Genomic DNA, 72,089 nt, shown 5'->3' with positions numbered 1-72,089 from the left:
TATGAAGATGAAACTTTTTTAAGTGAAAGGAGATAATTCTAAATAAATAAATAAAAAAAAAAAAAAAAAAAACTTAGAAAATGATGGACAAATCATATTTTTCTTTAAGTAAGTGAAGAACATACTCATGTTATATTTCTTGCTGGAACATTGAGTTTGTGTAATCTAATGAAGTCTACAAATGCTATGAAATAAAAGAAGGCGATGAAAAAAGAATATAAATCTCTTATTAAAAATTAAACTTAAAAATTTATTAAATTTCTACTAAATTAAGCTTTAATTAATTATAAGTAGGTATTTGGAACCAAAAAGAATGCAATAGGCAAAGTTTTGAGATACAAAGCTAGATTAGTTGCCAAAAGATACTTGCAAATTGTTGATATTGATTTCAATGAGACATATGCTTCTATAGCCAAATTCACCACAATTATAACCATTATGGCAATTGAAGTAGCAAAGAATCTAAAGATATATCAAATCAATATAAAAACATCTTTTATAATAGAAAGTTGAAAGATGATATCTACATAAATTAATTTTAAGGATTTGTTGAAGAAGGCAAGCAATATCTTATTTGTAAATTAAAAAAATTCTTCTATGGATTCAAAAAATTACCAAGGATATGGTACCAATGTATTGACATATTTTTTATTTGTAGAAGATTTGTAAAAAATAAAGCTAATCATTCTATGTATGTGATGCAACCAAATGAAATTTTATTCATTGTCGTCATCTATGTTAATGATTTGATCATCTTAACCAATACTTTAAAGATGATGGATTAGTTGAAAGTAAACTTTAAAAATATATATATATATATGAGATAAATGAATTGAAAGAGCTAATAAGACCATCATAATGAGCTAAAGAAAGTATATTGAAGAGGTATTAAAATGGCTCAACATAGAAGAGTATAAGCCTATTGGAATATCTTTGAATGCTAATTTGAAGTTGATGAAGATCAAAAATGAAAAGTTTGTTGAAATTAAAAATCAAATGCAAGGTGTCTTATAGAAAGAGGTCATAGGTTCATTTATATATACAATGATTAGCATAAGAATGGATCTTATATATGCAATGAGTGTTGTAAATCAACATGTGTCAAACGTTGGACTAATCCATTTGACAACCATCAAAATAATCATGAGGCACTTAAAAGATACTTTATACTTCAAATTAGACCTTAGAAGTAATAACATTATTTTATATGGTTATTATAATGAAAATTGAGCTAAAGATACAAATGATGGAAGATTAATAATATAATATATATTTTTATTAGAGTAAGAGCTATTTCATAGAATTGCAAGAGATAACCAATAATTGCATGGTCCATAATAGAAACAAAGTATATAGCAGTTAGCTATGGTGCAATAGAAGCAATATGGCTAATTCAACTTTTAGATGACATTAGAATAGTGCAATTGGAAGCAACTTCAATGAAGTGTGATAATCAAGGATAACTTATTTTTGCAAAGCTTCCAAAACATTATTTAAGGACAAAGCATATTAACATTCAACATCACTTTATAAAAAAAAGATTGAAATTGAAGTGATTGTATAATAAAAGATATACTTATTGATTTTTTAATAAATGCATTAGTAAAAGATAGACATCACATGTTCGAAAAGACATTAGTAAAAGACAAACATTATATATTGATAAAAGTATTAGTAAAAAATAAATATTATATATTAATAAAGGTGTTAATAAAAGATAGATATCAAATATTGACAAAGGTATTAGAATTGAAAGCCTTTGATGAATAGCAAAGTAGGAATATTAAAGTAAGTAAGTAAAAATAAAAGTAGAATAAATTATCTTATAAAAGATATTACCTTAGATAAGTTTGTAATAATTAAACGGTTGGTTCTTAGTATTAGAAAAGATCAAAAGATAAAGTAGAAGCATGAAGAAAGGATCTTAGAAGTATAGAGGATATATTAAAGAAATATTTTTATATTAGATAAGATATCAATGGATAGTTTTGGTAGAATCTTAGAAGGATATATTCATTAAAGGATCAAAATTTTCCATTAGAATTTGATTAAAATTTGGTCATGATTTCTTAGAATTTGATGAAAACTTTACTAAGATTTTAATAGAAATTTAATATTATTTTATTAATATTTTAATAAAATTTAATAATTATTGATTATAATTATTTAATATTTGATTCAAACTTGATTAGTATTTGATTAGGATTTGATCAAAATATAATAGAATTTGATTAAAATTTTAGTAGAATTTTTTGAAATTTTATTGAATATTATTTTAAATTTAATTAGAATTTGTTATAATACAAGATATTTTTAGAATTTAAAAAAAATTGATAGAATATAAATATAATAATTAAAAGCTTATTTAGATTATTCACAATTATTAAAAGGTTTTTTTTAACATCTTGTGCATTGTTTTGGATTGTAAATCAAAATTTATGATAAAATTAAATATTTCTATTTTAAAATATCTAATGCATCTTCAAGTTAATTTTTACATAAGACAATATTGTAAAAAAAGTGAATTGGAAGAATTTTAGATATATAGGAATAAAGAAATATAAAAACAAGAGAATTGAGGAATGTAAAAACAAATGAATATGGAAACATGAGATTTAAGAAAGATAAGAATATGATAAACATAAATATAAATAAAATAAAATAAAATAGATTAAAAAATAAAAATAGATACATCTTTAGAAGATAAAAAAATATTTTCTAACAAATATTACCTTAGAAAGCTATAAATCAGTATCTAAAGTCGACTAGTTATGAACCAAGGTTGAAACCAAACCTTGAGGTATAAAATTGTGCTCTTATACTAACTCTAAAGGTCATTCGTTAATTGAATAGCAAGATTAGAGAAAAATACTTACTAAAATTAGATTGGATATTGATTATGAGTATTTTGGATTAATATTGAATTTTTGAGAGCTTTTTAAAGTAAAAATTATTTTAAGTGGTTTGGAGTTTTGAAAAATTAAAGATAGTATATATATTTTAAACATATTTAAGTATTTTTGTATATTAATAAGTAAAAAAATTTAGACTTAAATTTATTTTATATATTTAATATTAAATTAATGAATAGATCAAAAACTATTAAAAATCCAATTGAATTAAGGTCTTGGAATTTGGATTTCAAGGATTAAGAAGGATTTCTTTAATCTTGAATAATCTGCAAATAGAATTTAAGATTTTTTTTGTGAGCAGGTTATAAACTTAGTTTTTAATAATTTTGATAATTTTGGGTGAAATTCAATAATTCAATAAGAATTTATTATTACTAGAAGATCAATACCAAAATTGGAGAAAAAAGATAGCCAATATCTAAGTAATTAAAGAGTTTTTTTTTCCAATTAGAAAGTTGGATTCTTCTTTAAGTTGTTTATTTTTAACCATTAGATTTTAATGTGTAAAATTTATTAAGTAAGATCAATAACTAATTAGTAGTTATTGAGATTTTAAGATTGCCTCAAGATTGTTTAAGCTCCATTAGATCTCAAATAAGGTTTAATTGATATTTGTAAAATAATTTTAGGATTGAAATGAAGAATTTTTTAGGATATTTTTTGATATTTTAATAATTTTTGTAAAATATCTTTAGAATATTATTAAAAATTATTCAATTTTTTATTAATAATTTATTAAAATTTATAGATTATCTTTAAGATTTTTTTAAGAATTTAATTAAAATTTGATTAAGGTTATTTTAAGATTTATTAAAAAAAATTTAAGATTTATTTAGAATATTTTTTCGATTTATCAAGATTTATTTATGTTCTACTTAGAATTTCCTTAAGATTTTATTGAAACATTTTTAGGATTTATTTGAGGATACTTTAGAGTTTCTTTATAGCTTCTATTGATTTTTTTATAGAATTTTTTTATTTTTTTTATTTAGTATTTCTAAAGATTTCTTTATAATTTCTTTAAGATTTATATTAATTTTTTTAATGATTTCTTCGATATTTTTTAATAAATTATCTAATAATTTTTTTAGAATTTCAAAAGATTCTTTAAGATTTTATTAAGATTTGACTATAATTACTAAGATTCAATTATGATTTTTTAGAATTTTATTTGGATTTTCAGGCTCTTTGTTTATTGCAAATACAATTTATCTTCTATAACTAGATGCCCAAGGTATTCTTATATCAGTTTTTTCAGAACGTGACAATAAAGGAATGTATCAAAGATAATTGTTTGTAATGGCAAATGTTTTTGCTAGTATGTATTTATATATATATACATATACATATAACATATTTTAAACTATTCTAGAATCTTTTTATTCTTTTTAAAATTCTTTAGAATTGTGGACTATTTTTTGCTGATACTTAGATATCAATGAAGTTATTAGAATATTCTATAGAATTTTAGTTTTATTAAATGGTATCTTAAATTTTTCTAAAATATTTTCATAATATTTGAAAATATTCTATGGTATTATATATATATATAATTTATTAATCTTTTAAGACAATTTATCTAAAAATCATATAGATTTATAGAATATAATTTAGATTTCAAATCCTTTTTTTGAGATATTTAAAAGACAAAGTTGCCATAGGATAAATAAGAAAACAAATCAAGAAGCATTTTAGTATTATAAACACAAGTTGTACAACAATGTAAGTCTTAATTTGTTTCCAATCTTATATCTAATCTTATTTTTAATTTAACATCTAATATTTTATAAATTTATAATTTTTATCATTTTATTTTTATTCTTCAATTTTTACACAATTGTAGAATTTTCTATGAGATTTTTAAATATATGTTTAGCTTGAACAAATTCTTTAGCTTATTGAGGAATTTTGTTATATCTTAATGGTTAAAGCTTATCTACTTTTAAATTTATATTTTGTTATATAATTGTATAATTTTTTTAAAAATAATTAGATAATTAGTTATTTTTTTAAATAATTTATATATTTTTTAGATGAATTTTAATTTTTAGATAAAAAATTATTGGCTATCAAAGAATTTTTTTCTATTTTTAATAAAATAGCCTAAGAATTATATACTAAATAAATTTAATTAAAACCATAGTAATGATTTTTAGAATTTATTATTAATTATATATATTTTTTATTCTTACATATTTTAAGCTACATTAATGGAATAATTTAACTAAATTTTTAAGAATTCATCTAAATAAAATTATCTTGGCTTAATTTACAATCTTGCTAGAAAATAATTTTAAAATTGTTGAAAACTCTTGAAGTTATGGCAGTAATTGAGGTATAGCTTTGTTTAAAATATTATAAAAAAATGAGAAGAATAATATTTTAAAACTTCTAATAAGAAATATACTAAATATTTTTTTTGCATATATATATATATATATATATATATATATATATATTCTCTTGATTTTTTGGAACTTGTATGAAACACCTATTAGAATTAAGAAGATCTTATTAATTAATTGCTATTCAGATCTAAGGATAATTTTGAAAAACAATAATTGTCACTGTTTAGTAGATCTTTTGAGTTGAAGTATTGTAGAATGCATGGCTTGGATTCAAGTTTTTAGTTAGTTCTCATAGAGAATTTGTTGATTGACAATTGGATTTTAAAGAAGTTTGTTGGCATTGGAGTGTTGGCATTCTACTATCTTCATTGTCCACTTTTATCAACTCATAGACACTTATGTATATATTTTGGTATTAAAGAGTTCAAAATGTACAAAAAATGGATGTACTAGTTGTGATGCAAGGTTGTCTAGAAGTGTAAAGTTAGTACACAAATTGTGAGTTATTGAGGACAAGAATCTATGATGCAAATGATACAAATATCTACAAGGGAAGTGAGTAAAGAAGTTTTGCGTGTTAGAGTGCTGTACCCAATTCTAGTATGTTTGTGTGTTTTCCTTAAAGATGCAAATTGATCAAGGCTAGATGGAGTTAGATAGTTGGAAACAACATAAACATAATTCTTTAGTATGAATTTATTATGTCCAACTCACTCATCCAAAAGTCATGGATTGCTTTAGAAGGATGGAAATGGATTAGAGGATGAGTCAAATGATATGGAGGCAAATAGGGATCATTCTGCTCAAGGAACTTCCGATGTCAAAAGTCAATTAGGAAAGCAACTAAATACAAACGAATTTATGGATACTCCCATTGAAATATAGAGATGTAGGCCACAATTGATGATTTTACTAAAGATTATAGGATTAGGCTTTTCAAAGTGGAAGTGCAATAATAACAAAGAATCAGTCCGGAGTGTGCAAATGCCTCTCCAACTTCAGAGGTTTTGTCCACTAGACCTAAACATGTCAGATATAATCACATTCAAAAAAGGATTATACCAATTGAAAAATTTGACTCATTTCATAACTTAGCTTTCTCCAATGACGATTAGTATCAAGGTGGATCTACATTCAAAGTAGGAGTTCAAGAGTCTCAACAAAGATCTAGTGCATGTGAAGATATCTTTGATATTGTCGTTGAAGCGTCAGGGGCTGATAATCCAAGTCTTTTTTTGATACATCTAAAATTGCAAAAGGATGTTTCTAAAGTAAAGGCAGTCCCTATCCTTGCTACAAGAATAGTTTTGAAGTTCATGAGTAATCACAAGTAAGTTGGATCAATCAAGAGGTTGTTAAGTCTAATCAAGTCGTAGCTATTTTGAAGGATTTGATAAAACAAAGTCTACCAAAATTTGGCATTATTTTTTAATGGTTCAAGTGACTCTCTTTTGAATAGTAAAGACGAACCTAAGTCTTCAACTATAGTCAAGGACAGTTATGATGTCGTAGAGACTCTAGTCATAGAAGACATTGTCGTACTGTAATTGCTTATAGTATGTAAAAATTAATTAGAACATATAATATGTTCATAAGTCTTAGTGTATGTTAGAATGATTAATAGATTAATTTAAAGAAAGTGGATTTAAGAAACTTTGTTTTGAATTTTATCTTTTTTAATTATAACATTCAAAAAATTATAGGACCTAAATGTTTAGTATGAAGCTTTGATAGGAGATTAGAACTTAAAGAAGAAATTCTTAACTAATAGGAGGCTTTTTGGGAGGGATGAAAGCAAGGCATGGTTGGATGAAAGCAAGGAATGGAAATCTTCATTCCTATTGGTCAAAGGCCATGTCCAATGGGCTTCAAGGAGGCTGCCCGAGGCCTTATTAGGGATTAGGGTTTATTTCTCTAAGTCATTCGAATTTTGGAGGCTAGAATCATCAATTTTAGGTTTTTTGATACAAATTGGGTGCAAATTTTGTATAATTTGGAGTCTATATGAAGGAGTTATTGGTGCTCAAAGTTAAGGTGTCAATTTCATACCTATTGTCACTCTTTGGGGCATAACACATGTTTACACAAAGCAAAAAAATATTGGCGACTATGGTTGAAGAAAGCACTGCTTCGATCACACTTTTTATATACTTTTTAATGAATTTGGAGTTTGGATGAAGAAGTTATAGAGGGTTGAAGTCAATGCATCCAAATCAAAGGCACTAAGTAAGAGATTTTGTTCATAGTAATGGTTGGAGCCATATCTTGAATTTTAGGATGAATTTTTGGCTAAAACGTTTTGGAAAAGGTAGATAATTGTGTTAAAAAACTATATATATAAACTTTGTGGGAATTGAATGTTTAATTTGTGAAATATGAAAACAATTGTACATGGGTGTATAAAAACTAGGATTTGAAGCTACTATTAGGAATTTAGTGATATCATAAGATCTGCATTGAATTTATAGTTGAAATTTGTTATGAAAGTTGATAAGAATACATTAGTATTTCATGTAAAATTTAACTAATTTTGGATAGTCGGATCAGGAGATATGAGGTATTGAAGTTTGAAATTTTTTCCACATAAGGATATACAAGGTTTTAGAGGATTTTATCATACTTTGGATGTTGTTGGTTACTTGAGGCTTATGTATGTGGTGTAATTGCTCCAAAAAAGAAAAATTTATATATAAACTTAGGACTTCCCTTATTTTAAAGCTTGATTGAGCAATTAGTGATAGCAAGGAGCTCAGTGATTTCTTGAGGCAAATTCTCTCTACCTCGACAACGTTCCCGAGGATATGATAGAAAAGTTACTAGAGTTGCTGGAAATCATTTGAAAGTGGCCAGCAATATCAACCAATTCCGTTGTCAACTTAAAAACGTAATCAAGACCTTGGCGGAAGTAGCACAAAGTAAAAAATACCATCATATCATATATTGGAGTTCTATACTGACCTTCTTTCTTCAAGAATCTGTGGATGATAATCCAAAGCTTACCATAGTATATGTTATCTCTACAGCCAGCATTGTTGGATTGAAATGCTAATTACATTGAGATTTGTACATATCATAAGTGTTTCTTCTAGAGTAGAAGGGAACAAAAGAGAATTTGGTATTGACATTCCTATTGGATCACTAAAATCTCCTATAGAACTGAGTAGCTTTATGTCAAGGACAAGAATTCAATAAAAAAACAATCCAGACAAGTGACCTTCACTCAAAGAAAGGCAACAAAATATAAATAAATAAATATGTATATTGAAAGAGAAACTGAAATGGCTATTGCAAAAAGACAAGAAAACTAGAGACCCTTGAAACTAGACTAGAAGCAAGAAAGGAGTTGACAAGAGTGAAGAAGGCTTCATTCTTGTCTCTATATATACTATCTAACAAGCGGCTATATGGCGACGTTCTATAGGACCTCCAATATGTGTTGACTTTGTAGGACACATGCCTTAATTTACAAGGTAAGTTTTTCTACGTGTGGGCCACATAATTAGCTTAATCTTCAAGCTAACAACATATGTGGCACATGGCCAACTTGTTGACCATGTTTTTAATCCAAAAAGTCAATTAAAGATACCTATGAAGTCAAAACAGCATCTATTAAGCTTTTAGGAAGCTTCCATATTAAATACTATAGAATTAATTTACTATTACCTACTTGTATATATAATTACTAGCTTATATGAGTATATCTATGACATTACCCCCCTTTCTAGGAACGAGTTCCACGAGGAGCCGTCATCATATGTTGAGAAAATCTATGATGCGACGAATTATATTCGCCACATACTCTGATCTTTGTTCTCTTCGAAGATAATTGATAGGGCCTCTCAACCATCGATAGTGTCCCATACCAGGGCGGGAAGAGCACCCAGTAATTTGATCATTGTTGAGGCCTTCATAACTTCCTTCAAATAGAATATTTGGAACACCATCAAGAGTTGTTCCTACCTCTAGCTAAATCACCAAACATCGGAAGTCCCTTCCCAAATCGTGATACCAAACACATTGTATCTCGCCATCTATTCGAGGATGAACATGTCGTTCTTGAAGATCTTCATCTCGATTGCATCGTCTTGGAGGTTGTGACAATCGTAATGTCTCGTCCGGCAGGTCAGCAAATGTAGGTTCTTGAGTTGAATCCACTGGTTTTTGGTTCTCCATCTCCTGAGTGCCACTACTACAATGAAGCTACAAACAAGAATTGAAAGTAGAATGTTATCTTGCCTAGATGTTGTTTCTTTTATAAAGAAGGTTTTCATCTTGATTTTGATGGATGTCATCGATAAAAAGCCTCCACCGCCTTTGTTGCATTTGTAAGATTCTTTATTGGCTCCCATGTGCGTTCACTAATACCATATTCGTGCCAATGGACAACATATTTCAATTTATTTTGACGCCGCCTTGAATCTAAGACTTCTTCTACTTCAAACTCTTCATTATTGTCCACTTCTATAGGAGGAGGTGGAGCTTGTCGTCTTCTTGGTATGTCCACTGTCTTGTATGGTTCAAAAAGAGACACGTAGAATACAGGATGGATTTTTATTGACTCTGGTAGATGTAAACGATATGCAACTGGATTGATTTGTGCAGAAATAGAAAATGGTCCCAACCTTCGATAGTCCAACTTGTCACAAGGACGAGTGGTCTTGATATTGCAACGAAGTAGCCATATCTTATCACCCAAGACAAATGATGATTGTTCCTTTCGATAGACATCCGCATTGGCCTTTTGTTGTTCTTGAGCGTCTTTTAACTGTGCCTTCATCGTTGTATGTAGCTTGAATAAATGAATTGCTAAATCTTTCGCAGCAAGATTATCAATTTTTGAAAAGTCAAAAGTATCAAGTCGTGGATGATAACCATAATTAGCAAAGAAAGGTGTTTGTTTTGTAGAAGAGTGTACAATGTTATTGTAAGCAAACTCTGCTAATGGCAAGAGAGTTGTCCAATCATCTTGTTGGTAATTAATGGTACATCTTAAATATTCCTCCAAAATTTGATTAACACACTCCGTTTATCCATCAGTTTGAGGATGGAATGTCGAAGATAGTTTTATATCCACTTTAAGAATCTTGAAAAGAGTCCGCCAAAATCTTGATACAAATTGAGTTCTCCTATCTGATATAATATCCTTGGGTAATCCATGATAGCGATAGATATTGTCAAGAAAGAGCTTAGATATTTCTTCACCTGTGATAGATTTTGTACATGGTACAAAATGTGCCATCTTGGTAAAACGATCTACTATCACGAATATAGAGTCATAAGAACCTGAGATTAGAAGATCCATGATGAAGTCCATAGAAACAGAAGACCATGGTTGTTCTGGAATGGATAATGGCTGATGAAGTCCAAAAGTTCGATGACGAGGAGTTTTTGATCTTGAGCAAACATCACATGATTGTACAAAATCTTTGACTGCCTTCTACATTTGAGGCCACCAAAAATCCTTAGATATCAGTTCCAAAGTCTTATTATATCCGAAATGTCCTGCTGTTGGGAAGTCGTAACGAGCTTGAAGAATACGTTGTCGTATTACGTGTTGTCTTGTTTGGGAATACACTGGGTATCTGGCTGTGGAAGGTATAGTTGTTTTTGCAAATAACAAAGAACCCTAATAGATTTTATCCATGTATGAAGAATATAATTGAAATATCAATTTCCAAGTATTTAAAAACACTCCTCATAGTCATTTTAACCATGCAATATTCCAATTGTTTTATTTCTTTTATAATTAAGTTGTTTTTGTTTTTCTTAACAAGCCCTAACCCTAGCCAATGAGCTTTGACAAGCTGTAACTTTTGATCCAACCGTCCACTTAGTGTGAAATTTTGCACCCAAATACCAATATAAGCCTTCTATATGCTCAAAAAATTTCAGCCCAACCCAACTTACAGATTGCAAGAAAACGCCCCAAAACCGCACTGATGACACTCGGCCACAACCTTGAAATTTGATGTAGAAACTCCAGAAAAGATTTCTCCTTTGTCAACCATTAACTCCAACTCAAAATTGAATAGCCGCTTGATCTCCAAATCTTCTATTACCAAGCCAAAAATTACATCGATGCAACTAGTAGATCTTCAGATATCACAGAAATCCTATCCAATCCTAGACTGCCAACTTACGACAACCCTTTGTACTAAAACCCAGATATCTCTTGATTGCATTGTTAGATTAACACAAATTTTTGTATACACTTAGCACACCCAACTATCCAGACAATACCAAATTTTGATCCATAGATGCTACACGACTTGCACAATCCGATTGAGAATGCAAACCATCAATATTTTATATAAAATCCAAAACACCAAAATAAACACTGAGTTTGAGGAGCGATTTCTCTCCCCTCACAAACCCTAATGAAACCAAACTAGTGACCTTAAAAAGAACTTAAAGCTAGCTCTTCGATCCAAAAACCCAATCTGAAAAAACCTCCCCTCCCTCCCCCCCTCATTTCTTAACCTTCTTCCCCTTTAACCCTAATCCTCCCCTCTTTCAAACCCTAGCCTTTGAATTTCTTCAATCTTCCGTCTTGGATCCAAAATTGGCTCCTTCTGTCTTGGATCTGGAATTGGCTCCTTTCGTCTTGGATCCAAAATTGGCTCTCGCTGTCAGAGCTTTCTCTTTCATTTTTACCTTTAAGAGATCCTTTTACCGAAAACAACGTTCATTGCAACGGCACAGAGAAGAGGACAGCCTGAAACAGAATGGAAACCCCGTAATTGGGACCACATTGAGTCGCTCGACCAATTCAGGTCTCATATCGGCTAAAAGTCCAGTAATAAGACCCGGATGTTCCCGTAATTGGATCAAATTGGTCCTTCGCGTTAGATTAGCTAAGGCCCGTAGTAAGACCTGGATTTTTCCGTAATTAGACTGCATTGGGTTGCTCGACCAATTCAGGTCTCATATTGGGTAAGAGGACCTGGATTGGATTCTTGAAATTGGATCCAATTGGCTCTTCAAACCAGGCTCACCCGTCGTGTGAATTGGTCCTTTCCCTTCCTGCTGACTCCCGTTATTGGAATCGAACGGAGCATTTCAGTATGCCTCGGCTGACTGTAACGGGGTGACTGAACCTAGCCTCTCAGTATTTGCACTGGAATTGGTCGTTGCTCCCAATATTCGAGATAACTGAACATTAATAAAAGTCCTCTTTCTTTATATTTTCACAGTATAATTGTGTTACAACACGATAATGTAAACGTGCTTCTCCTTCTGGAACATATAGGCGTCCTTCGAAATAGAGTAGGTTGTTCTTGAATTCAAATTTAGATGGATCATGAGATTTAGAAGAATTATTCTTCATATCATGAACAAAAGGGTCTGAAGACATACTTAACTGGACTTGCTTAAGGAAAGTTAAATCAACAGTCAATGTTGATTTTATTGCTCGAAGATGAAATTGTTCCGGCTTCAAGAGAACCGTTCCTTGTTGCTCAAAAGCTGCATCTCCTTTTGGTGCAAGATAAGAACGTCTAGACAAGGCATCGGATAAACCTTGTTGTTTTCCTGGCCGATAAGTGATGATGAACTCGAATCTTGATAAAGACATGCTCTAACGAGCTTGGCGACGATTTAATACGCATGCTGACATAAAATATTCGAGGTTCTTGTGATCCGTATACACGATGATTGGACTAGAAGCGCCTTCTAGATAATGATGCCATTCTTGAAAAGAATCCATAATTGTAAGAAGTTCTTTGTTGAGGATCTCATAATTGATTTCTGCTGCTGAGAATTTTCTTGAATGAAAGGCTACTAGATGAAGTTTGTCATCTGTTCCCATTTGTGATAAAACCACACCCAGAGCAAAGTCTAATGTATCTGTTTCCATAAAGAATGCTTTGGAAAAATCAACACGATACAAGATTGGTGTAGAAACAAACGCAATCTTCAAAGATTCAAAAGCAACTTCCGATTCTTGATCCCATTGGAGTTTGTCTTTACAAGTCAAATGTGTAAGTGGAGCTGCAATTCGAGAAAAGTCTTAGATGAAGATCCGATAGTAGTTGGCAAATCCCAAAAAACATTGGACATCTCTTACCATTTTTGGGATCTTCCAGTCTATAATAGTTTGAACTTTCTTAGGATCCATCATAAGTCCATCATTTGAAATGATGTAACCTAAGAAATCGACTTGAGTACTTTGGAATACATACTTTTCTATTTTGGCATAGAGTCTTCTATTTCTTAATTTATGTAACACATGATGAACATGAAGTTCATGTTCTTTTGGATTCTTAGAATAGATTAAGATGTCGTCTAGATAACATACCACAAAATCATCCAAAAACTCTCGAAAAACATCATTCATTAGATGTTGAAAAGCTATTGGTGCATTTGTAAGTCCAAAAGGCATGATGTTGTATTCAAAATGTCCATACCTGGTTTGAAACGTAGTCTTCTATTCATCTCCTTCTTTGATGCGTACTAGATTGTATGTTTCCTGGAGATCTATTTTTGTATAGATCTTAGCTTGATTCAGCTGATCAAGAAGTCCAAATATTAAAGATAGTGGATACCTGTTTTTGATGGTAATCTTGTTGAGTCCTCGATAATCAACACACATCCACAATGATCCATCTTTTTTCTTCACAAATAGAATTGGAGCTCCTGCCGAAGATTTAAAATGGCGTATGAAATTCTTAGCTAGATTTTCTTCAATATACTCCTTGAGTTCAGCCAATTAATTTTGTGATAAACTATAGATTGGTCCGAATGGCGGTTATTCTCCTTCTAGAAGGTCAATTGAGTAATCATAGGGACGATGTTCCGAGAGTGTATCTGCATTTTTTTTCCAAATACATCTTGAAATTCTTGATATTGGTTTGGAATGCCACTTGAAGTCTTTTCACCAGTAGAAACGGGTGTAGCATAAATAATGTATGATGATTCTTTCATAGCAGCATGCAAGAAAGCTTTTACACATATAAATACGAGTTTAATTGAACTAGACTTATGACTCTCTACTTCATTAACTACACTGTTAGTTATACTTTTAGAGAAAGTAAGACTTTGGAAAATCCAATCTATTTGAGGGTTGTATTTTTCTAACCACGATAAACCTAAAATAACTGGATTAGAGGGAGATCTAATGATATTAAATACTACAAAACTATTATGATCATTAATTATTACTTCTATAGGAAGGGTTTTGTGAGTAATATCTCCAGAAGACAATGGACGATCATCTATGACTTCTACATGAACAGGTTTAGTTTTCTTTACTAAAGATATGCTATGTCTTTTAGTAAATTCTTCATCTAAAAAATACGCTGAGGCTCCTGAATCTAACAAGGCAGAGACTTTGTAATGTTTAGGTCCTAAAATAACATTTAATGTAAAACAAGGAGAGGGCTCTGAGAAGAGAATAGGACCTTTATTAGAAGTTGTGCAAGGTTCCAACTGCACGGTCCCCATTGTAGCTGGACAAACTCGTTTTCCAACATATTATCTTCTTTCACAGCCATACTCCTCATTTTGTGATTGCGTCATTTTTTTGGACAATGTTGAGCAATGTGCTTTGGTTCTCCACAATATAAACATAATCCTTCTTGACAACAACGAGTCTTTTCTTGCTTAGTAAGAGGTTTGAAACGTACTGCATCAATTTGCATATCCTCTACTTTCGAATATATGTGTTGAAGAGGTGTTGGTGTTGCCATTGAATTATAGTAACGTTGAGGTCTACTTATACGGTTCTTAGATTGGAATTCAAAAAGGCGATTGTCGCACTTCACAGCAAAGTCAATTGCTTGACTCAATGTTTGAGGATCAGGTAAGTTGAGCATCAATTTTTTTACCTCATATTATAATTCATAGAGAAATTGGCTAATAAGTGCAGCATCATCCCACTTGATATCAGTTGCAAGTTGTCAAAATTGTGAAGTATATAACATAACTAATCGATTGTCTTTTCGTAAAATATGGATCTTATTGGTTGTAATACGAATTACATCATGTTCTCCATACATGGATCAAAACTCTGCCAAAAAAGCCTCTAGATTATCCAATATTGTATCTCGTCGTTCAAGAAAAGATGAAAACCACGATAATGCCGAACCTCAAAGAAGCATACCAATGAATCTAACTTGTGATCCTGGAGTTGGATAGCTTTGAAGTTGAAGTTCAATCACAAGTTGCACTTGATTGATAAATCCTCGAAACTTGGATCTAGTACCATCAAACTTCTTGGGTAGGGAATTCTTGGTTTTCTAACACTGGAAGGGCGTTCCACCATAGGAGAAAGGACATGGTTTGGTGCAGATGTTGAAGCAGCTCCAATCATTTCTATATCTTCACTTCTTGTGGTGGTAAATTGAATTGGTGCATTGCAAGCATTAATTTCCTCAATTGCTCTTGCATTTGTGCCATTACACTCTTCATTTCAAGAAGTTCTACTATGATAATACTTAGAACAGAGAAGATGTCTAATATCGCTCAAGACAAATAGAAGAGAGGACTTGCAGACAAAGAAAATACTAAGGACAATATCAGTTTAGAAGAGGGTAATCCGCAACTTCTAAGACACTTATATCTTATCAAGAAAAAAGAGTAATCTACTCTTAATTAAGATTAGATAAAGCTCTGATATTGTAGGTGGACTCTTGTCAATCTGTCAAGGACAAGAACTCGATTAAAAAATAATTCAGATAAGTGAGCCTTCACTCGAAGAGAGGTAACAAAATATATATAAACAAGTATATATATTGAAAGAGGAACTGGAATGGCTATTGCCAAAAGACAAGAAAACTAGAGACCCTTGAAACTAGACTAAAAGCAAGAAAGGAGTTGACAAGAGTGAAGAAGCCTTCACTCTTGTCTCTATATATACTCTCTAACTAGGGGCTAAGTGGCAACGTTCTATAGGACCTCCAATATGTATTGACTTTGTAGGGCACATGCCTTGACTTACAAGGCAAGTTTTTCTACGTGTGGGCCACATTCTTAGCTTGATCTTCAAGCTAACAACATGTGTGGCACATGGTCAACTTGTTGACCACGTTTCTAATCCAAAAAGTCAATTAAAGACACCTATGAAGTCAAAGTAGCGTCTAGGAAGTTTCTAGAAAGCTTCCATATTAAATATTATAGAATTAACTTACTTTTACCTACTTTTACTTACTTCTATCTATTTCTATATGTAATTATTAGCTTACATGATTATGGCCGTGACATGGACACATATAGAATGACCTATAGAATGTCACTATGTAACTCCCTAATTAGATAGTATACCTAGAAGTAATAGTAAAGCCCTCTTTATCCTTATCAATGCATTTCTTGTGTTCTTGCGTCAACTCAAGAATCTTTAGTCTTTTTTTTTTTTTGGCAATAGTCATTTTAATTTTAAACTTATATTTATCTTTGTATTATTTTAAATATAATATATTATTATAATTTTTTTTCTTATATTACAATCTTTATATGAATTCTTAAATATAATTAGAATTATAAAATAAAAAACTTTTAAATTTACCCAAAATAAATATGTTGGTTTTTTTTATTTAGAGATCGTATTCCAAATAATCATCTTATTATAATAAATATGGACTTTACATATTGGCATACAAATTGGGAGATTGTTGATCTACTGCTACTATATACTTGTCTTAGAAATTAGCAACTATCCAACTATATGTTATTTATATAAAAGATGTCATATAGTAAAATAATGATTATATGAAATGTTATTCTTTATGTAAGTTACATGCTAGCTAGTGATTCTTATTATGTTATATATACAACATTAAAAGAATCTAAGACCACACTTTAATTCTAATTTAACTTGAGTACCTTAATTTTTATATTTTATAATAAAAAAATCTTATTAATTTTTTTATTCTTTTAGTTATATATTTTTTTTCATAATTATTAATAATTTAGCATGGTTAAGATATTATAAAATACTATTCAATTAGAAATCTTAACAATATTAGTTGGTCATCGAAGAACTCTATTGCTTATTCCTTCTATCAGTGAATCAATATTAAATCCACTTTGAATACCAAAATTGATTAGTTAAAAGGCTACTTTCAAATAATCAATAAAAAAAATCAAAGTCCAATATATAATGTTTTAGATATATAAAATACATGCTTAAAAAACCATAATCAATTATGAAGTTGATTCTAACATTGTTTACATTTGATGAGATTGTAAAATAATTCATAGCACTGCTTTCATTTAATCAATTTCTTTTTATTTTTATTTTTTATTTTTTTTTGATACATATAATATACATTTGAATAAATTCTATGTATAAAGTATTAAAAAAAAATGCTCTCAAATGGCTCTATTATAGATTTGGCATGATTTTCTTGCAGTTGCTAAGAAAGACATGCAAGAGGAATTAATGGCATTGATAGGAGCCTCTATGTTCCCTCCCTTTGTTATTAACTGTACTTATTTATATTTATAGTTGAAGTAGAAAAAATAAATAAATAAATAAATAAATAAAATCTATCTATATATATATATATATATAATGCAACCACAATTTTTCCTACCTCTATTAGAATTATTTAATATATATTAGAAATATAAAAAAAATTGATTAAAAAAAAACTAAAGAAATATCACAAATGGATGACAAATTGTAGAAATAGTAGCAAAAATTGTGGTAGTATTGACAATACCTTTATATATATATATATATATATATATATATTATCAATACTCCTTGCTTGCTAGTTGGAGAGAGTTTTTGCTCTACAATAACAGTGGCAAAGTACATAAAATTGGTGGAAAAAGAAACATCATAAAACTGATGTATTTTATTTAAACTGCACTGAATTTAGGCTACTTTTATGTCCTTGGAAAATGTCATAGTAATCAGCAATAAAAGATCACTAAAAATGCTTCATATAAGGGGTGAATGAATGTTTTGGTGCAACCTCTCATTAAATTTCTACTAAATATACAACAATAATCTCTTCTCTTTATAAATTATGCTATTCTTTGAAGAAAATAATAATAACAATAAATAGTATTCTATCATTGGTTCCTTGTCCTTCAAGAATTATTCCATCTGCCCCTATTTTAATTTGTATTTATTTTGAATATGTAACTCTCACATATGCATACATACTGTTAAGAATGTTTAGAAAGACACAAGAGTAATAGTAAGTCATACACATACAGAAGAATAGTAGTAAGTCATACACACAAGAGGGTTTCTAAAGAGAGAGAGCTTCACACATAAAAATCTATTGATCTGGTTTTGTCTCATATACAAGAAGAGAAAAGGGGAGAAGATAAACAGTACTTCTTCACTAGACTCTAAATACTGTAGCTACATTATTTACTGTAGTCTACAGTAAATATTATGGAGAGCGTCAGTTACATTTAATGATGTCAACACTCTTCCTCGCTCATCATAATATTTATATAATATAAAATTTGTATAGAATTATAATCTATACTTTTCTATGATCTTGTAAAATCAACAATTGTTGCCTCATTAAAATCTTATCTACGAAAACCTTATTGTATTTAAAGAGAAAACCATAGATGAAGGAAAAAGAGTACAACATCATTTTCTTTAATTATTTAAAGAACTCATTAACTTTCTTATTCAAGAAAAGCAAGTTGCCGCATACCAATGCCATAAGTAAGTCGACAATGGTTGCACAATGGGAGAGCTTTGGTGAAGAGATCAATAAGGTTATTTATAGATTTAATTTTCTTAATTATAAGTACTTGATTAGTAATCAAGTCATGGATATAACTAAAATATTTTAGATCAATATGCTTTGTCCTGTCGCCTTTAATGAAACCAACTTGTATTTGTGCAATATTAATACTATTATCTTCATACAAAATAGTTGGAGAATCATCATATGAAAATCCATAGGTTGTTTGAATGAATTTATCAATTGATCGCAACCAAATATATTCTCAAGATGCTTCATGTAAGACCATAATTTTTGTATGGTTGGATGAAGTTATAGTTATTGTTTGTTTCACTAATTTCCATGATATTGTAGCTCCATGTCTTAAAAATACATATCCTATTTGAGATTTAGCTATTGTAGTATCAGATTTATATCCTGCATCATAATATCCAACTAATTTTGGATCTGTGGATTGTGTGTAGTATAATCTCAAGTCTTCAGTATCTTTTAAATAACGTAATAAATATTTGATGTCATTCCAATATCATAGTGTTAGACATGTACTATATCTTGCAAGAGCACTAACTACAAATGCAATATCTGATCTTGTAGATGTAGCTAAATACAAAAGTACTCCAACTGCTATGAGGTATAGATATTGATCTCCCAATATTTCATCCTCCTCCTCGCATGGACAGTATGGATCATGACCATTATGACCACGTCCAATCATTGATGTAGACAATGAATAAGCATCAATCATATTAAAGCTTTGCAAGATTCGTCTAATATACATTAATTGGTAGAGAAAAATACTACCATCTGTTAGATGCATAATCTGAAGACCAATGCAGAAAGTTATTTTTCATTGCATTTTCATCTCAAATTCATGTATAAGTAAGTTAGTAGTTGTAACACATGCAGATGTAGTATCTATTAGGTTAAGATCATCAACATATACAACAATGATTACAAAACTAATTTTATCTCGTTTGATAAATAAACAAGGGATTAGTGGATCACTTATAAAATTATTTGTAATTAAATAATCTCAAAGACGTTGATACCACATGCATCTGGATTATTTTAAACTATACAATGCCTTACATAATTTAATACCACAATATTATCCTAGAGTGGGTCGATTTGGAGTTTGTGTTTCTAAGCTAGGTGGAACTTTTATATAAATATTTACATTAAAAGAACCATATAGATATGCAGTTACTACATCCATCAAATGCATCTCCAGGATAGCATGAATTGTCATTCCAATAATATATCAAAATGTAATTGAATCCATGACTGGAGAATATGTGGATTCATAATCAATGCCAAATCTTTGAGTAAATCCTTGAGCAACAAGATGAGCTTTATAGCGGATTATTTGACCTTGAGCATCTTGCTTGTATATTAATATCATCTTATATCTCACAGGGCAAGATGTAAGAGTGTCTATAATTGGGCCAAAGACTTTCCTCTTACGCAAAGAGGCATACTCCTCCTCAATAGCAATTTTCTATTTTGACCAATCAGAGCGACGCATCGCTTCCTCGATGGTTTGAGGTTCAAGATCATCTTCCTTATAAGAAAGGGCTTCTATAATCATATATAAAAATGATTCATTTACCATAATAGATGGTCTGTCCCAAATATCATTTGTAGCACAATACAGAAAAGATAATTCTTTACTCAACTTGTTCTTATTCTTTCCAATTCCAAGATTATTTTTCATAGGAATTGAAAGTATATTATGCATGGATATATTATCATGAATTGATAGTCCCGTAGGATGAATGGTAATTTCTTGAGAAATAATACCAAGATTAGTCAATTTTATAGCTTTTTTCTTACGTAGTTGCTTATTTGGTCCTTGAGTTCTTTTAGTTGTTGTTGTTATAACTTGAGGTATTGTAGTCAATGGCACTGCAATCTGAGTAGGTATATTTTGAGCCTCATTAATAGGAACTCTTGTAATTCTAGGTGCATCATTGAAGCCATCAAGTGTTTCATCCGCGATCCATTTTAGATACAAAATCTTAGCAATTTTACTTTTTGCCAAAGATGTCATAGGATCAGGATTCAATGTAAATATTTTTGGTACTTCAAATATGAGTACATTATTTCTTTGTTGATTGGATACTCTTCCTTGAAGAGATGGGAATACATTTTCTTCAAAATGAAAATTTTACAAACGTGCATGTAATAATGTGTGAGTTGATGGATCAACAATACGAATAATGCTTGGTGAATCAAAACCAACATGTATGCCTTCTTGTCGATGAGCTCCAATGGTACGCCATTGAGGTTCTGGTACTAGAACCCAAGCACAGTAACCAAATAATCGTAAGTGAGATACATTTGGAACAGGATCCAAAATGAACTCATGTAGTGAAAAAATTTCAAGAGAAGAAGAGCGGAGGCGTATTAATGCTGCAGCATGTAAAATTACATAATCCCACATAGATGTAGGTAAATTTGCGTGAAGAAGGAGTGGCCAGGTTATGACTTGCATACGCTTTATAAATGACTTTGTAAGTCCATTTTGAGCATATTTATATAGAACACAATATATCAATTCAATTCCTGTTGCAGTACAATAGTCTTCAAAAGACTTTGATGCAAATTCTTTTGCATTATCCATACGCAATATTTTTATAGGATAATCAGGAAAATATGCCCAAAAATGAATAAGCATAGATATAAGATTGGCAAACACCATGTTTCAAGTTGATAATAATGAAATATGTGATTGTTTACCTGATGCATCTACAGGGACCAAAAAAAAATAAAATGGTCTTAATATTGGATTAATAGGACTATAAATATCACCATGTAATCTTTCAAGTATTGGTGGTAATTCTTGTGGAAGTTTCTAAATTTAAGACCAAGTAATCATTATATCTTGCATGCATGTACGACATAATTCTATAGAGTCTACATTAGCAGGCTTTAAATTGTACCCAGTTATACATAGAATGATCTTTCTAAATAATGTGGATCCTAAATGTTCCAATCGTCCATGCCAGAGAGAAACACGACTCTTTGTGATAGATGATGCAAAATTAAATATAATGGGAGGCCGAATCACAATTCGATATAAACTATTTTCTGTAGCAAAAGTTTTTTCAACAACTTTATGGTTCTTCGCAAGAACCAAAACCTCTTTTTTATTTAAAATGGTGGTCGAGAGGTGATAACCATTAATATGCACATCTCGATATTTGATCAGACTCCGAGTTGCTGAGGGTGTAAACATCGCATGTTTATATTTTATGGTAGAATCTGTAGGTAATTTTACCATCGATGTGTCCTCTTGGAAACAAAACGTATTTGCTCCAGCCATGGTCATCATATTTTTAGTTTACCAAGTTGAATATTTTTCAATAAAAAATCACTTATCTTGCAAGATAGTATGTGTTGTTGCAGAATCAATGAGTGCATCAATTGATTCATCATTAGAGGTTTTGTCATTCATATAAGCCTCCAAGTCATCAACACCAATCGAATCCATTGACGCATCCATGGTATGAATTTCATTAACCTCAACTCGCAATTTCTTATTTTTTTGGAATATTTTAATAAAATATTCTAAAATACGACACGCATGTGCTAAATGTCCAATCATTCCACACTTATGGCAAGAATATATCTCGGATTTTTTTTTTCTACTATAATTAATAGTAGAACATTTATTCTTTCTATATGAGTAGATATGGTCATGACTATGACTACCCTAATACTTATGAGCACGTTTCCTTTGTTTATATAATTTCTTCTTAGACTTTGAAATATTAATTGCATGAGATTCTGGAGCTATAGTTCCAATAGGACGAGCTTCCACATTACGTAAGAGTAGTTCATTTTGCTTCTCTGTAAGATATAGATATGACATGAGATCAGAATGACTCTGAAATTTCACATTCCTATATTGATGTGTAAGCATAGGAGATACATGAGGAAATGTAGAGAGAGTTTTCTCAATCATTTCTTCTTCAAAAATGCTTTGTCCACATAATCATAATTGTTAGACAATACTATACATTTCACTATTGAAAGCATTTAAATTTGGAAAATCCAAGACACATAAATGTATCTAATTATGATGTGCAGGTGGAAGAAAAATGGTCTTTTGATGATCAAACCTAGATTTAAGATTCTTCCAAAGTTTTGCAAGATATTCCATTTCTAAATATTGATGTTGTAATGCAAGTACAAGATGACGACGAAGGAGAAGAAGTGCTTTCCAACAAATAGCAGGAGGTATAGAAATACTTATTGTTGTCAAGGACAAGAACTCGATGAAAGCTAAAGAGTAAGTGAGACTTTTCTCAAAAAGAAATAGGACAAAATAGAAATATGTATATTAAGAAAGAAACTGGAATGGCTATTGCCAAAATACAAGAAAACTAGAGACCCTTGAAACTAGATTAGAAGCAAGAAAGGAGTTGACAAGAGTGAAGAGGGCTTCACTCTTGCCTCTATATATACTATCTAACTAGAAGCCACGTGGCAATGTTCTATAAGACCTCCAATATATGTTGACTTTCTAGGCCACATGCCTTTGCTTGCAAGGCAAGTTTTCTATGGATGGACCACGTAGTTAGCTTCTTCTTTAAGCTTCCAACATGTGTGGCACATGGCTAACTTGTTGACCAAGTTTCTAGCCTAAAAGTCAACTATAGACTCCTATAAAGTCAAAGCAGCGTCTATGAAGCTTCTAAGAAGCATCTCTAGAAGATATTACATAATTAACCTACTTTTATCTACTTTTACATACTTTTATCTATTCATATAGGTAATTATATGTATGTCCGTGACATTACCCCCCCTTCTAGGGACGAGTTCCACGAGGAGCGGTGATTATATATTGAGAAAATCTAATATGCGGCGAATTGTATTTGCTACATACTCTGATCTTTGTTCTCTTCGAAGATAGTTGATGGGTCCTCTTAGCCATCGATAGTGTCCCATTCCAGGGCGAGAAGACCACCCTGTTATTTGATCACTGTTGAGGCCTTCATAACTTCCTTCAAATAATACATTTGAAACACCATCAGGAGTCGTTCCTATCTCCAATAATATCACCAAACATCGAGAATCTCTTCCAAGGTCGTGATACCAAACGCGTTGTATCTCACCATCTATTCGAGGAAGAACATGTCGTTCTTGAGGATCTTCATCTCGGTTGCGTCATCTTGAAGGTTGTGACAATCGCAATTTTTCATCTCCTTCTTTTGGTGCAAAATAAGAACGTCTAGACAGGGCATCGGACAAACCTTGTTGTTTTCCTGGCCGATAAGTGATAATGAAGTCGAATCTTGACAAAGACATACTCCAACGAGCTTGACGACGATTCAACATGCGTGCTGACATGAAATACTCGAGGTTCTTGTGATCTGTATACACAGTGACTGGACTAGAAGCGCCTTCTAGATAATGACGCCATTCTTGAAAGGAATCCACGATTGCAAGAAGTTCTTTATCGTGGATCTCATAATTGATCTCGGCTGCTGAGAATTTTCTTGAATGAAAAGCTATCGGATGAAGTTTGTCATCTGTTCCCATTTGTGATAAAACTGCACCCAAGGCAAAATCCGATGCGTCTGTTTCCATAAAAAATACCTTGGAAAAGTCAACACGATATAAGACTGGTGCAGAGACAAACGATGTCTTCAAGGCTTCAAATGCTGCTTCCGCTTCTTGATTCCATTGGAATTTATCTTTACTAGTCAAGCGTGTAAGTGGAGCTGCAACTCGTGAGAAGTCTTTGATGAAGATCCGATAGTAATTGGCAAATCCCAAGAAACATTGGACATCTCTTACAGTCTTTGGAATCTTCCAATCCATGATTGTTTGGACTTTCTTAGAATCTATCATAAGACCATCATTTGAAATGATGTATCCTAAAAAGTCAACTTGAGTAGTGTGAAATACACACTTTTCCATCTTGGCGTACAATCCTGCATCTCTGAGTTTTTGTAATACTTGACGAACATGTATTTCATGTTCTTCAACATTCTTAGAATAAATCAGAATATCGTCTAGGTAGCAGATGACAAAATTGTCTAAGAATTCATGAAATACATCATTCATGAGATGTTGAAAAGCAGCTGGTGCATTCGTGAGTCCAAAAGGCATGACATTATATTCAAAATGCCCGTACCTGGTTCGAAACGCAGTCTTCCATTCATCTCCTTCTTTGATCCGTACTAGATTATATGCTCCTCTTAGATCTATTTTTGTATAGATCTTAGCTTGATTTAACTGATCAAGGAGTCCTGATATCAAAGGTAATGGATACCTGTTCTTGATTGTGATCTTGTTGAGTCCTCGATAGTCAACACACATTCATAAAGATCCATCTTTTTTCTTTACGAATAAAATTGGAGCTCTTGCTGGAGATTTTGAATGGCGTATGAAATTCTTCGCTAAATTCTCGTCAATATATGTCTTGAGTTCAGCCAACTCATCTTGCGATAAACTGTAAATTGGTCCAAATGGTGGCTGAGTTCCTTCCTTGAGATCGATTGAACAATCGTATGGGCGATGCTCAGGAAGAATATCTGCATTCTTTTTCTCAAAAACGTCTTGATAATCCTGATATTGACTTGGAATGCCACTTGAAGTCTTTACGCTTTCAGAAATAGGTGCAGCATAAATAGCAAAAGTTGATCCTTCTTTTGCTGCGTGTATAAATGCTTTTGCACCTATAAGTGCGAGTTTTACTATACTAGACTCATGGTTTTTTACTTGATTAATAGAACTGTTACTAATGCTCTGAGGAAAATCAAGTTTACGAGAAATCCAATCTATTCGAGGATTATACTTTTCTAACCATGATAAGCCTAAAATTACTGGATTAGAGGGAGATCTAATTATATTAAAAATTACGCAACTACTATGACCATTTATTACTACATCTACAGGAAGTGTTTCGTGAGTTACATCTCCAGAAGACAACGGACGACCATCTATGACTTCTACGTGTACAGGTTTAGTTTTTTGTATTAATGATATTCTATGACATCTAGCAAATTCTTCATCTAAAAAACAAGATGAGGCTCCTGAATCTACCAAGGCAGAGGCTTTGTAATTATTAGGTCCTAAACGCACATCTATTATAAAACAAGGAGATGGTTCTGAGGAGAGGATAGGACCTTCATTAGAAGTTGTACAAGATTCCAGCCGCACGGTCCCTATTGTAGCTGGACGTATTCGTTTTCCGACATACTGTCTTCTTTGACAGCCGTACTCCTCATTTTGTAGTTACGTCGCTTCTTTGGACAATGTTGAGCAGTGTGCTTAGGTTCTCCACAATATAAGCACAATCCTTCTTGTCGACGACGAGACTTTTCTTGCTCAGTAAGAGGTTTGAAACGTACCGCATCAATTTGCATATCCTCTACTTCTGAAGGTATGTGTTGAGGAGACGTCGGTGTTGCCATTAAATTGTAGTAACGTTGAGGCCCACTTGTGCGACTCTCGGATCGAAATTCAAAAAGTCGATTGTCGCACTTCACAGCAAAGTCAATTGCTTGACTCAATGTTTGAGGATCAGGTAAATTAAGCATCAATTTCTTTACCTCATATTGTAATCCGTAGAGAAATTGACTCACAAGTGCGGCATCATCCCACTTGATATCAGTTGCAAGTTGTCGAAATTACGAAGCATATAATGTTACTGATCGATTGCCTTGTCGCAAAATACGGATCTTGTTGGTTGCAACACGAATTGCATCATGTTCTCCAAACATGGATCGAAACTCCGCCAAAAAAGCCTCCAGATTATCCAATATTGGATCTCGTCGTTCAAGAAAAGATGAAAACCATGACAATGCTGAACCTGAAAGAAGTGTACCAATGAATCTAACTTGTGACCCTGGAGTTGGATAGCTCTGGGGTTGAAGTTCAATCACTAGTTGGACCTGATTGATGAATCCTCGAAACTTGGATCTGGTACCATCAAACTTCTCGGGCAAGGCAACTCTCGGTTCTCTAACACTCGAAGGGTGTTCCATTCTGGGAGAAGGGACATGGTTTGGTGCAGATGTCGAAGCAGCCCCAATCATCTCTATATCTTCACTTCCTACCATTCTTGTTGCTCCTTGTGGTGGTAAATTGAGTTGATGCATCGCAAGCATTAACTCCCTCAATTGTTCTTGCATCTGTGCCATTGCACTCTTCATTTCAAGAAGCTCTGCCATAGTAGCACTTAGAAAAGAGAAGATGTCTAATAACGCTCAAAACAAATAGAAGAGAGGAATTGATAACAAAGAAAATACTAAGAACAATATCAGTTTAAAAGAGGGTAATCCGCAACTTCTAATGTGCTTATGTCTTATCAAGAAAAAGGGGTAATCCACTCTTAATCAAGAAAAGACAAAGCTCTGATATTGTAAGTGTACTCTTGTCAATCTGTCAAGGACAAGAACTCGATGAAAGCTAAAGAGTAAGTGAGACTTTTCTCAAAAAGAAATAGGACAAAATAGAAATATGTATATTAAGAAAGAAACTGGAATGGCTATTGCCAAAATACAAGAAAACTAGAGACCCTTGAAACTAGACTAGAAGCAAGAAAGGAGTTGACAAGAGTGAAGAGGGCTTCACTCTTGCCTCTATATATACTATCTAACTAGAAGCCACGTGGCAATGTTCTATAAGACCTCCAATATATGTTGACTTTCTAGGCCACATGCCTTTGCTTGCAAGGCAAGTTTTCTATGGATGGACCACGTAGTTAGCTTCTTCTTTAAGCTTCCAACATGTGTGGCACATGGCTAACTTGTTGACCAAGTTTCTAGCCTAAAAGTCAACTATAGACTCCTATAAAGTCAAAGCAGCGTCTATGAAGCTTCTAAGAAGCTTCTCTAGAAGATATTACACAATTAACCTACTTTTATCTACTTTTACATACTTTTATCTATTCATATAGGTAATTATATGTATGTCCGTGACAATTGTTGGAGATTCTTCAAACATAATGACATCTAAGAGTTGTTTTGCAAATAAAATTTGCTTTTTCTATTTTTATCCATAATAAATAATTGTTTCTATCCACAATCAATGCTAGAAATGAAAGAGTTTGAAAATGTTGGAATGCACTGGTAATAGTTGGAACTATAGTAGAAAGAATTGAAGATGTTGAAGCACTCATTATAAATAAATCTGTAAAGAAAATACAAGATCAAGTAGAAAAGTTGACTAAAACGTACCTTAAAATATAAAGTCAAATAAAATGATAAACTTGAACTTGAAAAATAAAAATTATATATATATATATATATATATATATATATATATATTAACAAGGTTGTGGATTAAGGCAGCAGAATATCAATAAGATGGCGGCAACAAGTAGTGGTAGGGCGGTAGTAGTAGGGTGGCAAGGTGGCAATGGTGGGCAACAGTGGGTGGCAGCGGCAGACAGCAATGGCGAGCAACGGCGAACAATAGCATCAGCGACGATAGGGTGGCAGTGGCAGGTTTGGCGGCAGTTCAACAACAGGCGCGAGGTGCAGCAGGGAGCAAGCTAGGGTGGAGCTGGGCTGGATCAAATATTCTAAATAAGTATTCTAAGCAAGCATGGCAAAGAGTAGAACAAGTGCTTTAAGCGAGCAGGTAATATGTGAGGGGCGAGCAAGAAGAGTAATAAGATCATGAAGCAGATATTGAACAAGAGTAGCAACAGGTTTGAAAAGTCAAGACTAGAGCAAAAAAAATTGTAATAGTGTGTAGAAGAGAGTCATACTGATAACGTGTTGAGAATGTTTAGAAAGACATAAGAATAATAGTAAGTCATATACACACACAAGAGTAGTAGTAAGTCATATACACAAGAGGGTCTCTAAGGAGAGAAAGCTTCACACATAAAAAATCTATTGATCTAGTTTTGTCTCGTGTACAAGAAGAGAAAAGGGGAGAAAATAAACAGTACTTCTCCACTAGACTATAAATACTATAGCTATAGTATTTATTGTAGTCTATATTAAATATTATGGAGAGCGGCGGCTACATTTAATGATCTCAATACATACACGTACATTAATGTGACAATTTACAATGCAAATATCATGAAAAGTAGATGTAACTTCATTGCCTAGGTCAGTACCCAAAACTCATCACACCATCCCTCCTTTCAGAAGCAGCTTCATGCAACTATCTCCTTCTCGATTGGGGAAGTATCTACCTTTTGTTCACTTTTCTCCACTTTGGAAAACTCTAAAAATGTTAAAATGCTTGAGATGGGTTCCTTGACTCTCTCCTTTCCTTCCCCTCCAAAATTTGGAGCATTTGCTACTGTGCTGATTATGCCCCAAATTCTTCACAAGTGTAGAATCTCATTCCCTAGGACCCAATCCAATCCAGAGAGCACCTACCAGGCCGGTTGAGGCCACTAGATGCCTTTTTAGACCACACAAGGCCACCACCACTTCTGCACTTCAGCAAAGGCTTGGTTGGATCCAGGCTCTTCGAAGTTTGGTTAACTGCAAGATAAACATTCCCGATTTAACAGAATATTCACTTTTGCTGAAGAAGGTTCCATCTACTTTTGTTTTGGCTGTTGGTAAGAAGAGGCAATTTCGTAGGCTACTTGAGGATTACCAGTGGCTAGAATACTCAGAGGAAGAATCACCCAAAGCCTTTCCTTTCAACGAAGCTTTCTTCGAAATTACTTGAAACACTATCAGCGTGGGGGGCTTTCGCTGACGTGAGCTTGACGAGATTCGATCCGGCGATGTGAAACAATGGGATGATGAATTGTGAATGTGTTTTCATTTCAAAGTGGCTTTTCCACGTGGCTCACCACGGCGTTGTCCTATTCTGGAGGACTGCTTGTTCTTGTCCAATCAGCGTCCCGTTTCCCCGCTTGCATGGACCGAATCATTAACACCAGAGAAATAAAAAAAGAATATTTCATCCTCTAAATGAATGAATGATGAATATTTGATAGATGAAGAATCTCCATCGAGGAGGCGAGCATTCCGACCACACACCTCCCACTAAAGGAAGATTACCGGAGCACGCGAATTCCCCGAAGATGGGGCAAAAAAGGTGCGGGGGGCGGGGGAGGGGCGCCGGATTGATTCTTACGGTGTGCAGCAGTACATATCGTGGGAAGGGATGTGGCAGAATCGAAAGGCTAGATTCCGTCCAGGGCCGCCACAACCGTCTCGCGTGGGATGCGCGTGTGGTCCTCCGAAGTGGGTGCGTTTAGCTTTCGGGTGCCATTGCGACAGAGTTTACGATGGAGTCAAACGGTCTTGAACCACGATCGATGGAGTAAAACCTTGGTTGAGTGTAATGGGTGCTTGATGCGGTCCAGAGTCCTGGTGGGGGAAAGAGGTCATAGCAGAATTCTATGGAAGGTGGGTTTGGGTGGATATTTGGAGCCTTTGTGTACGGGCCACTCCTTGGAGGCGTAGCGGGTTTGCGACTCAAGGGTGATAGCTCCTTCTAGTTCCTGCAGCTTCGGGCCGGCGATTGAGACGTCTGCATTGTGCGTGCGAAGGATGCTAGTTTGTTCGTCAGAAGGCTCTGGCGCTTTTACAGTCGAGGGTTGTGCTATTGTAGCAGGTGGGACGAATTTCTGAGCTGTGGGGTGTGGACAGCTTCAGTCTAGATTCAGAACGCACTGGAAGGTGGACCGAGGGTCCCATCTGTTTGGTTGTGTGAATGTGAGGGGTGTTGGTCGTAGGATTTTGGGTGGATTGTAAGGGTGCGGTTTTCTCCGAGGATTGCAGTGTGGCATCAGTAGTGAAGTTTGGGGGGTGAAGTCGCGGCATTGGATGGAGGAAGGAGGTTGTGGCGGGTGAGGTGTGGCAGTGGCGGCTCAGAGACGGTCCACGAGTGTGTTGCTGTGAGAGGGAGGTTGGGCAGGTGTGAGTGGCGAGTATGGGGAAGGAGGGGTCTTCGTCGATATGGAGACGGAAGCAGGTGCATCAGACGCGACACGGCGGGATTCAACTGGCTAAGCATCTTAAAATTGCTGACCTTGTCTCCATAGGTTTGTGACTTGCTTGATCGCCCATCTTCTGTCCCGCCCTTTCCATGCCAGAATTCTTGTAGCTTCACATGTCTTGAACAGGGTTAGGGAGCACATGCAAGAACTTGGCCACTTCTCCGAAAGCGAGACTGGAAATCTGTAAACTTTACGCACGCGGTCCTACCGACCGCAATTACTCTTTTCACAGATTTCTGGTCAGATGATTTTGTTTTATTTTCGAGATGCTGGGAGTTTCAGAATGAGCTGACTTAGTTGTATCGAAGACGACAAATATCTGCAAGCGAAAGGAAGTGCTCGGATTCTGCTCTAAGATTCTTACACCGTTTTTACCCCTGTTCTAAGCTTTCCGCAAAAGTTTCGTCACAGATTTGATCCCGGAACTGGGGCTCGTCTCCCAGGTGGTTTTCTTTTCCTATTCTGCAGCCTGAATTGAACCACTTGAAGATCAGAAACACGGTACACGACGAGAGAGTTAGCAAAATTTGCAAAAGTCAAATAAGTCAGAAGACGACTGATTTGGGAATATGGCATGACAGGGATTGGATCTACGATTGGCGCGGGGGTGTACGTGCTGGTGGGCACTGTAGCGAGGGAGCGAGCTGGACCGGCGCTCACACTATCTTTCTTGATTGCGGGCATTGCTGCAACACTTGCTGCCCTTTGCTATGCGGAGCTCTCAAGCCGGTGCCCTTCTGCTGGCAGTGCTTATCATTATGCGTACACATGTGTCGGTGAAGGGTATGTGCCGAACTTTATTGCACGGGATTAGTGGTTGAATCGAAGACGAAGACGAAATCTTCTGTGGATTTCCAGTTTTATTCACGTTGCACGAACAATTTGAGGTATTGACACTTGAGTGGTACTTCTCAGAGTCGCGTGGGTCATTGGTTGGGGACTCATCTTGGAATACACAGTTGGCGGCTCCACAGTGGCGCGAGGAATTTCCCCTAACTTGGTACATTTTCTGCTTTCCCTACCTAGCAGTGCTTCTAATGCGCATTAGTACACTTTACGTCGCTGTGGCGGGGTGTTGTCCTGGACATTGGTGCTGTGAGTCTATATTCTCAATACGTTTCGACTGTACAGGGCGTTTTTGTTGGAGGCGAAGAAAACTTGCCATGGCTTCTGATGCGGCAAACTATACCCGAAACAGAGATAGTTGTCGACCCATGTGCTGCCTTTTTGGTGCTGGTTGTCACGGCTCTGCTTTGCATTGGTATTCGAGAGGTATGGTTCCAAATCCTTTACCCTTTTTAGGAAAATGATCATGCGCTTATGGAGCAGTGCTGTCAGATTGATTGGTAAACATTCAGGTGATTCGTACAATTTGGAATTGATCACTAAACTGTTTTCTGGCTTGTTTGTATATGAGATGTTGGATATCAAACTTAAGGGTGCTTGTATACTGGCAGAGTGCAAGGGTGCAAGCGGCTATGGTAGTCCTCAACATAACCGTTCTGCTCTTTGTTGCGGGTGCTGGTTCCTATGCAGGCTTCAGAAATGGCTGGAAAGGTTACGAGCAACCTGACGGGTAAGTCTTTCAATGCCCTGCGAGCATACTCTTCCGATCTTTGCACGTCTGCTTATAGACCTTGTGTGGCAATTTTGAGTGGGGATGGTTCTCTGGGAGAGAGATGCAATGTTAATTTGCATACTAATATAGGCTTTGTCTGTACCCTGCTCGTCAATGGCTTTGTCTAAATGAGACGGCATTTGAAAGGACCAAGGGTTTGTCAACTTTCTGCTGACCAGGTACGCTCCATTTGGAATCAATGGAGTGCTCGGAGGCGCTGCGACACTTTTCTTTGCATACATTGGTTTCGACACTGTTGCAAGCACTGCGGAAGAGGTAACCATTCCATTCCACTACAATTCAGTTCCATCTCTTCTGATATCATTTTCATGAATGCGTTTAGAACTGATACATACGTATGAAGGTTTTCCTTTCTTTTACATACAATTCTTAAATACTTTAAACCTGAACACCTCGAAGGGATAATCATCTGAATTATGCATAGTCAGTTTTCTCACTGTCTGGGTCCACCCCAAAGTAGTTTGGATGGATAAGAGCATGCTGGGCTGCTGACAAATATGTGCAATGGGACATGGTCAACGTACACGTATGGGAACTAATCACGTTTTTTCACAGGTCAAGAATCCTCAGCGCGACCTTCCCCTTGGAATTGGGCTGGCATTATTCATTTGTGCAGGCCTCTATATTTTGGTTTCTGGCGTCATCGTGGGTCTTGTTCCCTACAATATGATGGACCCGGATACACCCATGTCTACTGCCTTTGCGGAGAACGGCATGCCCTGGGCCATGTATAATCTCGAGATCCCAGATTCACTTGATTTTGATCTTGGTAGTGTTAAGGGCTTCATAGACCGTGGTTGAATGGTTCGATCACTGTAACGAACATCGTCTGCATTGACTCATTTTTATCAGTCTCGAGATAAGTTACCTTTTCAATCGAATAGATGTATATTGCCATGAGTTTAGTGGATGGATCAATGAACATCCACTCAGAATGTCCGATCTTTTTCCTATGTTGGAGCTAACTGCTACTTTTCTTCTAGGTATATTGTTGCTGCTGGTGCCGTTGCAGCTTTAGCTACAACTCTCATGGGATCTTTGTTACCTCAGGTTCGATATGCCATTTGCCTCGCAATTTTACAAGACATGTTGGTGTTTGTTTCCTAGCTGTAGTTTCATTAGTTGAGATTGCCCTTGTTCTGTACCGTATGCATAATACAATGACGTTTCATACGCGGGGTATTCGAGTGATGCTCACTTTGCATTGCATCTGTTTTATGTCATTGGTGAAATGAAGGACTACTTCTTCCCCTAACTCTGCTGTCTGTGGCCAGCCCAGAATTCTGATGGCTATGGCGCGTGACGGTTTGCTCCCACCTTTCTTCTCCACCGTTCATCCCAAGACTTCTGTGCCAGTCAATGGCACTTTGTTGACAGGAGCTATTGCGGCACTCATGGCATTTCTGATGAATGTCGATGAACTTTCTGGCCTGGTAAGAACCAACTTCTTGCTGGGAGCTTAGGAGGTAGACGTTAAGTTACTTAAGGCACGGAAGTGTCACAAGACTAAACGTGTTTACGAGTTCGTACAGGCACAATCTGATACAACCAATTGACCCAAAATGATCAAAATCTGGTTCTGTATGATGTCATCATCTATCAACTCATCTCAGCTTCTGACATTCTTTTGTGATCATATTTTGGCAGGTCAGTGTGGGGACCTTGTCGGCCTTTACCATCGTGTCAGTTTGCCTTCTGGTGCTAAGATATGTCTCCCCTCCAGATACGTCCAAGCCAATTGTCTGTACACGCACGCCAGAGGGACTTCCAGTCGTGCCTAAGTCTCCCTCGAGGCCAATTTTTACTAGCCAGTATCCCATCTTTTCGCCAGTACTGACAATCTTATCGGAAGCATCCTTGCACACTTTGCCTGAACGCAGCATTGTTGGAGACTATGCCTCATCGGCTAGCAGCACGGGATCCGTCTTGCAAGATGAGACTGAAGATCTGGAAGAGGATGCGCCGATGGCTGAATCACCCCAGAGCTCCACCAGGATCAACCTCCAGGACCCATTACTGATACCGGAGCAACTGCCTAACACATCCGGTACTTCAAATTATTAACTCGCAGTTAATCTACCAGTCTTCGTGTTTGTGATCCATTCAAGAGTAGGTCATAGTTTGTGCTCTAGTTGTGTAACGATTTCAACTCCGATCTTTCTTGAACAAATCATGCGTGGTCACAGAAACAAGCAGGGAGGAAGCAAGGCGGCGTGTAGCTAGACTAGCGATCTGCGGGGTTCTTATTGGAGTCGTGCTAATTAGCTTAGCGACTGCAGCTACTTCTCTTCCAGTGTACGTTACCATCCACCCCAGTTCTTACGACTACTTGAAAGACACATTTGCCTTGATCCTGTCGCTCTTTTTATACATGGGGTCTTGTTAAGAGGCCTAGTGCTGGAATACTGGACTTCCTTGAAGTCTCCAAGGTTGATTAATGATGTCTGCGTATTTCAAGCTGTGTAGATCAAACTGAAATTCTCCCGTGATGTGGTTCTATTCAGGTTGTTGCGATGGGCGTTAGGGTCTGCGGGCATCCCAATATTCGTTACTGCATCAACCCTTCTGTGCTTGATTGAGCAAGACAATGGACAGGATAAGTTTGGACAACCTGGAGGTGTGTACTCGAAACCTGAAACTGACCTGGCTTCTGATTTCAGGCGTCTTCTTCCAATCAGCCTCTCAATCTCACATCGCTGTTTGTATGAAAACGGCTTTTCGTATGATTTGGGTAAAATAAATCTCACGTTACAAAACAATAACGCTAGGTGATTGCCATTTTCTTATTCCCATGTAATGTGCAGGTTTCCACTGCCCATGGGTGCCAGCACTGCCAATTGCAAGCATACTAGTGAACGTTTATCTGCTGGTCAATTTGGGGTACATTTTCTGCATTCTCTTTCGCAGTTTATTACGCCACATTCATTTGTTCCTTTGTATCCGAGGTGTGTCACAGATGAGCCTTTGGCGATTAGTTCCGTATGTCGTTTCCTGACCTTTGACAGGTACGATTATTGCTGGCAGGGTTCAAACATGGTTGCGAGTTTCCGTGTGGATGGTTCTGGGCGTTTTTGTGTACATGTTCTATGGAATGCGCCACAGTCGGCTTGCTCAAGGATCTTCATCTAATGAAGGTCAGGCCGATTATAAGAAGCTGGCCGCGTTGGATCCACCTTTACATTGAAGAGGTTGCAGGCAAGGGAAACGTCTCCAACGTTATCTCAGAGGTAACAGAATCGCATCAAATCTTCTGTAGAAGTGTACCTCATGCAATATTGCTCCCGGATCTGTACACTGACCAGATTTAGACACCCCTGGTTCATGGTATCTGGCATGAAGTTAACCTCGATCCGTAGCATAGCACATAATTAATTGATATTGTGAAGAGCGCAGCGTAATGTACTCTATGGGGTGTTTTTCCCCACCACACATGGATGTTCATTGCAATGCAACTATAGAACTGTAAATACCAAAAAACGCATTGTTGCAACCTTGCAGCAAAATAAAAGGTCCCAGGCTAGTTCAATTCAGTTCACAAGATTGAAAGATGAATTGCTAGTGCTCTGCAAAGTGTGATCACCGGAACTTGCAGGTGCTGGTCATCGAAGGAGTGTGCCCACGTCAGGAAGCTACGGCGAATGCTTATAGAATCAGGCAAATGACACCGTAGAATGAAGAAGTGTGGCCTCCAAAGGTTGGTCGAGATTCATCCCAATTTTACCGACACCAACAAAACTTTCAAAAGGCCCCACATACCGACATGTTAGTGCATCTCCACCGTGATCCTTGAAACTATGTGAACCCTAAAGTTTGACGTGGCTTATTGTTCTATTATTGCCCATCCATGACTTGGCAGCTCAAACAGCACTTTACTTTTAGTTTTGACCATTCCAATCCAAACAAGGCAAGTTTGGTGGGGCTTGCTAAAAGTAGTATGAGATTATTTTTATACTCAAGGAATCAATAGCATGAAACATCTCAATACAAATTCTGTCAATTGTCAAATTTTGTTGTTATTATGATATGCAACCAATTTCAGAGGTGTGTTTTTAGTGGGATATTGTATGTGTTTTTTAGCTTATTGCTGTAAATTATGTGTTGTAAAAATAGAAGTATGTTGTCAAAATTGCATTAAACAAAATGTGTGGGTAAAGAAGATCAAGTGTATAAAAGAGAAGGATTAAGATAATGTATTATAGTGAGCTGATGATAGATATTAGATCTAGGTCTGCATAGAATATTTTAATGCAGAAAAGATAAATACAATCTAAAAACTATAAATTAAGTCTATTAAAAGATAGTACTTTTTTATTCTTTTTTTTATAAAATTATCTATATAAAAATAAAAATATAATGCAAAAAATCTAATTATGTGTTCAAGTTGTTCAATTAATTGTTGCATGTCAGTGTTTTAATCTCTTACAAGGAAAAATAACTAGGTTGGAAGAATCAATAAAGATTGATTGCAATGTTAATGAAAGATTATTATTAAATTTTTTAAAAAAAAAAACAACAAAAAAAAAACAACAAAAAATTTAAATGAAAACCATTAAAGAAATATTAGAAGTGAGATTTTTAAAATTATTATAATTAGATTGCAAGGCTAAAAGTGGATTGCAATTAAATTTAGAAGATACAAAAAGATTAGATTAAAAAAAATTAAAAAATAAACAAATAAATAAATAAAGAATTAGGTTGCATATATAAGAAAGCTTAAAAAGGGTTTAAGAGGTTGTATTATAAAATGAATCATTGAAATTAATTGATATCTTTTAAAATAACTATATATAGATTTTTTAGAGTAGTCTAAGATTTTATGGTATAATTTTGATTTGTACCAATAAAAAAATGTACCAAAGACAATAGTTTCATATTGTACTTTGATATAAAAAGAAGGCAAATTTTTAGATTTTACACTCAAATCTATTATACATGATTAAATTATCAAATTACTATAAGATTTAATATTTAAAATTTTAGGATCTAAAATTTGTATAAAGTTAAGAGTCTATATTATACTTTAAGACAAAGCAATAAAAAGCTAAAGTGAGATGTATATTGCACTTAAATCTTTATCTATAGTAAGACTAGTATAATCATAGTATTTCTTCTTGTATACAAAAACATAATTATTTTTAATCTACATATTTTTTCAATAAATTTTTACAATATTCAAAATAGCACAAGAATATATTATATTTGAAAAAGAATTATGCTCTATTATTGGAGTAGATTAGCAACAATAGCAAATATTTCTATTAAAAGTTTAAATACACATTCTATATTCTTTCAAGTTGCTTCATATATCTTTAAAAAATTTGCATTATTTTTATTTGTTAGAAGGTATATAGATTGCATTTTGCATCAAATTATACCAATCATATGAGTTGTTGACAATAAAAAATTGAATCATAACCTTTATCTTCTTATTTGTTATGCTCAAATATTAACCCATCTAAAATTTCAATGTCATTGTTATTACAATGTAATACATAAAATATATAAAAAAGGTAAAAACTTTGACTAGTAATAGTTTCTATAAAAATAAATTATCTTTCTAATTTTATTTATGTAAGTAACTTATTAAGCTACAAATTAAATTTTTTTTATTTGATATATTCAATCAACAAATATAAACACACCAATCTACTTTTAATTTATATTTATCTAAAGTTAATTAAAAGTAAATAATTATTATAAAATAGATCTTGTAATGAAAATAAAAATTTTCCAATGATTAGATATTAAAATCAATAATTAAAAATTTTAAAATATAATAATCAACTAAAGTATAAAACAAGAAAAAAAAATAAAGTAAAATATATATATATATATATATATATATATATATAAAATCATGAATTACATATCTCAATCAAAATGTTATAAAAATAAATATATATATATATATATTTATTGAAGAAAAAAATTAATCTAATAATAATAAAAATTAATTAATGTTTATTAAAAGTTCAGATTTTATTAATATGTACAAAAATGAGATGCTTGTGGCACACCATTGTCAACAATATTAAATTCTTTTACTTATTATTTTGAAACTTATTAATTTTTTCAAAGCCATTATGCCTTACATTTAAAATGTTGAATTCATTCCAAAAAAAGTAAAATATGCAACATATCCAAGTATTAATTCTATGGTGACTTCTTGATAATTATACTTTTATGGAACTATAATGTCTAATACATGCTATATGTACATGTGTATATATGTATATATATATATATATATATATATATATATATTTTAACCAACTTTGAAAATTAACACATATATAAAATATACCTTCTTTTTAATATCATCAACTTTTAAACTTAGTAATTTGCAAAAAATGGATTGACATTTGTACATACAAGATTGCTTTTAATATAAGTAGTTTTTCATTGACTTCTTAAATTATTAAAAATATTAATCTTGAGCACAATATATATATATATATATATATATATATATATATGTAAAAATAGTCCAATTCTTATAAATATATGTATATGTTGAATAGTGACACAACCAATTTAATTTTTATACTTTTTAGCATGATTGAGTTTTCTATACTAAAAAAGTGTGGGCTTTTTATTAGGGTGTTGCTCCACTCAAGTACTCAAACTCTACTTCTAACCTATTAGAAGAGTAACGACCATCACTTGCAAGATGATATGGGATGAACAAAAAACCACTTGTGATTAGAGGCAAATCATGTGACTAGTGATGGATGGCCTTATTGGCCATTGTTGATGAACATCTTATCCAAAGTCACTATGGCAAATAAAAGTATAGAATAAGATTCACAAACAAATGATGCATAAAAAACTAACTTATTCTAAAGTTGTCAATGAGATGCTCAATGCTTGGCAATTGGGATTCCTCCACATGGTTTAGTTGCCATAGGCAATGTTTGCAACGGTTGTTAGTTGATTGGACTCCACTCAAGGTCCAAGGACCAGTCCTCAATGGCCAAGGATGGATGCTTGAAATTGTTCATTGAAATCACCATGAGATTTGGCACAACATTGCAGATTACTAAAGTGAATATAAAACTAGTATCCTTTCTTGGTGAAGGTGTCCATGAAGTAGAGATCTTTGCTTCTACAAGGTACCACCATTACAAGGTGTAGATTTTTAAATTTTCTTTTGGAGCTTTGCCTCCAAAGAGGGGTACTACCTCTTGACCTTATCTACTTATCAATCAACAAGACTATTGGAGGGGAAGCTCCTGCTCTCCTAATTTCTAATAGTTGTGTCAAGTGGCAAGTTCCACATAAAAACACCCAACCAATCACATGCCTCCATGTTTTTTGGATGTGCATATAGCAATATGAAGTGTGTGTAACAACTTAGGATGTGCTTGTGGCCTAAGCCAAGCAATAATGGTGATATAATTCTATCACATGGTAATATTGTTATAATTCCAAAGCCATTACTAGGCACAAGTTTATTTGTTTATTCACATAAACATTGATATCAATGATTGAGTGATTAAACATGTAAATAAGTAATGATTAAAAATAAAGTCAATCACCTTGATCATCTATGGTGTAATTTTAATGCTTTTGACACTAATTGTTGAAATTCAAAACCACTTAGCAACATGGACACGGTCTGTCTGAATGAAGTTTTTTCGACTGCAGAAATTACTCCAATTCTTTTCAAAATTTCATATGGTGGTCGAAAGTTTCTGGCATTTGTCATTAAAGAAAATGTGATTCAGTGATAGCCAGAATCGACTAATTATTCACATTTAACTGATAATAATACAGGTACAGTTTCATGTTGCGTAACTAGGATTGTCATCAATCGTCAGGCATTCCAAAACGTCGACGCTAACTGTGTACTGTTCTGCTGTTAACCATTAAGTGTCACAGAATACTTCACAGAAACCAGTTGCAACCATCAGAAATGAATCAGAAGTACCCTTCATGGTTAATGGATGAAATTATACCGTATATTTGTGTGTGCATGTGTACATATTTGACCATGTACAATTATATGCGTAACATGCACCGAATACACTCATGCATTGATCTACCTACAACACTTGGGTTGGGTTGAGTACGAACAGGTGCTAGTGAATTAGTGGATCATTTCAGATCTTGGTGTAATCATTATTTACGCAATGGTGCGAAATTATCACACGGTAAATCCTATTTAACATCATGAGCTCACTCCAACTTCTATCTGATGAAAGAAAACGACATTAAATCGCTCAAGTGCGACTCTGAATTCCTAAAAATGTTCTGCTACTATGTTACTGACAAAACCTCTCTGTGGATACAATCGGTGGAATGCCTGACGATTGACATGAATGGAATCCATGAGGATGGCTGAAGCATGAAGTCCGGAGACGAATACTCCACAAAATACGAAATAATCCGCAAACGTCATCCTCTGTTCCGCAATCGATCTGGGGCGTGGTATCCACGAACTGTGGTTTTGGAAACAGGGACTTTTCGGGGGTTGAGACCGTTCAATCCACGTCACATGGGCCAGTTAAAATGTGGGTCTACCTGCAACGATGAGATGCTAAGCAGCGCGAGTTCTTGGGATCACTCGGTCGACACTGTGGCAGGGCCTGCAACTCCCTGTTCTTGGAGGCATGACTCTAAGCTCCTAAATTTAGCGATGGAGGCACTCTGGTCACAATCCGTAGGCCTCCGTCTCGGGATGACGTTCCCACCGGAGTTCAAGGCTCCTTCACCAGCAAGAATAGGAATAGGGTTGATGCGTAGGCGTTTCTTAGCACCTGGAGAAGACGCCTCACAGGTTGAACTGTCGGGAGTTTCGGCTGCATCTGCAGCTTGCACAGCTGACAAACTATTCTGAGTACTTGAAGGCGTGTGGACGGTTTCTGTGTCCAAACAGTTTCCAGAACTTGAGGGACCATCCTCAGTCAGAGCGATTGGAGTGATCCTCTGAAGTTTTTTGTCGGAGACGGTGATTGACGTTTGGTCTGCGATTTGTTTCTGTACAATTGGAGAACAGGTGGCTGGAAGGGCGGTTGGTGTAATACGCCGATGCTTCAATGGACGAGGGCAAATAACTATGGGGGAACTCTGTTCTTCGTTCATAAGTCCGACAGGTTCCGAAACCTGAGAGAGCTCCGTTGAGTTGGGTAACGACTCTTGAGGTTTTCCTAGCAAGTTTTCTGGAAGAAATTTCGCAATATTGGCGGGGACGTCTGCAGACAAGTATACCAAGGATATGGAACCGATGCCCTAGGATTAGTTGACTTGCACGTGACAGTCTCTGAAAGAGATAAATAGGCATCTCGATGACAACTATGACTCCATGTCAGTATAAAACCACCAAAGTAGCCATTCGAACCTTCTAGAATCAGCTTATGTAAACTACAAACTATTGAGTTGGGATACGGAGGCAGCGCAGCGGGAGGAAAGAAATTACCACCGCTGGAGAGCTTTGTACCAAGCTCGTTTCCATGGAATATTAACAAACTGCAATAGCCATCTTGTGATGATACAGCCACATACTGGGCATCCGCAGACCTGCACATAGATCCAACATGCATTGCACCAAACTTCAGAACTGACACGGGTGGCGTTCATTGTAGTTCAGGTCATTACGAACTCATGGTCCTACTTCGACAGAACCTATCGTTAGATAAGTTTTGCAGCATAATGATGTCAAAAATTCGACATGCATGAATATGTGGACGTTCAAGGAGATTAGTACCATGCAATGTCCGTTATTGCAGCATAATGGATTCCGGCAAAGATTACGATTGGTTCACTGCGCTGTGTGTCATACACATATAGCGAATCAAGTGTTGCCACAGCAAACACCAGTCGATACGGTAGTGCGAATCCTGTAATTCATACCCACAGAGTTATAGCTTCACCGAGGATCTCAATAATATCAGCGAATGAAAGGAAATCTGAGTACATCCTCAGAGACTGGTAACGCAGGATAACAAGATCAACTTCCCTCCACAAATAACCCAATGTCATTAAGGATGCTTACCAGAGCTACTTCCTTTTTCAGTTTCATTCTCTCGTAGAGAAAAGATAACTGGACAGAACCGGACAGCTACAACTGGCTTAGTTGGAGCTGGAAGATGAATACAAGGCCTGAACAAAGGACAAAAAAGAAGGAGAAACCACTCTAATCAGAGACTCATCATCGACGGATTTGTTTTACCACAGACAGCTACAATTTCAGTAAGTGTCCCTGGAGCATCACTCACACCATTCAATTACATCGATTTGGCAGACAACCAACCAAATCAACAGATAATTTGCGAACAGGGAGTACCTTGACAGGTCACTCCTGGAGAAAATAAAGGACACGTTGCAAGATGGAGCCTCGTGTGCAATTCTATGCAGACCTGTCACGATCATAGAAATGCAGTTAGTGACAAAAAAAACCACTGAAATGCATCACTTCTCGACTTTAGAACTTTGTGCTAAATTGTCACGAGACCACATTATACAACGCCAAAAGCATTACCTGAGGGAACAACCAAGAAAGATGAATCTGGTGACCAGGCAAGCCTTCGAAAGAACGATGGTAAAGTTTCGTCATGAAATAATTGACTAGCCTGGACACAACCCAAATTCAAAAGTTAAGGCTAGTAAATCCTTTTCGAAACCAGGGTCAGCAGAAAGCAGCAGATTACTTTCCTTAATAGATAAGTACATTTCCAAAAATATCAATGAACAATCCAATCGGGTTGTCAAGTCATTACCTTCGCTACTCTGCCATCAGCATCTATTGTGATGTTGGTCTTGGACGGTAGAGCATCCGATTTAGCAAGGACTTGTTTGCAAGTGAACATATTCTGGACGACAGCTAACTTTCTTTTCTTGGACTTGGGCACCGACTGGCGCGAATAGATCCGGCACGTACGATCCGAGCTAATTGATGTCAAGAACTCCCCTGCTGGATCCCAAGCAACGCCTTGGACAAAGTGTTGATGGTCATTTAAAACTTGTAGAACTTTACCTGCAGAAAGAAACTTCCTTCAGCAACCACGGAAAGATCTGTGACCAAAAACACTCACATAATAGCTTAATCGTTTTTCCCTTGGCTGCAATAAGCGCTTATACATTCTTCGTCACTCTGCACCATTAGTGAATCTGGTAGTTTAGGAAGAGCCCTCCGCCGGAGATTACGACTAGCTCACAACTTATGTTGATCCCCATATCGTAACCTCCAAAAACTTTGATGATGAGTTCCATGGTCAAGGTTTTCGTGACATGAAGTGCAATTAGAGTACTTGTCCATACAGTATAAGGGCATTTCATGTAGATATCATTAAGCAGCCTGCCTCGGACCCGGTAAAGTTAAGAGCCATTGCTATCAGTCACCTGATACTACATCCCAAATCATGCACTGATTATCCACAGATCCCGACATCAACGACAAGCTGTCGGGAGACCATGCGAGATCCAGAACATCCCTCACATGTAGCCTGCACATAAGAGTAAAACACATTAAGGAGATTAATATAACATACAATTTCAGCTGAGACTACACGTAAATATATGGCCGTTGTTACAGTTGAGGTAACAAAATCTTCTCGGCAGGACATTGACGTGCATTACAGTGTAGTTCAGTACTCACTGAAGTGTCTTCAGAACCTTCCAGCTGGGCTTTTTATCGGCTCTTTCAATAGGTTTCCAGATTAGTATCTCACCGCCTGCATGATCAGGAAGCTGATTAACAACTCAAAAAGTCAAGCGACGTATCACTCAAGGAGAGAGCGCCTTTACCACGCGGCTGTAATCATGTACAGCTGCCATACGGCTGCAGTGATTCGACTAGCGTGAAGTACGCGCGAGACCATTTCCGAGAAATGGTGCGTAATAGAAAGTGTGGAAACGGTAATGAATGCCATTGACATTGGAAGCTACCACAAATTCAGTAGATTCTCCCGAACTGGAGTCATCCTAATAAAGAAGTACAAGCTTGCAAGAGTTAAAACCCGAAAAAAGCCACAAAACTTACCATCACCCCCAGATGCGAGCAATTGACCTGCACATTCATGTAGAAGTGGTCAACATTTTGGTGTCCTACAAAAAAAGTCTCACGTCTTCTGATTCGATAGGACCGGAATCGAGAGGTGCAATTTATTATATTTATAGCTCACCCAAGCAACATGGAAAAACAGAACAGGAGAAGAAACTCACCCGATGGAGAAAAACGTAAGACATTCACTGCCTTTGAGTGATAACATAGGTCGGCCTCAAACTCAACAGTTGGCGAGCCAGACTCTTTCTGGTGAACCGACCAAATCTGAAACACAGAGGCCCAAACATGTGATGAGATTTGATAATAAGAGGACGTGAGATTTGCTTCTCCTCGTGGCAAATCTTGTTTCGCAATACGTGATTGAGTAGATGGGAAGGGATGTGGAACGCTCTTCCTCAAGGTCCGTTTCACATTCAAACAACTAGAGCTGTACGAGCGGTGCAAGACACACGAGATTCCTATCCATGAGATGAGGCGGGGATATTGGCAACTTCGACAGTCTAGAAGAGATTAACATATGGGCGATCCTGCTGATTCTCGAAAACATCCACATGCTCAGAATCAAGCTATGCTAAGCTACATGGGTTGCCTAATCGTAGATTTGAAACATCTGACATGACGATGAAGCACAACCTTAATGTCGTGGTCGGCACCGGCAGTGGCGAGAAGGCCAGAGTGAGGATGGAAATCAAGAGATAGTACTGGCTCCGAGCCATGCCAAGCAATTTGCACTGTCGCGCCCTTCATACCTCCGCTTACGATATCCCGCTTCAACTAATGAAGTGAACGTTAGACTTCCACGCTCTTCGATACGCAGACGCCCCCGCGTCCCCCGTCTTACGTCCAATGGACAAAAACATCTACAGCGGGCAACATCACCATCTCGTCTGCCAATAACAGCCACCACCACACTCTCCACTTCACCTTCTCGCGTGTTCTCTTTGCTGGCGCGTCATTCAACCCTCAAACCATGTCCTCAAGTGGTCAACACCCTGCCTTATTCTCTGCACTCAAACCCCATGCTACTGAACTCCTCACTGGAACGACTTAGGTTCAGAACGCACCATTCTTGATTCGCAACAACAGCAAAAAGAGACGCACTAAGTCCAAACTTCGCCCTCACCTCTCGGAAGACGCAACAAAAACACCAACGAGACAGATGAGGACGGTTGACGGTGGGCACTGAGGGCAGGGAAGAGCCGTTCGGAGCAGGAGCGCTAGCATAGAGCCACCGCAAAAAATTATAGGCGGGAAATGGAGCGCGGGAGATTATGTAACGTTCATTCCGTGTCCACATTAGGGTAGGTGCTGAGGTGGCGCCGACGTGGACCCCAAGAAGAAATTCATCACCATCTTCATCCTCTGTGCGTTTCTTGTCACTAATGCTTCGTCTTGGCGGAAATCTTCGAATCGAGTCATGCTGGTTTCGCAGTCATTCGACAGCTTTGAATTCCTCACGAAGCAGGCGTACGTCATTCGGTGTGAAATTGAGTTCAAATATGGTCCAGTCAGTTTGTTTTAGTCATGTTGTGTCCGGTACCTGCTAGGACAATCGTTTGTGTTCCTCAATTGAGGCACTTTGGATTTCGAGTTTTGCTGATTGTTTATGTTGTGGAGATTTCATGAAGCTGGTTGTATTTGTTTGCTGTGAAATTCCAATTAGGATTTGAGTTTGGGTGGGACGCGGGTAGTTGTGGTGCTGGAATGCTTAAGCGGGGAGCGGTTGTGTGGATTTTAAAGCTTGTTGGATTGGACATTTTGTGTGATCTGCTCAGCGCACTGGAGACGCGGTCCCGAAAAGGGCAATTATACAATGCCTTTACCGTCTCCACATTTGCGGATTCTAGGCAGAACGTCACGTCTCTCGTCAATTTGTTATGGAGATCGTCCAGGCAGCGCGAAGGACCTTCGGATAGAGCAATATTGGGGTTGCGGTGTCCCATGGGATAATAGGCGTTGTGAGATGGAGATTGGATCAGTGACAGTAAAATTGGAGGCATGTCAGGATTAGTGACCACGACCGAGAAGGGCTTAGAGATAGTGAAGGCAGAGACGATAACGATGAGAGGGAAAGAGAGAATTCTAGAAGTAGATTCCAGTAGGGACAAGGAACAGAAAAAAGGGCTTGTAAGAGAACGGAGAAGTTGAGTGCGAGCAACAGAGGCTCATGGAGAGCCTGGAGAAATTACAACCTCAACTCAGAAGAAGAATGGAGAATTTGACTGAAGAGTTTATCGGGATTCGCAACCAAAAGCAACCATAGATTCTGGAAGCACTGGCTACGTCTTAGATCAAATTGTATAGCCAGAGAAGTAGCACTAATTCAATTCTACAGTTTGAGACTGAGTGGACTCTACAACTTTACCACAAGCTTCAAATTCACAATCAGCGCCCCATCCTCCGATCAAGTTTGGTTTAAATGCTCCTACCCATGCACATCAGCGTTCATCTAGTAGTCCGTCCCCGCCCACGTCTCTTAATCCATCTCTTCTTAATGCAGATGCAAACGCAACGGGATCTCCTTTAAGAGAAGAATCCCATGAATCCTCCTGTTGCTCAGGTAGTGGGAAGGTTTTCCTCGATTGCGAGTCTTTCCGATCAGGTAAGGTCACAAGTAAGTTTGAGAGGGAAGAGTGTAGTGTCCCCTAGTCTGTGTGATTGTGTGATGGATAAAAGGTCGGGGTCGTCGAGGTGAAGCAACTGAGGTCGATTCAGAGCCAGAAGAAAACCTAGTCCAAAGCGATCCTGAGTATCGTGCAATTGATCTTTTTGAAAGGTCGTACATCAGTTGATGAATTATAAAAACTGAACAAGATAGATGAGGGAACTTATGGAATTTTGTTCCGTGCCAAAGAGTAGAAAACAGGGAAATTCGTTTGAAGAAGGTAAAGACAGAGAAGGAAAAAGCACGATTCCTATGACTTCTTTCCGAGTAATCAATGTCTTGTTATCATTTCACCATCCGTAGATTGTCGACACTAAGGTAGTTATTGTTGGGGTAAGTCAGGACCATATTTTCATAGTTATGGAGTTTATGGAACATGGCTTCAAGGGCCTGATCAAGACCACGAAACAACCTTTTACCCAAAGTGAGGTTAAGTGCCTAATTGTGGAAATTATTTGATGGTGTTAAGTGCCTACACGATAATCGGGACTTGCACAGGGATTTGAAAACATCAAACCTTTCTTGAACAACCGCGGAGGACTCCAAAACCTGCGTCTTTGGTCTTGCGCGTCAATATGGAGATCCTTTGAAGGAGTATATAAGTTAAGTTGTCCGGAGGTACTACTTAGAGTGAAACAGTATTCAAGGGCGGTTGATATGTGGTCATCAAGTTGTGCAATGGCAGAGTTTCTTGCGAAGGAGCCCCTTCTTCCCAGAAAATCACCCATTCATGAGAAAGATATGATTTTTAAGACCTTGAGAATTCCAATTGAGAAGATTTTGGCCTTATTTTGAGAAGCAGCCTAGCGTAAGTTGTAATTTTATCACGCAGGCAATTTAAGGAAAATTTCCAGCAACAACTTTCGTGGAACGGCCAACTTTATTTGATTAAGGTTTCGAGTTTTTGAACTGGCTGCTCTCTTAAGATCTTTCGAAGTATATTACAGCTGACCAAACCCTTAATCATGATTAATTTAATGAGGTTTTTTTGCCAAAGGCCAAGCAGTTCATTCCTGCGTTTCAATCCCAATGTGAGCAGGATTTGTGAATGTGGCGACACATTCCCAGCCCTGATCACTCGGAAGAACAAAGAAAGCATGAGCTGAAAGGAGTGGAGCTTTGAGGCGAGGGGCTGTTTGGTTAGACATGGTAAGCACTAGTGGTAAGAAAATACAACCTTTTAACAGTGATCATATGTTTCCAGTTGAATTCTTCCTATTCTCATCCATTGGAGGCTTTTTCAAGAACAGAAAAGTTCTAAAACTTGTTTTAACCTATGTTTGAATACTTGTTCAATAGTTTTTATCCTTGAATTCGTAATGTTTTTCCATGAGGCAGAATTGTTCAGCATTTGAGCAAAAGCACACAATTACCCCGTTTGGATTTCGAAACCTCCTGAATGGATTTCATGCATGCTTGAAATTTTTCCGGTGCTTTAAATTGGACGGGAGGCATGTAGAGTGGAAATCTGTGTTCTGATCGCTTTAGTGCGTCTGAGTTGTGGCTCCGTTTTTACGTGCTATTATCAACCGCCATGAAGGCCGAATTATAGTTCGATTCGAGAGGAACGGTCTTGTGCGTTTGGTGATGTTGAGAACCAAGACCTCATGCATGGTCCAGTTGTGTCTACTCTGCAAGTTTCTGCGACACCTTCGTTTGCATGCATCGTTTGCAAGGAATGAGCACGTCATTTATAATGTAACTTCAGGCCTTTGCAAACGAATGGGATTAGCAGAGTGGTCAGTTGCAAGCAAGTAATAAATTTGTTCCTTAATTATGGAAGATACCAGATGATTGTCAAGCCTTTACCAAGACTAAAACACGTGGAATCTCAACTTCGTCTTCTCTGAGCGTGACCAAATACCATTTTCGAGGCTACATTTTTCTCGAGCACAGGAAAGTAAATGGTAATCATCTGCAATCATGTAATTAGGGTCACCGTGGTCGTCGACATCTCCATCTATCAGCCTAGGGTATCTCTCACCGAAGATTGATGTCAGAAGCACCCTATGATACCACTTATACACCGACCTACGAAAATGAAATGTCACTATGCTTAAGCTCTACACAAGAGGGGTGGGTCATAGTTGACGTGGAAAGGGAAACATGATCTATGGGAGCACCCTTTTGGTAAGCGTTTGAGTAAACAATGAGGCGAGGAGGCCTTAGTAACAACTCAGCAGTTGCATGGAGACACAGAGGCGATGCAATCCGGGTGAGGTTGATCTGTCCATACAATCTACAGATGTTCCATCTGATAGTGGTTGCGGAATGCTGGGTTTTTCTTAAGTCGTGAAGATCTTCTTTGCCAATTGGTTCATCATTGAAGTTCAGTCTTGTTCAGAGTGGGGAATGTTGCTAGTTGTACAAGTTGAATGACAAGGATTTTTCTGGTGTGTTTTGACCCCGCAATCACCTGAAGAAAGAGGAAGGAGTTGTGGATTAGCATGGTATAGGGTTCATGTATCGCAAACGGTGATTTGTAACCTGTCCCAAGATTTATTTGCTTTTTAAAAATGGAACATGGATTGGAAATGGGATGTATTCGTGCAGAGATCCGTGCATTTTGAACGGTGGTGGGAAGCGCACAAATTTGGAAGATTAACGTCAATAGCGGTTTGCAGCATGATTATCTCAATTATCATATTGATTTCACGACCTATGAGTTTGTCAGGACCTGATCTATCCGATAACCTTCAGTCAAGCACGCATGGCGTTGTGTTCCCATTATACCACTACACATATTTTCCAAATGACAGTGCTGAAATGGGAGGCCGTGAAATGTGGTATGGCGGCAGGGGAGCAATTAGAAGGGAGATTCGCGAAGAGTCTAATTTATTATTGAATATCCTTGGTGGATATTCATCAAATCATATAGACATGTACTTGAGCCATTTATACTCATGTTCTCCCTTTTTCCTGTGCTTGGTTTATCTCATCCTTGTGTCGTGAGTTATAGGATTCGTGACGTCGAAAGTCAAGCTCTATGCAGTGATGTTATAATTCAGCACTTCAAGGAATATTTTTTTGTATACAATACACTGCAGAGGGCACTTCTACATTGAAATGAAACTGGGTTTCCCTCCTACAAGTTATCACTTTCACGTCGACACTGGGAGTGGACACACGTGGGTATACTGCAATCCTCGGAACTATATGTTGGAACTTTCTTATTGGGCAAGTACCTCCCTTTCCTGTTAGTCTCTAGTAGTCGTAATGCTGGCAGCGGATAATGGTAATCAAGAACCGACTTTAGCTGTTGACTGTTTGATTTTTGAAATTAAAGGGAGGTTATACAGTGTTATACGCATAGAAATTTGAATACCTGAAGTTAGGAGAATTAGCGCTCAACTTTGCATCATAAACCCCTAAATGCAGGGACCCCATGGATTGTTTGTGCCTGAAGATTACTCTTACTTGAAGTGCATAGGGGAAACAGCGAGTTTATGTGAAGCAGTTCAAAATGGAATAGAACCGTGTAATAGTGATAACAAGTATCTGTGCGTATTTATTGCTCATTATGCAGATAATTCTTATTATTCAGGTGTTTTTGTCCATGGAAACTTTACAGTGCCGCTGCAAGACAAAAGTGAAGCGAACGTGTTGGGTTTATTAGGGTACTTACCTCAGTCTTACACAATTTAAAACCTGAATTGATAATGGCATCACTGTGCGGATGAAGTGGTGTTTTCCTCTCTTATGGGTTTGTTAATTGATAATGGTTACACTTGCACCTGATGATTAGGAAATACGTCAATGGATGCACATGCGCTAGCAGCAAATTCTCTTTCCCCCGATTTTTCTTTGATTTCAGATGTAGACTAAGAAGAGCATATTTTGAACACCGGAATTTGCTGACAATTATACTATCCAGTGAACACCGGAATTTTGTGCTGTTGTCAGTTGTGTAGTTTCGAAGGTGCTTCAAGGCTCTGAACAAGTCCCGTTGATTACCGACGGCCTTATTGGTCTCGGCAATTGCAAGGGGACTCTTATGGAACACTGGTCAAAGAGCAACGTTATCAGCCAGAATGTACTTGCTGTTTGTTTGGCAAAAGAATTGGAGCGGAACACTACAATTAGTCCAGCAACTCCTAGGGGCTTCATCTCCCTCGGCAACGACTTCAAAGAGCAGTTTGACCGTAATTCGGTTTGGTCAAAATTGGCAGATGCAGAAAGCGGGTATGCTTTCTCAGTTACGTGTTTTGACTTCTTGAGTTAGCGCATTTTAACTCTATCACTTTCCATTGTACTTGAAATCTGTAACCAAAGCTAATGAACGGAGTTTTTAAATAGTGCACTTCGTATGTGTATAGTGTTTTATGCGGATATGCTGCAAAACTACTATCAATTTCATTTCACGACAAAGCTTTAGTCTTCAGCTCAAGATTTGCTCGGCAGTCCATTGGAATCTCGCTGCTTTTTGACACCGGGAGCGACATGACGTATTTTGATGCAGTTTTCTACGACCCACTTTTAAGGATGGTGAGTTATTTCGAGACCATTTGCTCCTTGTTTAGTCAGAGCGGGTTCTTTAGAGATACAAATCACGTCATTACACAACAATTTCTTTGATGTGAAGGTGGGTGCAGTACCCAGATGTATTCATGTGTATTCTTGGATTGAATTTTATGTCGTGGAACATTCTGAATTGAAATGCTGTTTACTTAGGGAGCAGCTTGAGGACTATGCAACGCTTAGAGGATACATTAGAGTGGAAGACAATGATAAATACGTTGTTAATGAGCAAAGAGTATGCTGGGAACCCCCTCGGAAGACGATGGTTTGTCACTTAGTGCATTATCCTTTTCTTTACCAAATAATTCCAAAGCTTTTGTTTCTACACTTGTGATTTTTTTTTCTTCTTTTCTATGTTTATAGACCAGTTGAAATGACCAAAATGGTTGTGTCATATGAGATATACATTTTTGCTATCTTTGGTCAAGGTTCAGGCTGCCGGTGAATTTAGTACAGTATTGTGCTGGACGAGGCCACACAGGATGAATCTTCCTTTGCAGCTAAATGTGGTTAAAGTCTACAGACTGGAGGATCACCAATTCAAGACTTTCTGCCCCTTGTCTTGGCATTCGAGGGGATACCTAGCACCACGGAGTCAGCTCCTCTTCAGTATCTCGTTGTGCATCCAGAAAACTATTTGTCTTGGGACGTAAGGCTTCATGTTCTGTAACATCAAAGTAATTTTTGATTTTATCAGTCAAATTTTCGGTTAGATTGCATAATAAGAGTACACACTCACACAAAAAAAAAAAAAAAAAAAAAAAGAAAAAAAATCACAGGCCCTGAATTTTACTTCTTGTTGTGTTTTTCTTTTTTTTCAATTTTTTCAAATTTTATTATCAAGATTGCAAAACCAGATAAAATTGTGGAACTGTTGACCAGTTCAAGGAAGTCCTTCTCAGCATTGTTCACTATTTGGGGGGATATGTAAGCAACAGCTTCAGCTATGTTCTGCATGGGAATTGCAAACAGAAGTCTCTGATGAAAATTCAGCTCCTTGTTGGTGTTTTGCCTCTCTATGCAGGCACAAGTGAAAAAGCTTTGTGTGAACATCCTTCAAGACTACAGTGTTGGAACTTCAGTATCTAACCTTGGGGGTCAGTAACCAATCTTTCGAAAACTCAACGCATTCTTTCTGATATCACGCGAAGAGAATATAAAAGATGCTCGAGGAGCAGTCTGAACTTGTAGATATGCCAACTTGCGTGTTGTAGTTCAAAGTTTCTCCAAGTGTTCTTTTCCTAACATGTGAAGCAAATTGCATCTTTATTTTCTAATTCTGCCATTGACAATGTAGTTCGTGTTTGCCTTTGGTTGCAGCTGATATGATGAGAGAACATCTCTTCGTCTTTGATTATGAGAAACAGAGAGTTCGATGGCAATCAAATAGCTGCGCGTTGTAATGGTTGAATTGGTTCACTTGAATTTGGACTTTCTGGCTTTCGTTCTTGCTCCAGTGTTTAGTTTGCGCAACTCCAGACATAACTGAACTGAACAAATCGAAAATGGAGATTCTTAGTCTCGTTCACTCATGTTGTTCGATTTTGTATGAGATTTCAGTGACGACCTGCAGCTACATTCCAGCTTCAATCAGATGCAGCTACAACAACCAGAGAGTTCCTCGATGAAGAATTTTATTCCGTATAGAAGAGGAAATTTTCATAAGCCACTGATTAGTCCATCATTTTGGTTTAACGAGATGTGATGGCAACACTCCCTTTGTGAAGTATGAATTCCAAACGGTACCTAATCTTCATAGATGCAGATTCTTTTTAGATCGTACTTTGATGTTAGCTTGAATTTTTTATGCAAACATTTCTATTTCCCATTGTGCGGTTTGGTGCTAGTATGCATACTTGTCTGTTTCGTGACTGGATTATTCTGAATCAATGCACCTTGTTCCAAACTACTGTGTCAAATAATTTAGTGTGTTTTTGAGAGTCAAAGTGAGCTTCACACAATTCGGGTGACGGAAGCATTACCTGTATTGATTTTCTATCAGTTTGTGTTGAGCTAGTCATCAGCTTAGGATATCTGGTACTACTGCTTCATAGCTGCAAACATTTACCTATTGGCAAAAATTGTTCCAATAGGCCGATACCAAGCAGATACCCAAGTTATACATGTATGAACATCATACCTGCCAATGTTCAACACAATCAGGGTATGAATTAGATACGATCAATATTGACTCATAGTTCGAACACATTTTTTGAAAATAAAAAGCATGTTGATCTCCTCAAACATATCGTGTTTGAAATGTATACATGATTATTTCAATACAAAAAAAGATAACTTCTCTTATTATGTACAAAAAATTCTACATGGTATTAGAGCAAGGCTTAGAGAGTTCATGAGAGACACACTTCAAAATTAGTGTACCTCTTATTTGCTAAAAGAGAGTTCTTAACTAGTGAATATATTAAATTCAAGTGATCCCTTACAAGTTGGCAAGGCCAACAAATTGGTTGGTAAAGACAATTTCCATTTGTAGAACTTGAAGATGAAGATATTTCTGCAAATAGAAAACTTGTGGAATCTCATTGTTGAGAAATTCACACCATTGATATATTTATGTTCATATAATAGACACATGTTGTTAAAAATGTAAGTACAAGAAATGAGACAAAGATAATGAAAATATTGACTTTAGCTATATAAGATTGTTTAGTAGATATGGTCAAAAAATATGAAGACCTTGGAGACACATCGAAGACATTGAAAGATGAATATGAAAATGGAGATCTTGCTATGGTAATGAATCTTAACTACAAACTATCACCTTTAAAATTTCAAAAGATTACTTTTATGGAAGAGTTTTTGAGGACAACTTAAAAAATTAAGAATTAACTTATTATACTTAGTGAGAAAGTTGTAGCTAAAAGTCTTTGTACAAACTATTTTGAATGGTTTTCCTCCTTCTTTTGATAGTCTAATATATAGTTTAACATCAACATATCAATTTCCAAACTTTGAAAAAATATCATCAAGACTTATAATAAAGACACATAGACTATAACTAAGAGCAAATACCAATGTCAATTTTGAAAGTAAGGCACTATTAATACAAACTTTAAAAATTGAACTTAATATAAGATTTATAAGAGGCTAAGGGAGTTTCTCATCTAGCCAAGGATAATGTCTTTTTTTGAAAAGATGAGGTATCACACAAAGTCTTCATTTTGATTGATGTGTGTGCTTAATTTATTATTGTTTTTATGAAAATCCAAATCATATGGCAAAAAAATACAAGTCCCAAAAATCACCACCAAATATCAATAATCTTGCAGCAAGTATAATTAAAGCAAAAGATAATTCATCAAATTTTGAATAAAACTTTTTTTTTTTTTTTTTTTTCAAGAAAAAGAAATTAATCTTACCAAAACTTTAAAGGAGAAAAGGAAATATTTCAATGTGTATCTTAATAGTGGAACTTTAGAACATGTAGCAAGCAATAAATCAGCATTAAGTTATCTCAAATGAATAAATCAATTCTACAAAATAATAGCTAAAGATAGTAAATTACATATTACATCTAAACAAGGAAAGATTTGTGTAAAAATAAATAATAGAAAACCAAAGAAGATAAATGACATTTTTTTTGTATCTTCATTAAAAACAAATTATTGTAAGTTCGTCATTTAGAGATGAAGAAAAAATATTCATTTTTTTAATTAATAAGTATTGAATAATTAATCAAAAAAGAGAACAAAAAGTGACTATTATCACATTTTAAAAATCAAGTAGTGGCTTGTATTGTATAAACTAATATTTATCAATAGTTAATTCAATCATTGCAAAAAGACCAAATTGTAGCTTAATAGGTTTGGACATCTTACTTATTCAAGTTTGAGATAACTTTATACAAATAAGAGAATAAAAAACTAACCTTCTATTGGTATTATATCTAAAGAAATTTGCAAAGTTTATAGTATAAATCATAAATATAAGAAAAAATTTCCTAAACAAAGTCTTAATAGATCAAAGAAACTACTATAATTAGTCCATGCTAATTTAGTTGAATCAATTTCTAAACCTTTTTTAAGTGGCACCAAATATTTTGCAGTGTTTATTGACAATTATTATTAAAAGAATTAGATTTATTTCCTAAAAATCAAGAGAGAAGCCTTCTCCAAAGTTTGCATATTTAAAATACAAGTTGAAAATAAAACAAGTAAAAAATTATTTTTGTTGAGAAAAAATAGCAGAGGTGAATTTTTATCACAAGAATTTTAATATTTTTTTCAAAAATATGGAATAATAAGATAATTAATATAAGTATTGATCTCTCAATAAAATAGAATTATTAAGAGATACAACAAAATTGCAATTAAAAAAGTAAGAAGTATGCTTTATGAAAGCAAATTATTTTTAATTTTATGGCCTTAATCTATCAATATAGCAAATTATTTGATAAATCTATATCTTTAAAATATTAAAAATAGAAAGATATCAATGGATCTATACTAAAAAAGAGAATCAAAAGTGTACCATTTTAGAATGTTTGGTTGTATAACTTATGTGCATGTGCTAAAGAAACAACATTTAAAGCTTGATAGTAAAATAAGAAAGTATATGTTTCTTGGATATGACTACAATAGCAAGGCATACTGAATTTATAATCCTACAAAAAAAATTGATAATTATTAATAGAAATTTTATCTTTTATGAATCAAAGACAAGTTATCAAAATCTTAAAGATAAAAATAATGATAGGAATTTTAAAGATGTATTCCTTACACTAACAAGCAGCACAAATAAACAAACAAAAAATACAATATCAATACAATGTAAAGAAGAACTTGAAAAAAATAAAAATCAACACATAGAACTAGAAGACTTATCTTATTAATTACAAACTCTAGTAGAAACATTAAAGCAACCTTCTTTTGATAGAAATTCACCAAATTCTTATATCATGCATTTATCAACTTTTTTTGATTTGCCAATTCAAATAAGCCAACTCTCTATACTAATGTATAAAGAAAGATTGTTAGACAAAACATATTGAGTGCTACAAATTAATCAAAAAGTATGTAATTTAAATCAAATATAAATATACATCTAATACACTTTTAAGAAAAGATTAGAAATCTATACCTAACTAAGTTAAGATATCACTTATACCACAAATAGGGAATCTAAGAGTATAAGTGTAAAAATATGAGATATCCTAAAATTTTATTAAAATAGCTAAATCACCATAGCTAAGCAAACCTTGCAATAAGTTCTTTCATTCTCAAAACTATCCATAAGATTTGACTTAATAAGAATGTCAAGTCAAAGGTTTTTTTTTCTATTTAAGTATTCAAACTCTACTTGATATGAATAAAGTCAATTAACAAAAAAACTATCAATGGATGAAAAACCACTAATCAAACTAAATGACATATATTTGACAAGATTTGCAATATTTGACATGATCATGTAACAACTATCATGTAAACAAAGATTGTTACACATAATACATCAAATACTAGAAACCAATCACAAAATATGTAATATAAATGAAATACAAATGCACGCCTAATACACTTTCAAGTGTCCCTTATAGTTGATTAAAAGTCCTTCCAAAAAACTAAGAATATAAAATACACATTATTAAAGATGAATGCCATAATTATGTTATTGCCAAATTATACTCCTCCAAATTATTATGGTAGCAACTAAACTACCAAATTATGTGACAAATTTAATAGAAGAAATCTTCAATCCTTATCAAGAAATAAGATATGACTAGAGGACTTCTTATAATAAAGTTATATTCAATTTCTTGAAAGGAGGGTCAAAAGAGGTAGTATCAAATATGCCATATACCACCTATATTGCTATTGATCACACAAAAGCATGATAGTAGCTCTTTTTTTCTTACTACATACAAAACAAAGAAGACCAATTGGTACAATTGTCAATTTAAGATATATAGAGTCATCAATAAGAAGATGACAAAGAACAAAATTCTTTGAATGCTCTCAATATTTTTGTCCATCCTTACCTTCCAACAACAAAATATCACTAGACAATACATCTTTAATATATAGAATTGTATGCTCTACCTTAATTTCAAATCTTATAGATACTTTACATTACAAATAAACATAATTTGTTTTAGAGAATCTTTGCAATTGAAGTTGATAAGCTCCATTACAAATGTAAATATATCATTAAGTGTCATAATGTTGAGCAATAAATAAGTTCTTGATAGCCATAAACATGGCTTGTTTAAAAAACTTTACTTAATTATATAGACATTGAATTCAAACATCAAGATCATCGAGGTCTATAAATAGAGTTAACTTTTTATGTATTAAGTTGAGTAGAATTGGCTTTTTTCCATATAATAATTGATAAGGACTATAAGATGCCAAAGATACTTATCTACTAAAAAAATAATCCATTGTAATCCATGCAACATCAAATTCTAATCACGATTGCTACTATGAAGTAATGTCACGGACATATTCATGTAAGCTAGTAATTACATATATAAATAAGTAGAAGTAAGTAAAAATAGATAAAAGTAAGTTAATTCTATAGTATTTGATATGGAAGCTTTCTAGAAGCTTTATAGATGCTGCTTTTACTTCATAAGTATCTTTAATTGACTTTTTGGATTAGAAACATGGTCAACAAGTTGGCCATGTGCCACACATGTTGTTAGCTTGAAGACCAAGCTAATTATGTGGCCCACATGTAGAAAAACTTGCCCTATAAGTCAAGGAAAGTGTCCTACAAAGTCAACACATATTGGAGGTCCTATAAAACGTTGCCACATAGCCCCTAATTAAATAGTATATATAGAGACAAGAGTGAAGCCTTCTTCACTCTTGTCAACTCCTTTCTTATTTTCAGTCTAGTTTCAAGAGTTGTCATGTTTTCTAGTCTTTGGCAATAGCCATTCTAGTTCAATATATTATCACCTTTGAGTGATTTCTAAGTATTTTCGAGTAATACAAGAGTGTATTGAGATTATCTTTCTTTGGAGTTTATATCCTTGATAAGTATTCCATACTTCCATAAACCATATTTGATAGTTTGAATAATCCGTTCAACTAGACCATCTCCCTTAAGATAATTTCTAGACATGGTACAATGATTTATTAAAGCTTTGGTAAATAATGCTTCAAATCTCTGTGAATTAATTATGTTAATTTTAAACATTATGATTGTTTTTTATTCGTCCATTAAATAATCCTTAAATCTTCCTTAAATCCCATGTTGTTAAGCAACTTTTATTATTAACTCTCTCTTACAATAGCAACCTACTCACCACATGCATGTATAAAAAGTTATATGTTTTAATCCTTAATCAATTATCTTAATCTGATATAAGTAATAAATAAATTTATTTATTTTATTAATTTTTATCTATCAATATAAAAATTTATCCAAATATAATTTATCATCTATGAATGAATTTTTATCCATGAACAACTTCTCATCTAATTCAAAATTTCATCTTTGATTAAATTTATCATCCAACATTCAATACTTTCATCTCAAAACTCTAAATCAATCAAATCTTAATTCTTCCAACTAAGTTTCATCCACCAAACTAATTCCTTTGGAGTTCTTATAGATAAGAAAGGAGTGTGGTGTACCAATAGCTTTGCATTGCTCAATTGATCCTCCAATCCTCTATGGCTACAATTCTTTAGTCGTAAAAACTAAAACTCGTCCTATGCCTTGGATCAATGTCAAGATAAAGATGAGTTGATATTTCATTGTCATACTATAATTGCTTATAATATATAAAAATTAATTAGAATATATAATATGTTCATAAGTCTTAGTGTATGTTAGAATGATTAATAGATTAATTTAAAAAAAATGGATTTAAAAAACTTTAGTTTGAATTTTATTTATTTTGATTATAGCATTTAAAAAAATTATAGGACCTAAATATTTAGTATGAAGCCTTGAGAGGAGATTAGAGCCTAAAGATGAAAATCTTAACTAATAGGAGGCTTATTGGAAGGGGTGAAAGCAAGGCATGGTGAGATGAAGGCAAGAAATGAGAATCTTCATTCCTGTTGATCAAAAGCTATGCCCAATGGGCTTCAAGGAGGCTGCCTAAGGGCTTATTAAAAATTAGGGTTTCTTTTTCGAGGTCATTTGAGTTTTTGAGGCTAGAGTCAATAAATTTAGGTTTTTGGATATGGATTGGATATACATTTTGTATAATTTGGAATTTTTATAAAAGAGTTATTGGCACTCAAACTTAAGGTATCAATTTTGTACCTACTATCACTCTTTAGGACATAATATATGTTTCATAAAAGTAACAAAAGATTGATAATTAAGATTGAAGAGAGTATTTTTTTAAATACACTTTTTATATATTGTTTGATGAATTTGGAGTACAAATAATGAAGTTAAAGAGAGTTAAAGTCAATGCATCGAAATCAAAGTCAATAAGTAAAAGATTTTGTTTATAGTAATGGTTAGAGCCATATCTTAAGTTTTTGGATGAATTTTTAGCTCAAACCTTATAAAAAAGATAGATAATTGTGTTAAAAAGCTATATATATATAAATTTTAAGGTATTTAAATACTTATTTTGTGAGATATGAAGAAAATTGCATGTAGGTATATAAAAACTAGGATTTGAAGCTACTACTAGGATTTTGGTGATATCTTAAAATCCATAACAAATTTACAGTTGAAATTTGTTGTAATAGTTGTTAGAAGTAGATCAGTACTTTATGTGAAATTTGAGTATGTTTGAATGATCTAATTGGAAGATATGAGTTGTTGAAATTTAGGAATAACAACTTATAAGGATATATAAGGATTTAGAGTTTTTTTTATCATATTTTGGATATTTATAGGAACTCAAGACTTATATATTTGGTATAATTGCTCCTAAAAGTATTATATATATATATATATATATATATATATATATATATATATATATATATATATATATATATAAACTTAGTCTTTTTTATCTCAAGACTTGATTGAGCAATTAGTGGCAACCAAGAGCCCAATGCTTTCTTGAAGCAAACTTTCTTTACCTTCATACCACCTTCTACGGAATGTCACAATTACAATACTAATACTTCATAACAATTCTAATTTGCAAACCATCATAACAAAATTACATAATCAGGATTAGCTTTGATATTAGTGCAATGCAATGTCAAGTTATATAATTTTGTAATAATTGAATTCAATGGTGTAAGCAGACCATATTGAAGTCAATCATCAATTTATTGAAATTATCACACTAGGTACTTACAAGCACCATTGAACTGAAACTGCATCAGATACTACTAATTCTTGATCCTAACACATCCAAAGCAAAAATGCCACCATTGATAGAACAACTGTATTTGTCTCTAACAACCCATAGTATAAATTTTCTTTTGTCATCTTCTGACTTCCACTCACATACATCCTCACTTAAGGTGCCAAGTAGCAAAAAAAAGGGATCCTTATTCTCTTCCTTCTTCAAGTTGAGCAACCAAGAAAAAATTCAACCAAGAAAAAATAAAATAAAATAAAATAAACCCAGAAAAATTAGGATAACGATGGTCACCAATGGCTGGATCTTTACTACAGCACAGTTATTAATATAGAATTTGATCAATTCCAAGGCATAGACTTCATTTGCAGTGCGGGCTTAGATCATGATCCAATCAACTCAGACACAAGTTAGGAGCAACCTTCCCGCCCTTGTGATCATATTCTATTTTTTCTATTTTTTCTTTTATTTTTGTTTTTTTATGTTTTTTTGGTTTTTTTCCCTTTTTGTCTTCTTTTTTTTTGTCCTTCCTTCTTTCCCATCATTTTTTTTTTTTTTTTTTTTTTTTTTTCTTCTCTTTTTCTTTTATTATTCTTTTTTGCTTTCTACCTCTTCCATCTATTATATATATATATATATATATATATATATATAAATATATATTTTTCTTCTTTGACCTTACTTTTAATTTTTATTTATTTATTTATCTATTATTATCTATTATTATCTATTATTATCTATATATATTTAAGAAACTATTAATGAATAAATAGTAATTTTTAAAATTAATTAATTGATTTTTTTTGATATCAAAACTACTTATTTTGTATTTTTTCTAATATTAGCTAACTAAAAAAATATAATCTTTAAAGAATCTTTCTTACTAAATTCTATCCTAGATTGTATATCTGCTACCAGTAATCTATTTTCTATTTTTTCCTAAAATTCTAATATTAACTCATAAAATTTGTATTTCAAGCACAATAAATATATTTTTTATACTAAATATCAAAGTGATTCAATTCAATGGCTCACAACCTCATAAGAAATTTTCTTCTTTGATCTAATAGGACTTCAGTAGGTACTTTAAAACAAGCAAATATTTGTTAAGAAAAAGCCATTGCTACTAATTTTGAAGAATTTTGCCGTAAAGCCACAAATTCAATCAACTTACTAAAATTCTCTTCCATCACCAACATGTATTTAGATCCATATGAGGTAACAATAAGTTGTCCAATAAAGTCCAAAGACCAACAATAATGTAAAGCCATGATAGGTAACGCTGTCGTATTATGTGCTATCTTGCTTGAGAATGCACCGGGCATCTCGTTGTGGAAGAAAAAATAACGTTTTGCATGTATCCAAGTAGGCTAGTAGATTTCAACCATCTAAATACAAACTATTTCGAATTTCAATGTAAAAACTTAATCCCAATACAAAATGCTTAGAAACACTATTTTTAATAACTTCAAGATATTATAAGCACAAGTCTTTTGTTATTTGTTAGTTTTATCTATTTTACTTTATTTTATTTTATTTTATTTTTATTTTTTTAAATCCTAATCCTAGACAACAAGCTTTGATAAGCTATAATTCTCAATCTGATCGTCCGATTGTTATAAAATTCTATTACTAGTGTCTTTGCAAGCCTTCTAAATGCTCAAGAAGTTTCAATCTAATCTAACTTACAGATTGCAACAAAACACCATAAATCCACACTAATATGTTTTGACTGCCGGCTAGAAGTCCTAAACTTACTACGCCAAAAGACACCTTATTCCATTCGATAGATCTCCAGATATTGCAAAAATCCTAAACAATCCCAATCTGCTAACTTTCGATACCTCTTTACGCTAATGGTCAAATAATCTCTATCTTTTCCGTCAGATTAACACAAACTTTTGCATGCACTGAACATACTCAATCCTCTAGACACCTCTAAATTTCAACTGTAGAAGTTTCTCCAATTTTACAAAATAGTCAAGAGTATTAGCTTTAATTTTATTGAAAAAAAAAAAAAAAAAAAAAAATCCAAATCACCAATATAAACATTGATTTTTAGCAATGATTGCAAAAATTCTCCTAAACCCTATGGAAATTCAATTCTACAGCTTTTGGAGGAGCTTGAAGCTAGCTCTCCAACCCCAAAATTTCGATCTCCGAATGCCCCTTTCCTTATCCTCTCTTCCCTTTTAACTCCGTGTAGTCCCATTTTCTTCCGCCCTGGACTCCGAATTGGAACAGCCAATGGCGCTTCTCCAGAATTCCTGTCTCTAAGAGGATCTTTCCACGAAAAGGATGTTTCTCCCAAACAGCATAGAAAATAGAATATCTTGAAATGGAACTGAAGCCTCTATATTTGGGACGTCATTGGATTGCCCAACCAAGTCTGGTCTCATACTGGGTAAGAAGCCCATACTAGGACCTGGATTGGATGTCTCCATAATTGGGTCAAATTGGCCCTTCACATCAGACTCACTCGAATATTGAATTGGTCCTTTTTCTTTTTGTCAACTCTTGGTAAGAATGGCTCAGATTCATTCTATCCGATTTATCAAAAAATCTTGAGGACCTTGATTTATCTCCTTAATTTTTCTTTAGCTTTGGATCTACTAATTCCGTTTATTGAAATTGGATGGAGCATTACATTACTGATAAGTATGCCTCGACTGCTTGTAATTCCTACACACTGGTGCATAATCATCACTGGCTTTGGGATTGGAACATTCATTGGCATAAATATCAACCTGTCTGTATTGAAAATGATGAAGTGGTCTTCTTACACTTCCATCATGCATATTGGGTATCTCCGACGATATATACCTACTAGGCTTGTTCCATATAGGGTTGGAAAATGATCCTAGTTGTCTCATTAGTACGAAGGGTACTTGGTTCGATGACGTCGGTGGGGTGACATTAACTGACCCTGAATATTGGTACTAGAATTGGCCACTGTTTTTAACATCCAAGATGACTAAATATTAATAATATCTTTTTTATTTATATTTTCACCATATAGTCATGTTACAACATGAAAAAAGTGCCTAAGAAAAATGGATCGTCACATTTAATTGAAGATATGTACCCAATGAATGCAGTAACTTTAAGAAATATAAGTATAAGACCTTTCGTAGATGACTTTGCAGAAGCATTTGTGGGAAGGGTAATTTATTCAATGGATGATTTATATTTGGGTTATGATCAATTTCAACTTGCGCATGGGAATATAGATCTAACAACAATGAGAATGCCACTTGGATTACTTAAAATGTATACTCTCCCTTAGGGTGCTACTAACTCAGTTACATATATGATAAATGGGATGAACAAGGTATTAAGAGACTTCATTCTTAAAAAAAATATGCCTTTTTTAGATGATGTTTCTATCAAAGGATGTAAAGAAGGATAAAAAGATGAAACTTTAGATGAGAGGGGGCATCGCAAATATGTTGTTGATCATATACAAGATTGTGAAAAGATTTTAACTCGACTTGAAGAGGTTCATCTTACACTTTTAGGACGAAAATTTATATTTGAAGTATAGGAAGTTCTTATTGTTGGACATTTGTATGGGTTTTATGGGAGAGAGCCAGATCCAAGCAAAGTTGATGCAATTAGAAGAATGAAAGATTCATGTGACTCTTTAATAGAAGTATGCAGGTTTTTAGGCGCTTGTATATTTTATCATATATGGATTCCTCATTATGCTCATGTAGTGGATCCATTGTATGAATTATTACGTAAGGGTTATCGATTTATATGGAAAAGAAAGCATACTAAAGCAGTGCAGAAGCTAAAGGTATTATTGGTGACACCTCAAATTTTAAGAAAAATTGATTATGACTATAATAAACAAGTAATTCTTATTGTGGATACCAGTCCTATTGCTATTGGATGGACTGTGGGTCAAGATGATTATAGTGGAAATAGATTTGTAGTTTGATTTGGAACTAAAGTTTTAAATACTCGTCAACATACATATTTACAAATCAAAAGAGAACTTTGGAGAGTTGTTTTGGCTATGAAAGCTGAAAAAGATTATTTGATTGGTGCAGCAATAGTAATTGAAATGGATTTCTTCCCATTACTTGGAATGATTACTAATTTTTCAATGCCGAATATTATAATGTTAAGATGGATTGCTTATATTAAGTCATTAAATCCAGAATTTAAGCATGTTACTAGAAAAGATAATTTAATAGCAGACATGCTATCTAGAGCAAGATATGAAAGAGAAGACGAAATGGTTGAAGACATTAATGATGTTGGATCAGAATTCTATTCAGTATCAAATTTTAACAAAGAAGACAAGCTATTTCTTGAAGAATTTTATGAAGGAGACTTATTAGATATTAGTCATTACTTGAATACCTTGACTAAACAAAAAAATTGGTCTACATAAAAATTTAAATAAATAAAAAAAAAAGCATATGGATTTTTGCTTCAAGTAGGATTCTTATGGAAGAGACCAAAGAAAGGAATTGGAATGCCACAAAGAGTGATAGGCAATAAAGAAGAGAAACAAAAATTATTAAAGGGGTTTCATGATAGTTTATGGGTAGGACATAGAGGAATATGGACTACTTTTGCTAAACTTAAGGAACGATATTGGTGGAGAAATATGTATTGATATGTGCTCTTATTTGTAGAATCATGTGAAATTTGTCAAGCATATTCTAATATATGATATCGAGATAGTCTTCATCTTACATATCATCTAGATATTCATTTTAAATGGATTGTTGATTTGATTATTATGCCAATCAGATTATGGCAAATGAGATATTTGGTCTTAGCTCATGAAGATTTATCAAATCAAGTAGAAGGAAGAGCATTGAGAACAAAATCTACGGAAGGAATTTATAGATTCTTGCTTGAAGATGTTATTTGCCACTACGGGTGAGTAGGAAAAATCACTGCAGATTATGGAGAATTAAATGTACAAGAAGCTCGCGAATTCTTTGAAAGATGTGGAATTAAACTATCACTGATTATTGCTTATAATCTTGAAAGAAATACAAAAAGTGAATGTAGTCACCCACCGATTGTGAAAGCATTAGTTAAAGCTTGTGATGGGAAAGTTAGAGAATGGCCATGACTTTTGTCATTTGCATTATGAGCTAATTCAACAACTCATAGCTCAGTAACGGGATATATGTCTATTGAGCTTATGATAGGCCAAAAACCAATTATGCCAATTGAAAAAAAAAGTACCTACTTAGAGTGTGCTACCATGGGAAGATGGATTGACAAGAGAAGAACTTCTAACTATTAGAATTCAACAATTAGAACAAAGAACAAAAGTTGTGCAAATAGCATTAGAAAGGTTAAAAAGAGCGAGGTTATAAAATAAGACACGATTTGATAAGCTACATCGATTGAGGCCTAAAGCAATTGAAGAAGGTGATTGGGTTTTGGTCTATGATAGTAGCTTGAACAATCAACATAGTGCTTTAAGGAAGTTTTCTAAATGATGGTTTGGACCGTATGTGGTAACAACTATTCATGATAATATAACTTACTCATTGTGGGAGTTAGATGGAATAAGGTTAAAAATACCAATTCCAGGGAAACAAGTAAAAGTATTTAAACAAAGATACACAAAAATAAATATAGGAGATCTAGGTGAAGATATAGATATTTCTCAACAGGAAGATGAATTTGACATGGATAGCAAAAATGATGAAGAAGATTTAGATGAAGACTTAGAGAACGTATTATGAATCAAACAACTACTGGATTACTTGGTGCATATTAGAGGATGCACAGGTTCAGAGGAGGTGGATGTTGTGTTATAAGATGACTATATGGTGAAAATATAAATAAAAAAGATATTATTAATATTTAATCATCTTAGATGTTAAAAACAGTGGCCAATTCCAGTTCCAATATTCAAGGTTAGTTAATGTTACCCCATTGACGTCATCGAATCAAGTACCCTCCATACCAACGGGACAACCAAGATCATTTTCAAACCCTACATAGAATAAGCCTAGTAGATATATACCGTTGGAGACACTCAATATGCATGATGGAGGTGCAAGAAGCCCACTTCGTTGTTTCCGTTACAGACAAGTTGGTTATTATGCCAATGCATGTTCTAATCCCAAAGCCAATGATGATTACAAACTAGTGTGTAGGAATTGAAAGCAGTCGAGGCATACTTAATAGCAATGTAATGCTTTATTCAATTTCAATAAACGGGATCCAAAGCGAAGAAAAAATTGAGGAAATAAATCAAGGTCCTCAAGATTCTTTGATAAATCGAGTATAATGAGTCCGAGCCATTTTTAATAGGAATCGACAAAAGAAAAAAAGACCAATTCAATATTCAAGTGAGTCTGATGTGAAGGGCCAATTTGACCCAATTGCAGGGACATCCAATCCAAGTCCTAGTATGGGCCTCTTACGTAGTATGAGACCTGACTTGGTTGCACAATCCAATGACGTGCCAAATATGGAGGCTTCAGTTCTATTTCAAGCTGTTTTGTTTTCTATGCCGTTTTGGGAGAAACGTTCTTTCCGTGGAAAAATCTTCTTAGAGATAGGAATTCCGGGAAAACACTGTCGATTGTTCCAATTTAGAGTCCAGGGCGGGAAAAAATGGGACCACACGAGGTTAAAAGAGAAGAGAGGATAAGGAAAGGGGCATTCAGAGGTCGAGATTTTGAGGTCGGAGAGCTAGCTTCAAGGTCCTCCGAAAGGTGTAGAATTGGATTTTCATAGGATTTGGGAGAACTTTTGCAATCGTTGCTGAAAGTCAGTGTTTGTGTTGGTGATTTGGATTTTTTTTTTTTTTTTTTTTTTTTTTTTTTTTTTTTTCTTCAATAAAATTAAAGCTGATACTCTTGATTATTTTGTGAAATTGGAGAAACTTCTATAGTTGAAATTTAGAATTATCTAGAGAATTGAGTATGTCGAGTGCATGTAAAAGTTTGTGTTAATCTGACGGAACATATAGAGGTTATTAGACCGTTACCGTAAAGAGGTATCGAAAGTTAGCAGATTGGGATTGTTTAGGATTTTTATAATATCTGAAGATCTATCGACTGGAATAAGGTGACTTTTGGAGTAGTAAGTCTAGGACTTCTAGGCGGTGGTCAAAACACATCAGTGTAGGTTTATGGTATTTTCTTGCAATCTGTAAGTTAGATTGGATTGAAACTTCTTGAGCATTTAAAAGGCTTGCAAAGACACTAGTGATAGAAGTTTATAACAATCAGAGGATCAAATTGAGAATTACAACTTGCCAAAGCTCGCTGTCTAGGGTTAGAATTTAAGAAATAAAAATAAAATAAAATAAAATAAAATAAGATAGACAAAACTAACAAATAACAAAAAGCTTGTGCTTATAATATCTTAAAGTTATTAAAAATAGTATTTCTAAGTATTTTGTATTGGAATTAAGCTTTTACATTGAAATCCAAAATAATTTGTATTTAGATGGTTGAAACCCACTAACCTACCTGAATACTTGTAAAACATTGTTTTATGTTTCATAGCCAGACGCTTGGTGTGTTTTCAATAAAGATAGTATGTAATATAATACCATAAACCAATGACTAGAATATTGAGCAAAAGAAGGTTCTAAAACTTTTATTTACATCTTTTCTTTCAATAATTCAATCAATTTTGGTAAATGTGCCTTCGGTTCTCAAGGACAAGAACTTGATGAAAAAACAATTCAGACAAGTGAGCCTTCACTCAAAGAAAGGTAAAAAAATATAAATAAACAAGTATGTATATTGAAAGAGAAACTAGAATGGCTATTGCCAAAAGATAAGAAAACTAGAGACCCTTGAAACTAGACTAGAAGCAATAAAGGAGTTGACAAGAGTGAAGAAGCCTTCACTATTGTCTCTATACATACTATCTAACTAGGGGCTACGTGGCAATGTTCTATAGGACCTCCAATATGTGTTGACTTTGTAGAACACATGCCTTGACTTACAAGGCAAATTTTTCTACGTGTGGGCTACATAGTTAGCATAATCTTCAAGCTAACAACATGTGTGGCACATGACCAACTTGTTGACCACGTTTCTAATCCAAAAAGTCAATTAAAGACATCTATGAAGTCAAAGCAGCGTCTATGAAGCTTCTAGAAAGCTTTCATATTAAATACTATAGAATTAACTTACTTTTATCTACTTTTACTTACTTCTACCTATTTGTATATGTAATTACTAGCTTATATGATTATGTCTGTGACATTGGCACAAGAATCGGCCTTAAGTTCCAAGGTACATGAGGTACTATAAAGATAACCATAGGAGCAACAATATTAGGATCTACACATCCTATTTCATGAGAGCCAAAGGCATATGATTTACCTTGTTTGGCAAGTATTTTTTTAAAATATTCAATTTCTGTTAGAAATAAAGAACCATCACATTCAATCTTCAATTCTTCAAAAGTTTCTTTTGTAAACTTATGTCCAATCTTCTTTGGATCTCTTAAATTCTCTTCTTTTGATGCTTCTTCTATTTGTTCCTTAGAATCTTTTCGTAAAGGTCTGATAACAGGTTTTACCTTTTTATCTATTGTTTTATATTTTGTCTCTACAATAACTTCTCGTGCTTGAAAAGATTCGAGTATAGAATAAACCTCCCTTGATTGAATTTCCACAATCTTATCATTATCTCCTAATTCAATAGATGTAATTAATTCTAAAGAATCCTCGAATCCATTTTTTTCATAAACACCTAAAATCTTCTCATCATCTTCTAATGTCTCTAACTTACGTAATTCCCTTCCAATACTATATAATCTTTTTCTTTCTTTTCTTTTAAAATCATCAATTTTCTTATACATAATATTTTCATTCTCAAAAATACCAATAAAACTTGCATCAAAGGCACCTTCATCTCATGAGGGTACCTCCTCTTTTGTACCTCTATAATCCCGCTTTATAGTAGTACTTCTCCAAAATCCTTAGATCCTTCAACAATCCTTGGCAATGGTTTCTCCTTCAACCTATCTTGATTCCATTCATGATTAGGAGGTACAATCAAAGATTGTATAGCTTTTCTTCCATCTTCACTACGTACCCTTGCATAAGCAAAACCATCATCAAGTACTTTTGTTTTTATTCGTGTTGCTGTAGTAAAAGGTTGTTCTAAAATCAATGGATAAGATGTATCTTGAACAAAGAAATTTAATTTTGTCGCAACATCTCCAATCCGAATTTTGACATCTGGACAAACTCCATATAATTTGCCTCATGTATTATTAGTTGCTCGTATTGTCTATCTATGTTCCATATCAATTGGCCATTTCTACTTCTTATAAAGATCTTTAGACATAAGATTTATTTGAGAACCATGGTCAACTAAAGCAACAATTGGTTCTTCTATATCTCCTACTTTTATCAATACTTCAGTAGTTGTCCTTGTCCAATATTTCCAAGTATAATGGCTTGAAGCTTCCATTTCCTTATCACTATAATCTTCAAAACGTATTCATTGATTATATCCATTCTTTTCATTTGTTGATTGCTTATAACTATTATCAACCTTTTCTTCATCTTTATATAATCATGCATCAATAGCATGACTCATTCCAACTTTGTCCATTAATTACCTCTTTCGCTTGATTCTGTCAATGATAACATCATGAAATTCCTTCTTTGCAATTTCTAAAATCTCTTTCAATGTGAATTCCATCTTAACATTTAATATACATTCTTCGAACACCCCTTTTAAATTTGTGGCTGTTTCAATATTAAAAAGTAGTTTATAAGCAATTGATTTATTATTTTTTTTTTTCCTTTGTTTTTTCTTCCAATGATACTGAAGTATCTTTTATAGGCAATTCTTGTGAAGCCGCCCCACGAGCCTTGTCTCCTCGAGTTTGCCTCTTAGAAGAATTTCCTTCTCTTATATCATCAAAATTTCTTCGTATCTTTTCTTCCATCAAAGCTTCATGATGACTCTTAGCAATATATGCATGAACTGAAAGAGACTCAACAGGATCTTCGCAACCTGTTGCACCTCGTATTGTAGCTGCAGTACTCAATAATGCTTTCCGAGGTATTTTTCTTTTTTATATTGTGGAAATGATAGAAGGCCAAAATTCACTAGCTTCTATATTTCCACCAAAGTCATCATCTACTCTAGCACCATAACTTGCACTCTCTCGTGATGCTACTCCATGTTCTATTAAACAATCTTGAATCAATGCTCTCATACCTACCTTGCCAAAATTGATTTGAAGGAGATCCTCTGTATCCTTTAATGCAATCTTTCCATCTTTCTAATAAATAATTCCTTGCTGTACTATATTATTAAATTCATTGCAATCCTTCCTAATATGTGAAGCGTCATCACACCAAATACATATTTGTATATATCTTTGTTTTGAAACATTCTTCAATTTATATGTAGAAGAATTTTCTTCGAGTCTTATTAATTTGATTTGAAGATCTCGCATTCCACGTATAATTTCTTCAATTTTCATGTCTCTTTTCTTTGATAAAGATGTTGAAGATTGAACAGTAGGCATTATTGATTGTGTTGTATGTACTGGAATTTTAGGTTCTTGTACTGCTTTTGGAATTTTATTCCTAACCTTCCTTTTTTCTCTTTTTATAAGCAAACCCATTGCATTTTCAATATTTTTCTACTTTGTTGTCAATCCTTCATCTTCTTCTTTGCCTTCAAGAAGCAACTCCAATTTTCCTTATAATTCTCCATCAGCAGCTTGAAGAAATAATTCAACTTTGTTCGGCTCTAATGTCAATTTTTCTACCTTCAATAATTGAGAATACTACCTCTCAAATTTCTTTAGTAGCTCTGTTGCTTGCAAATTCTTATTAGGCCGCTCAATCCATTCTAGAAATAGTTTCTTAGTAACACGATCAATGTCCTCCAAGAAATATTTGTCTTTTAATGCATGTGAAAAAATCTTTCATGAATTTCTATAATGCTCCATAATTGAGTAATATATTCTCTTATCTCCGGTATCATTGCTAGTTAAAATAATTCAACCATCTTCTTTTCAAAAATCCGATTTAATTCCATTTCTCAAACATAACATCTTAAATACTTTTAAATATCTCTTCCATCAAATTGGTCAATTTTATTGACCACTGCTTGCAAAGCTTTGGTTGCTAAAGCTTCTTTACGATCATTACTTTCATGTTGCTGCATAGAT

The 72,089-nt window shown here is 34.5% G+C and overlaps 3 protein-coding genes across 8 annotated transcripts; 2 read left to right on the top strand and 1 right to left on the bottom strand.

The window, feature by feature from the left end:
- The first annotated feature begins 30,073 nt into the window (after window positions 1-30,073).
- On the top strand, window positions 30,074-36,533 carry LOC112287705 (cationic amino acid transporter 4, vacuolar). Its single transcript, XM_024531008.3, has 15 exons — window positions 30,074-30,901; window positions 31,438-31,639; window positions 31,772-31,856; window positions 31,988-32,128; window positions 32,314-32,432; window positions 32,654-32,750; window positions 33,051-33,223; window positions 33,479-33,545; window positions 33,770-33,928; window positions 34,143-34,542; window positions 34,682-34,790; window positions 35,000-35,112; window positions 35,300-35,375; window positions 35,520-35,722; window positions 36,088-36,533. The coding sequence occupies exons 1-14, from the start codon at window positions 30,790-30,792 to the stop codon at window positions 35,677-35,679; spliced, it is 2,013 nt and encodes a 670-aa protein (XP_024386776.1). The 5' UTR covers window positions 30,074-30,789; the 3' UTR covers window positions 35,680-35,722; window positions 36,088-36,533.
- Window positions 36,534-40,574: 4,041 nt separating this feature from the next.
- Window positions 40,575-45,734, bottom strand: LOC112289727 (chromatin assembly factor 1 subunit FAS2). Its single transcript, XM_024535221.3, has 12 exons — window positions 45,133-45,734; window positions 44,658-44,763; window positions 44,476-44,502; window positions 44,092-44,167; window positions 43,836-43,939; window positions 43,214-43,470; window positions 42,976-43,066; window positions 42,781-42,853; window positions 42,490-42,596; window positions 42,202-42,334; window positions 41,914-42,014; window positions 40,575-41,689 (listed from the first exon to the last, which is right to left on the bottom strand). The coding sequence occupies exons 1-12, from the start codon at window positions 45,244-45,246 to the stop codon at window positions 41,058-41,060; spliced, it is 1,821 nt and encodes a 606-aa protein (XP_024390989.1). The 5' UTR covers window positions 45,247-45,734; the 3' UTR covers window positions 40,575-41,057.
- A 151-nt stretch (window positions 45,735-45,885) lies between these two features.
- LOC112288806 (aspartic proteinase Asp1) lies at window positions 45,886-53,588 on the top strand. Of its 6 annotated transcripts, none has more exons than XM_024533392.3 (11): window positions 45,886-45,966; window positions 46,275-49,379; window positions 49,718-50,046; window positions 50,212-50,341; window positions 50,543-50,781; window positions 51,068-51,346; window positions 51,481-51,649; window positions 51,843-51,947; window positions 52,206-52,331; window positions 52,707-52,779; window positions 53,003-53,588. In XM_024533392.3, the coding sequence occupies exons 2-11, from the start codon at window positions 49,314-49,316 to the stop codon at window positions 53,083-53,085; spliced, it is 1,599 nt and encodes a 532-aa protein (XP_024389160.1). In that variant the 5' UTR covers window positions 45,886-45,966; window positions 46,275-49,313; the 3' UTR covers window positions 53,086-53,588. The 6 variants fall into 6 exon arrangements, 3 of the variants coding, with proteins under 3 accessions (XP_024389160.1, XP_073389698.1, XP_090105913.1); XM_073533597.2 differs by having other exon boundaries at window positions 45,910-45,978; XR_016502633.1 differs by having other exon boundaries at window positions 45,910-49,379; window positions 52,117-52,359; window positions 53,003-53,138.
- Window positions 53,589-72,089: the final 18,501 nt, after the last annotated feature.

Source organism: Physcomitrium patens, chromosome 1 (assembly GCF_059467195.1).
Source record: "Physcomitrium patens ecotype Gransden chromosome 1, ASM5946719v1, whole genome shotgun sequence".
NCBI classification, from domain to species: domain Eukaryota; kingdom Viridiplantae; phylum Streptophyta; class Bryopsida; order Funariales; family Funariaceae; genus Physcomitrium; species Physcomitrium patens.
Note: the sequence above shows the minus strand (reverse complement) of the source record. Positions and strands in the feature narration are given on the sequence as shown.

Bases quoted from the DNA above. Each gene is read 5' to 3' on its own strand.
- LOC112289727 (XM_024535221.3), bottom strand. From the start codon at position 45,246: ATGAAGGGCGCGACAGTGCAAATTGCTTGGCATGGCTCGGAGCCAGTA. The intron at 42,597-42,780 runs GTACTCCCTGTT...TCCTTTGTTCAG, and splicing joins TCCAGGAGTGACCTGTCAAG to GCCTTGTATTCATCTTCCAG. The intron at 41,690-41,913 runs GTAATTTCTTTC...ACTTGTCTGCAG, and splicing joins TACAAAGCTCTCCAGCGGTG to ACGTCCCCGCCAATATTGCG.
- LOC112288806 (XM_024533392.3), top strand. From the start codon at position 49,314: ATGAGGCGAGGAGGCCTTAGTAACAACTCAGCAGTTGCATGGAGACAC. The intron at 49,380-49,717 runs GTGAGGTTGATC...GTATTCGTGCAG, and splicing joins ACAGAGGCGATGCAATCCGG to AGATCCGTGCATTTTGAACG. The intron at 50,047-50,211 runs GTACTTGAGCCA...AATACACTGCAG, and splicing joins TCATCAAATCATATAGACAT to AGGGCACTTCTACATTGAAA.
- LOC112287705 (XM_024531008.3), top strand. From the start codon at position 30,790: ATGGGGAAGGAGGGGTCTTCGTCGATATGGAGACGGAAGCAGGTGCAT. The intron at 32,751-33,050 runs GTAACCATTCCA...GTTTTTTCACAG, and splicing joins TTGCAAGCACTGCGGAAGAG to GTCAAGAATCCTCAGCGCGA. The intron at 35,113-35,299 runs GTGTGTACTCGA...TGTAATGTGCAG, and splicing joins TAAGTTTGGACAACCTGGAG to GTTTCCACTGCCCATGGGTG.